The 57,505-nt window shown below is 42.9% G+C and overlaps 1 protein-coding gene and 2 pseudogenes across 1 annotated transcript; all 3 read right to left on the bottom strand.

Moving 5' to 3' along the window:
- Positions 1-13,196: 13,196 nt before the first annotated feature.
- LOC123134162 (ATP synthase protein MI25-like) lies at positions 13,197-14,020 on the bottom strand. The gene has a single exon (XM_044553470.1). The coding sequence runs from the start codon at positions 13,978-13,980 to the stop codon at positions 13,402-13,404; it is 579 nt and encodes a 192-aa protein (XP_044409405.1). The 5' UTR covers positions 13,981-14,020; the 3' UTR covers positions 13,197-13,401.
- A 7,642-nt stretch (positions 14,021-21,662) lies between these two features.
- LOC123137245 (cytochrome c oxidase subunit 3-like) lies at positions 21,663-23,009 on the bottom strand (annotated as a pseudogene).
- Positions 23,010-23,760: 751 nt separating this feature from the next.
- Positions 23,761-24,501, bottom strand: LOC123137246 (60S ribosomal protein L5, mitochondrial-like; annotated as a pseudogene).
- Positions 24,502-57,505: the final 33,004 nt, after the last annotated feature.

Consider the following 57,505-nt stretch of genomic DNA (forward strand, 5'->3'; position numbering starts at 1 on the left):
CGGAAGCTTTCTTCTCATTCGAATCTTGGATCGAAAAGAGGCTGCTGGACCGGACCACGGCTGAAACTGCCAGGCACAGACTAAAAGCTTTTATCAGGGATTCCCGAGTCAAATGACTACCATACATAGCATAGAGCTGGAAGCTGCACTAGTGTACAGAGAAGACTGGATGTGAACACGGGCGGACATTGGCTATGTATGGGGCACTCACTAATCACTATTAGCAGGAAACAACTAGCCAAAAGAAAGATGAACAAACTTTCACTCCTTGCTCTTCAGCACGTACTCACACGAGGGACTCTCAAATCTCTATTTCAGACCATAATCTTTCGATCCCTTTACCGAAGTGATTGATAGCAGGGCTCCAAAATCATAGGGCTTCTTCTATTTTTAGTGTGAACTCACTTGTATTCTATATCAAGATAGGGGCTTCAGTACTTGGCTAACCGCCCGGTGGAAGACCTGGTTCTACCACACAAGGGCAGCTTTCGTAGTCCAGGATTATTTTCCTCATATGTAATTTCACCTCATTATGGAAATGTCTGATCTTATTCCAAAATAGAAGGTCTTCATGAAGGTCTGTCTTGTTTCAGGAATATAGGTACCGAAGTTCAATAGCAGTAGGTACCAAGGAGAAGACGAGTCAGGGCCGATTGACAATACTAGCTAGGCTGACCTTCCAGCCATACTCCATCCAATATCGAACGGAAGTACTAAAGGTTTCATGTGATGCTGACCTCAATGAACCCGACCTCGAGAATTCGTTCATCCCTTCGCTCCGAGGATTGGTCGAGTACTTGGCCACATGCATGAGTAGGCCTGTTGCCGGGATGTACCATTAAAAAGGCAGGTCCCATATTTGAAATACAAAAATAAGATCAGATAGCGCTCAAGAGGTTTTTCTCCATACGAGAAATCCTTCACTCGCAGGGAATTCAAATAGATGTGTTGAAGATCATCAAAGAAAGGAAAAAGACTGAATTCAATCCATCTCCTCCCTTTTCTTTAAACCAAGAGCTACTCCTCCCTTTTCTTTTTTATGTAATTTCAATACGATTTCGTTTGTGTTCATGTTTTCAATTTAGAACCCCATGGAAGTGAATAGAAAAAAGCAAAATACCCCTGTGATACGCCTTCCTTTACCTATTTCTAGATTGATTGATGTTCAATGGAGGGAAACTTGCCATTCCTTCTTTCCTTTGAAATTGTACATTTTTTTGATTATGAACTAATTGTATCCTTTTTGTTCCCATCGAGCTTTCTTGCCTAGTGACTAAGGATTTTCACACTTGTTGTGTCTATAAAAGATTTTCTCATAAAACACTAACAGAAGTGTTAGAGGGATTCACTTTCGATAAGAATCCAAAAGCAAGTTCCCTATACTACCTTCTTTCCCTCCTCTGTTTCTGTCTTTAAGAGGTAGTGCATCTGGTAGGAATCGAACCTACTTTTTGACCCATTTTGCCTTTCTAAGTTGGTGGGCGCTTTCACCATTCAGCCATGGATGCTTTAGTGAGTGAACTAGGTTTTTATTTGAGAGCGAACTAGGTTTGTAGTGGTATTCCTTCTCGAGCTTCTATTTCTTCCGTTAAGGGAGATTCAGGAAAAGATGGAATAGGAAGACGTGTTTCCAGAACGAACAAGATACGGGTAGAGAAGGGGAAGTTAGCAAAGTTAGACAAGATTGGAATGGGCATAGGAAGATGTATTGATGTACCAGATCGGCTAATGCTCCCAGGTTGATGCGACGTATTCCACCAGTTGAATGGAGACTTTATTATTGGTATATCGATCGGTCCAGCACGGATTGAAATAGGAGCCGGTTCGACATGAAGCTTTTGAAAACGCAGTGCAACCAGGTAAATAAGGAACAAGATGAATACAGAAGTTAAACGAGCATCCCACACCCGAACGGTACCCCACATAGGCCTTCCCCGAAACCCCCCAGTTACTAACGTAAACAAAGTAGAAAAAGCACCAATTTCTGTACCGGTTCCGGAAGAGCGAAGAAAAAGGGGATGTTTTGTTAATGGGAACAAGGAACTATTTATAGCTGTCGCGATATAAATAACTATACTCATCCGAGCCGCAGGAACATGTACATACGAAATACGAGAATTTCCACCTTGTTGAAGATCTGGTGGTGCTACCCGAAGACTTAAATGAATAGCCATCGCTGTTAAGAACAACCGATGCCTTATGTGTATTGGATCTGCTCTTCTGTTAGCATGAACACATGAATGAGATTCTATTCCTCTTCCTTATTCTTCCTAAATAGAACCCCCCAACCTAGGTGCGGAAGTAAAATAAATCCTTGTTTGTACATCGCTGAACTTACATACCCGGGCCTGGCTCAACATTCTTTTAAAACAATAGAATAACGGCTTTTCCATGACTTGGCCATTCAATCTTGTGAACTAATCGAGACCAAAATTGGATAAAGAGATACAAAAGGAGAGGAATACCCAATCGATGAAAGAACATGAAACCCTTCTGTTTCTATAGAGGTACGGGAAATGGTTGGGGGCAATAAAGTAGGTGAAGTGGTTGGATTTTGCGAGCTATTCCAACCACTGCTGGATGTGATTCCAAGAGCCGAACGAGAATGAATACCACACAGAAGAGTCAAGACCGGGCTCCCTAATAGAATGTTTAACCGATCCATTCCGGATTGATCGAATTGGTACAGAAGTTGTAACATGGGAAAAGCATAGAAAACACGACTTATTTGAATAACCCGGTGACCTACCAATTGTAGAAGTAGGATTTTTGGCAAGCAACAAGCACTTAAATAATACAATTCGAGTGTACCATATTCTTTATCATTTCGAGGAAAAGGTTCGGGAGGAAAGGGAAACAACAGAGGGATCCGAATCGAACCTAAATGGGAATGACATGAAAAATCTTTTTCAAAACCTATCATTAAGGGCGTGACGACGATATACGAGAGGAATAAAAAAACTCGTGATTGGTGTGGAGGGGAAGATCTGCTTATGAAATTGTTCAAGAAAGAGTCATCTCATTTCCTTACTTTTGCGTTCTTTCGAATTCATTCACTTCGACGGCTAGCGCTACGCTAGCTTTGCATGATTAGCTCCGACAGAACAGGTACTGCATTTCCTTAGTTGGATCCGCTCTTTCTCTCTTGTGGAGTTGTTGCTTCTGGCTATTTATTCAGTCATCAATCAGCATTGATCCGGGTAGTTAGTCAGTCTCTCTCTTTTTGCCCGTCCTTCTCTATCTATGAAATTCCTAATTCAGGGAGTTCACTTTCCAATATCTAAATGTTCATGCAAAGCAACAAATGAAATGCAAGAACTGTCACGTAGAAGTCACACAGTATGCTGATCGTTCTGAAATGATAAAAAGTATGGGATTTCATAAGAGATTCATACATAGAGATCTAAACTCATGGAAGGGCGCGGCCAGCAAACGAGATCTCTTACATCCAAAGGACCATGCCAATCGAAGATGAACCATTCACAGAGCCGAGTATGTGCAAGACAAGACACGGCTAGATAAGTCAAATAGAAGATATTGCTTTTACACGAGCAACTCTTTTCTTCATGTGGGTACAGCCCACTTTTCCTTTGATGAAATGCGAACACAAACTTCAGGCATCCAAGAAAGAAGTCAAGATCGAAATCGAAGCATTGTCATTGGGTTGAAGATCAATTCATATCGACAAGACTTTCCATTCATCTTTTTGTTGATATTTGGATTCAGTTTTCAAATAAAGTCATCTTGTAGTTAGAAATCACCTTTAGAATCATCAGCCTCTGTCCCTACACTGACTCGCTTATCCGGGATCGATCCTCACTATGGTCCTTTATTTCGAAACGAGGATAGGTCTCTCGCGGAACGAGGTGTAGATTGAGAAGAAAGATGAGCGTATGGTCCATACTCACTCGGGTTCAAACTTATTTTGCAGGGAGAAATGGGTACATGCCTGTAGATCTTCTTCTCACAGCGAGCACTTGATTACGGAGCCTGATTCTATATATTTTTTATGGATTATTATAGAATCTATCTTTTTCTGCAAATCATAGTGGGAATCCTATTACCGATACCTAAACGTTTTCTTTGTCGAAACAGAAAGGAGGGAAATTGGATAACCGATGACACGAGTTTCCCGTTCAACGTTCCGCTTCGCTCCACTGTTAGATATGCAATTCAATAGTTACCGATGAAAGGAGTTTCCCTTCTCTTGGCCAATTGACGTTCTGCTTCAATAAGTCATGACCTTCACTCTCCTCAAGTGAGGAGGGCATATTGTTTGACCAACGAAAGCTTCACTAGTTCCTTCTTCCCGTTCACTATTCCCGTAGCCTGATACGAGTTATTTAGTTCGTGTCTCCTTGTTCTTGGGAAGAACCAAAGGTTCATTCACGACACTCGTAGACATAGTTGTATTTCAGACCCTCTTCTTTCCCTAAAAAGCTAATAAATCAAAACAAGAGAAAAGCAGAAGCGAAAGCTCGAGTCGAAGAGTGGAGGTCGCTCGGTAACTCGAGTCGATCAGTCCCATTCATTCTTGCCCAAAACAAGTGGGCTAGTCATTCTGGTGCCACCTTTGTTCAATCGAGTCCATGTTCTCTATTTCCCAAAACCAATTCGTTCACCGACCCGTGGACCAGAGGTTTAAAGCTTGGAATTGAGCTTTCTAGCTTTCTTTAGTACAATCTTTTTGCGAGAGAAACCCCGGGTTCGTTCCTAAGACTACACTCACAGCTTTCTCTGTTCATGTTCCGGCATAGGAGATCTAGTGGTAGGATAGGGGACATAGCTTTAGGGCTGCAGTAAACCTCATATGAGCGTGGCTCATCATAAGACCTTAGCCTGATATCTTACTCAAAGACTTCAAAGGTAGTCACAGGACAACCTTTCCGAGTTCTAACTTCCAAACCTATAACTTGGTTTGCTTGCCTGCTTCCTATCTGACCTATCAATCAAAGAAATGTTCTAGTTCCGCGATACAAGCTTGACTGTCGCTCTGAGACAGTAGATTTCTTGGTTGGGGGTCCCTTTATCAAAGGCTCCCTTCCCTACTGATCATACAACAAATGAAGGTGGTTAGAAAGATGGCACATCGATCTTCTGTACACCCTGTTCGTGCTGCGGAACGCAAAAAATCCGCCTTCTTTGAAAAACAATTCCTGACTCCGAAGTCTCAAAGGAGACTTGGGCGGCACCTTCTGAAGAGCCCTTCATTCTGCGACTCAGATAGGCTAGGATTCGTGTCTCAGCCGGAAGGGGTCGTAGAACTGACTCAGACAAAGTGTTAGAAGTACGATCTCCGAATCTATAAGCTTTGGCCTGCCTTCTTCCCTTATCTAATCTCTTAGGTAATAAGAAAGTGATGTTAATTGTCACGCTAAGGAGCTGACCAGTGACATTTCTGTCTCAATTGAAGTCAACCTTACTATACTCGCTTGTAGGAGATCATCGCTCAGAAGGGCGTTCTTTCGCTAGAAAAACAAGAGTTTGAAGATCACCCAACCCACGAAAAGGTCAGAACTATCGATCTAGCCCCACTTTCTATAGCAATTTATCGACATGTTGTTTCGAATGTCCTTGAAAAGGCCTACACACATACCCTGCCACTCGATGTGTAGTGGGTTTGTTCAGTAGAGATGGGTAGAGCACACAAGTATTGGAAGGAAAGTTTCACCCTTCTTAAAAGAGAAAAAGTCTGTATTGAACTCTAATTTGAATTCCTTTCTTATTAGTTTCAAAGTGCAAAATGTTCATTGCCTTGATCAGAGCCTTTAAGCCTTTTAGAAGCGAGCATTTCCGCAGCTTCTATTTTTCCTAAAGCTAATGAACCGAATGGAAGAGAAAAACTTGGAATAAATAATAAAGAAGGAACCAACAAGAAAATAAAGAATTGTTCCAACCTCGGCTCGGGGTCTGTCTGGAAATGGAAAATAGTTCTCTCTCTCATCTGGTCTCGCCACAGTGACAAGAAAAACAAGTGAATAATTGGAATAGAACGCAATCGTCAACCAAAATCGGGTAGGATGTATTCTAAAATAAAGCCTTGCCTCACTCGAAAGTGAGGACCTCACCCCTCCTTCCTCATTTATTGAGAATGGAAAAGGATAATGTTCATTCCTTCCTCAAAACAAGAGTTCCACGGGCGGCTGCTCCTGAATGAGCCGCTCATGCTCAAACTGATCAACATAAAGTGGAAAGTGTACTAGAGATATTACTCGCAGTATGAGAAGGAAGAGAAGATCTAACCTCTCTACTTGACACCTCTGAACCAACTTCATTCCTAGCTAAAACAGGAAAGCTGAAAGTACTCAAGCTTCAAACTCCTTGCTAACAGCCCTACCGATAAAAGGAATAATGCTTCAAGGACTATATGACTAGCTCTTATACGAGTTCCTGGTAAACCACTACTTGCGTAAAGTACTCCGCTCGCTCCCCTGCTCGTTCAAAGTATTCCACTCGCTAGGATCTTAGTAAATAAGCTTACTCCTTACCTTCCCTTCCTAGCTTTGAGAGCAATACTACCTATAATAACACAATGAACTTATCCTACTTAGGGAATAGGCTGGCATAAAGGGCAAAAGAGCAAGAGTTGCACCCGGTCTAAAACCAGGTGGTGTTACTTTCCTGCTTCCACCTGAACCTGCTTGCAGGCCTTATAGAAAAGTCTTGTATAAGATAACTAGCTTGACAACAGGAATTCTCTAACTTACTTGTAGATAACGAACTTGTTGAAGGAGGTTAAGATAGTTTTCTGTTAATGGGGAGAGAGAAAAAGAGTCCTCGCTTTCATAATCGGTAATCAGAGTCCAGGCTTCCTACACCAATATTTTACGACAACCTACGAACCGACTAGCTCAACAGCTAGCTTTAGAGAAACTGTCCTAACTTATCCAAGTAGTCCTAATAAATGGCCTTCATGAAATACTCTTCCTTTCCCTGCGGCACTCGCTTGAAGGACTCGAAAGCTGACTAATGCTGATAGGAAGAACTTTCAAAGTTCTCGTTAGTCCTTTCATTGAAGCTAGTGACATCATCTGACTCTATCAATTCATTTCTATCTTTTTTTCTTTCATTTATCTCTTTCCTATCTATACAGTGTATTACCCCAAAAGATAGTGAGTTAAGCAAGCATGTGGGAAGTAAGCGAGCAGGGTGAGGCGGCGGCTTGTAGAAAATCCTCAATATCTATATCGGAGTCAGCATCCGTTTTTGTTTGAGTTTTGCTGTTAGCTTACGTCCTTTTAGCTAGTTCGACGTGTTTTCATTAGTCCTTCAAGCAAGTGAGCCAGTCGCGATAGGTCTTTTTAGCCTTTAAGTAGTAGTCCTGTGCGAAAGATAGTTATCATAGTGAAGTGAGTTATTACAGTTTTTCGAGTTTCTTGAAGGCCAGGCAGTCAGCCAAGGAAGGAAGTTATGGTGTGGAAATCTTCTAGTCTGTCTTCCCCTTCAAGCTCTCAAGTACACTAGGGGAGAGGTATCGAAAGTCAAAGTATAAATCAAAGTGAAAGTAAGAAGTATAAGTAGTAGACTATCGATTAGGTTTTTCTACTTAATTGAGCTGCTTATGCAAAGTTTTAGAATTTGTTCACATAGGCAGCGTGATTGGGGGCATATTTGTTGCTTCCCAAGGTAGTTAGTTCACCACACAGGCATGTTAGTACTAAACTGCAGAAAACTATTAAGTCATCCAATTCATGCCGCATTGCAAGATTACTCTACCACTCTAAATGGTATATAGATAAGTGTCTTCACTTCATCAAATGAAAATCAAAGAAATTGAGTACTAACACGTATTGCTATGGATGCTGCAAACAGGCTTTCGGCAGCAATTCCAGAAAAAAGGAATAGGTGTTTTAGCCAGGTCATCAAATCAGGGGGGATATGCCAAGAAGAAATCCATGGAAATCAGCATTCCAAGAACAATAAGTTGGCACTTTCTTTCATATATAAACTATTTATTGAGGGAAAAGATATGAAAAACTAGAGTGGAATCGATTGAATGCACTATCGTTATGCTTTGGCCAACCCTCTTTTCCAAGTTCCTCTTGTTTATCCAATCTGTATTCCAATCATAAATCCAAGGTAAGATCAAGCCAAAGGGGAATCTAGGTACCGTTGACCCAGGAAATAGAGTATCAAAGGACCCGGGCAATAGGTTTGTGACTCAACTGAAACTAGAGCAGGGAATAGCAGGATGCCTATGTTTCCAATACAGAAATCCTTAACAGAACAGAGCACATACAATAGGGCCAACTGTTGGTCTTACTTTCCCTCAATAAATAGTTTGGATTGGATAAACAATCCTACTTTCATTCCAATCATAAAACAAGGGAAAAGATCAAGGGAGAAAACCCTTCCAAGAAAACTAGTAACCAAACCCTGACGAACTTGCATTTGTTGGGTGAAAAGAAGAGTTCAACAGGAAGAACATATGAAGGGATTGAGATGTTTGGATCTTGGCTAAATTTATAAGCGAAGAATGCATGTGAAGTATTAAAGGTACATTCGACTATATCTCATTCTATAGAAACCATTTCTCAATCTATAGAAACCATTTGCTTTAGGTAGACGTGATGGTACTTCCACTATTTTGGCATCTTATGGAACCCAATTCAAGAGATATAAACTAGATCCTTGTTATTAGAATGATGATCTCTTGGCTATGACTGAGTCATATATTAATGGAAATGGTTTGCTCCTCTGAAAGTCCAAGTTGAGTCCAAGTAGTGGCAAACTAGAATCCTTCTTTTCTTTTCCCTTCGTGGTTATTTTTCAGTTCAAATGACGAATTGAGACAGAAACCAATGGATTCCAGTGGCTGGGGGATCCTATGTCTATAGATAGATTCAAGTACCATTCTATACCCCTTCCCTAGCGCCCTATAGACCTGTTTTGCTAAGTGGGTCCTACTTAGCTGGTCGGCCTAGGGGGGAATGCAATTCAAGAGACAAGTTCTACAAGTTCTCATGGCCGAGATCCCCGTATTGGTAACGGGGCTGGTGCTGACTCGTTCAGAGAACAGACCCCCGATGTTCTTGGGAAGAAAGAGAGAAGGACGTCCCTGTAAGGGAGATCCTGTGTTGGAAGATATTGGTGGGTGTCATCTCGTTCAATTCTGGGTCAAATGACAAGAGGGCCGTTCAAGCAGATTAGAAGTAGATGTTGTTGAGAAAAGATCAAAGTGCCACTATGGAGGTCGGAACAAGCGTCTACCTACCAAGTGAATTGTGATTGAAATGACGATGGCAACAGGTTGAGCTCTATCCACTGAAATGGAATCCATCGATGCGGTAAAGGACAGAGCAGAAACAAATCCTCCATTTCCCTGCCTTGCGACCGAACAAAGAAGAAATGCTAGAGTGAGGAGACCTGTTGGTTGACCAACTGAAGGAAATGACGCCTCTCTTGCTTTGCTTACTTTTGGCCAGCATTTGTCTTCGGCTTACAGTAGCGTTTGCAGCTCTATTGGAAATCGAATTTCTATGTCCGTCCATAAAAAGCATCAACTTCTAGTGCCGCCATCCACCACAAGAGTAGGTAACCTGCTCACTCTTTTCTCTATTGGGGGATCTAGGTATATCTTCCAACTCTCCTTCTTGCACACTGGCATACAAAGCAGCCTCATAAACTGCATTTTGTAACTGAACCTCCACAGTTTTCAAACCTAAGGGTGGATCAAAAGGCACCGGTATTCTCTAATCTAACTTGAATTCAGATCAATAATCGAGGGGCACAAGAAGAAGGAAAGAGCGCGGTTCCGGCTAAAACCAACTCTGCGAGGAAAGCATAACTCAGCGGTGACTGATCCGCTCGAACCACACTACTTAGGCTCACTTGCGAGAGCTCCCCTGACTCTGATCTCTGATCTAGTAGATGCGAGAAATCAATCCAACTCCATCTGATCTTATGATCTTTGCAGAGGACAAAGGTACTAGGCATATTTCCTCCATTTATATTCATAAGAAAGAACTCCCACTATTCGTTTGTATCAGCCTTTAGCGGGTCTTGGTGAATCAAAAATAGGTGTAGATAATGCGCATTGCTTTTGAGTTCGATTTGAACTAACTAGTTTCCACGGTTCTCCAGGAACCTACCGTTTGTTTGGAGTATAGCCAAGTGGTAAGGCATCGGTTTTTGGTATCGGCATGCAAAGGTTCGAATCTTTTTACTCCAGATTATGAAGACCCGATCGGATTTGTCAAGAACGAGCTAACAACTACAGGGGAAGTGGCTCAGTATCAACATACCACCTTCCCGTCTTATCAATGACAATCATCCGTTTGGATGAGGCCATTCTAAGGGTTGTTTAGGATTGGTATCTGCTCTCTTCCCACGGAGTTCTTGTCCCCATGACCAGTATCAGCAGAGGCAAGACCTGTAAGCACAAAGCCAGCCAAGAAGTAGAAGTTGGTAAAGATGGCACAAACAAAAGAAGAAAGGAACTTGGTTGGTGATCTTACATACGGGAGGCCTTCTATAGAGTGAGGCAAATAGCGATTTTGCTATAGATACTGGGATCAGAAAATGGTAGTGGATGTGGACGCCGAACAGGTGGCATGAAATGCTCGTTCAACGGACGGAGTCATACCACCGCCTCCTCCTGCAAACGAGCAAGTTCTAAGCTTTATCGATCTTCTCCGGCTCACGAAACTCTGGTCTAATGCCTGCCTTTAGAAAGGACCTGTTTCTTCCTGTTATTCATATCCGCTCGGGGTACGAAGGAGAAGGAGACCGGATGCGTTAAGCTAGTTGGTAAGAGTTCTTGTCATTATTGATAGTGTCCCTAGAGAAAGAGCTTACACTGATTGTTCTAACTTCATTCATATTTGATTCCGCAACTGAGACCTTTTCCCACATCTGTGCCAGGAGGGCAAGCGGTCAAAGCAGAAAGGGTTCTCGCTTCTCCGTCTGGAAGGACACCAAATGGACCAAATCCTATCGATCTTTCCTTACGACTCGACTTCAAAAAAAAGGCCGCAGAGGGCTAAGGGCAGTATCTTTAGTCTAGCCAACTCCCTTGCTGCCTATTTCCTTTTAGACGGTCATTCGGTGGGGCCACAAGCACCATCAATTGCATTATCCCCGGTACCACACATCACTCCAATCAGAATAAGCGGGAATGCTGGTTGGAAAGACAGAGAAATAGAATAATGAGAATCATATGGTCTGCTTGGGAAGATAAGTGAAGAAAGATCTAAGGTTTCCCTTCCTGCATTCAGAGCTTATCAATTCGTCCCACGCTATATAGTGAAGCAAAGCTATCTATAAATCGAGCATATCTTTTATCCGAAAGGTAGTGGGCTTTCACCCGTACTCGCCCTTCCTCTTCACACTTACTAAATTAGGCTGAGTGTATGCACACATGAAAACAAACAGAAAACGAGTGAGCACTTTCTTTCTATAGACAATGGTCAAGTCTGTGATCCAAACAGTGATGAAAAGAATTCTCAAATCATTCGTGGATGGACGTGAAAGAAGGAAGAACCAAATGGCACTACTTCCTCAAAGCGAGCTTCGGGTACCCGATCAAGGGACTAATGAAACACCAGTACATGTCATACAGAAGCTCCACTCATCCCTCCGCCAGCCCAACCTAAGTTTCTATCGGACTGAGCTATTCTTCAATCCAGTGCCCTAATCCTTTCGAACTTGGGTCCAGAAAATAGTGCTATTGTACAACCTGGGGAAGTCAATGCACATTCTAAGTGGGCTGCATGGGTCGGCCCTTTCACCTCATTCTTTTCCGTTTCCACGCTCTGAAACCGGGTTCTTTCACTTCAATCTCTCTCATAATCAAGCTGAGATATGATGCTGTTTCATCGTAGAATTATGAGAAATCCCTTGTTGGCTGGGATGGACCCTTAGTATAAGATAAGTCAACACAACAGGTTGTGTCAGTTTCTCAAAAGACATGGGCCCGCCTTTTGGGGTGACTAGCTGCATTCATTGGTTTGCTTTCTTCCACCAACTTCACAACCATCTTTCGCTGATGATAGGCAAGCTCAACCATAGTTTCCGTAGTTTGGTTCAATTCATTCGGCATTTCATTTCCAATTGGTAAGTTCTATTTTCTCTGACCCAAGGAAGAAGATCACAAGCGGGAGTCCCCTCTAGGAAGAGATGCTTTCCAAAGGCCGTACGCTACTGTTGAATGGCCAAATAGGGATTGAAACAGAGTAAATAACTATAGTATCCCGTCGTAGTGGTAGCTGCATTTACGCGACCGGGTCCGAGCCATGGGACAAGACCAAATTGGATTGGATTTGTCACATCCGCGGATGGAAGACCATAGATTTCTCACTTTCCCTACTCGGAGAGCACGTGTATGTAGTCCGCCTGTATCTACTTATTTATTCGGAGAGCGCCATTAATAGGATTCAGAAGTCGTACAAGCTATGGCGGATCCATTTACCAATGCACCCAGTTCTCCTCATATTTGATTCTTTTTTTGGTATCGTTGGTTCCACGTACGTCTTTTGGGCGAGCTTTCTTCACTATCATCAAAACCAACGCTCAAACCGAAGCTTTCCGAGTAGTTGTTTATTTCTCACTTTAGTTGCTGTCGTTTTCCTCTTCCGAATTAAGCGAGTTAAAAACAAGGGGATCAGAAGAACAAACAATAAGAATGAGGGATTGAAGTCCGTTTCCTTCGTATCGTATTTCAACGGATCGGGTAGTTCTAGTCTTTTTTGATTACTCCTTCCTTTTTCCCATCATTTGACATAACATAATTAAGAAACTGTTTGATGGTCAATGGAACGAGTAGAGAAGAAAAATGCCCTTATTCCAAAGGAAGTGAGTGCCAAAGCGAAAATAGAGTAAAGAACAAAAGAACGAAATGCAAGGGTTGCATCCGATGTTTCAAGTCCGGACGGTTCCTCCGCTAGGTTATTGAGTTGGCTCCCCCGTTATTCTTCATCAGACAACGCACACTTAATGGAAAAACGAGGTATCTTTTTGGAAAACTTCTCTACTTACGACTTTGTTAGCGCTTTGAGGGCTTCACTATGTTCTCTGAAATCTTGTATAAATAAGAAAGAAGTCTTTCTCAGGAGATGACTCTGCTGATACCGAGTTTTAATGCAAAATGGCTCCCGCTTCTTCTGAAAGAAAACTGGGGAAAAATCAATATGGAGCCGTTAGAGCCTTATCTGGCCGATATGACTTCGTGAAATTCTATCCTGAGAAAAACCTAAAATGGAGGGGTTGGGGCTTTGGCTCCAGGCTCAAACTCTATCTTGTGGTAGACTGCCCTCCTAGGGAGCGCTTGGGCAACTAACTTGTGGGGCATGACATCCCAAATTCATCATTTACATTAGGAATTTCCTGAAAAAAAAGTCTTATGTGTATTGGATCCGCTCTTCTGCTAGCATGAACACATGAATGAGATTCTTCTTATTCTTCCTAAATAGAACCCCCCACCCTCACCTTTCTTAGGACTATCAAGTCTTCTCGAATTAGGTGTATGGTAGAAGCTTTGAACGTAGACCCGGATACAAATCTTTCACTCACTGAAAAGTGAAAACCTGTGACTATATCGTCTTGAAGACGGATGCGGCGGGAAGAAGTGACATTTAGAAGTGTTGCTGGCTTTACATTTAGGTTTCGGCATAACAAAGCTTGCACTGTCTTTTCGCACTTAGGCGCACAGCGTGCCGTTGGTAATGATTCTACTACGGTGCTGCAAATTCGCAAGCTGATCCTAAGTAATCGTTGTTGTTCATTGGATTCCTCCGGAATTACTTCGTTAGGATTGAAGAATTGCAGCAATTCTTCCTGAATAGACTCGATTCTCCCATCGAGAGTTTCTTTGAAAGTCTTACCTAAACTCTTCCGACTGAATATGAGAAAGCCTATAAAACAACGAGCTACTATCATTTGTTCATTATAGATTGAGATCTTCTTCGGACTTGATGCACAAATAGATGGAATAGCAGCAAATAGCATATTTCTATCCTTCATATCCGTAGAAAGAAATCTCATCTCCAGGTAACTCCATCTTTTTCAGCTCTGCTCGCTCACTTTTGAAAGGAAAGGAGACTGGTCTTGACGTTGGCGTTGGTTTTTCCAACGAAATGAATAAGTTTTGGATTGAGATTTCACATAAGCATTGCACAATGATCCGCATTAGGCGGGGAGCAGCAATGATACCGCCGACCAGGAATAAGTACTTATCCCTCTTATACTTAAGAAAAGAGAATATAAGTGGTTCCTTTTCATTCTATACGAAATTCGACGATTTCATTTGTGTTCATGTTGGCATAGGAGAACTACTAACTTCCGCCATCTGCATTAGTTACATTAGCGTAGGCATGCGGTTCTCATGCCAAAGGGGAAGATCTCGCTCAGCCAAGTGCACAACCTGAGTAAGTACACTTATCGAGGAGTGATAGGGCAGCAGAGTTTGAGGCAAAAAAAGATTTGGGTGGCTATGGGTGATATGGGGAATCTAACAATTAATTGGCAATGATTTCATCGTGATGTGCATTGGTAGCTTCAAGACGAAGGCATTTTCCATACGTAAGCCACAATTTAAGTATCTTATTCTTCTGAACCAGGAAAAGCGTTTTGGTAAGGAGGATGAAAGAAGAGTACGAAAAAGGAAGTCCAAAGTCGTAGTCTTTAACAAGGCTTTCCTTCATCAGCGTAAATATCTAAAGTAGAGGCTTTGGTATAAACATAAAACCCATAATAGAGGGATCGATCATCACATTCTGCTTTTTTAAGAAAGAAGGATAACCTAGATAGATAAAGGTGGAATGGACTACGTGCAATCCCATCCATGGAAATTTTATTTACTGTAGAAATATGTATGATGTGCTGCTAGGAAATCCGCCATCGCTTGCCCTCTAATGGCCTTCTGTGGCGCATACACAATGTCGAACTCAGTAAGGATGATGGCCCCATCTTGCCAATCTTCCTGTAAGCATTGGTCTTGTCATGAGATATTAAGTGGGTGAACTTTGGAGATGAGGGTGACCCAATGTGCTATCATGTAGTGCCGTAGCTTCTTGACAGCGAACACCAGTGCAAGGCAATGTTTTTCGATAGGAGAGTATGCATGTTCAGCTCCTACGAGCACACAACTGAGGTAATAGAGGGCATTCTCTTTCCCGTTTTCATTTTCTTGTTCCAATAGAGCCCCAAGAGATTCATCCAAGGCCGTGGTGTAGAGTATAAGCTCCTTCCCTGGTATCGGCGCAACCAGGACTGGCGGATTGAGGAGATAGCTTTTGATGCCATCTAGGGCTTGTTGGCAGTTTCATCCCAAAAGAATGGAATGTCTTTTTTGGTTTTTCTTGTAAAAGGTTGGATTCTTCTTGCAAAATTGGCTATGAATCGCCTGATGTATGCCAGGCGCCCTTGAAGCGAATGCAGCTCCTTAAGGTTTTGAGGAGGAGGCATTTCGAGTATGGCCTTGATTTTACTCGGGTCGATTTCTATTCCCCGATGTCGAATGACAAACCCTAGGAATTTGCCTGACGAGACCATGAAGGCGCACTTCAACGGGTTTAACTTGAGTGCATGTTGCCTTAGGCGGTCGAATAAGATTCTGAGATGTTGAAGATGTTCTTCATAGGATACCACCTTTACAACAAGATCATCTACATAGCACTCGACAATCTTATGTATTATCTCATCGAAGATCTTTGTCATGGCGCGTTGATATGTAGCACCGACATTTTTGAGACCTTTGGGCATAACCTTGTAACAATATATGCCTATTGGAGTGCGAAAGGCTGTGCTTTATCAAGGCAAGCTTCTCTTTCTTTCGCCAATGAATTTCATATAAGTGTATAGAAAGCCTTCTTTTCACAACCATGCACAAACCAAAGTGCTGCTGAAACATGAAATCCATGCACCAACAAGTTCCAGTTCATAAGCAATGAAAAAGCAGAGTATATGGGAGGATAGTGGCTAAATTGTTCACTTGAGGAGAGTGGGAAGTGACTAGTCCGATAGGAGAAGAGCGGAAGTGCGATCTTTCGATCCAATCTACGTCGACTAAAATCCATGTCTCATGGCACGAGGGCCATTGCGAGTTGATGTTGTTGCTTTACCGTCACAGTCTGTCCTCAAGAGAGGCATCCATTCCTGGCCAGACAAAGTTCCTATTAGTTCTCTTATAGGAAGCTAGTATACCTGAATGGCCTCCGGTAGCTGTCCCATGCAGTTCTTGCGCTATCCTGGCTCTTGCATTTCCAGCGGTCCCCACATAAAGCCTCCCTTTTTTCCTTAATACCCCTTCCTTCTCTTCCCAACCATCTTGTCCTCCTCTCGCTTCACTAATACTTGTCTTAACTTCTTCAGCTAATTTTGATCCTTCGTAGCTTTGTTTCACTTCTCCTATCCAATCCGGCAACAACTTGCTCACAAGGGTGCAACCACTGAATTTGTAATGACACAATGATTTGAAAAACAATCAAAAGATATGTAAAGAACACAGACAGTAAAGGTAGAAGATCATTTCTGCGTAGATAGGAGAGCTATTAAAATCCACAAACATGAATCAAAGTTTCGACTGGGTTCTCCAGATTTAACCAAAAGAAGACTTTTCTACAAATAAGAGAATTTCTCATTTTTTTGTTTATACCGAGCCAAAACATAGAATTTCCATTGAAGAAGGAAGTAAGGATGCTAGCCGGAGAATCAAGAAATAAATAATTCCCATTCCGATTCTTTTTTAGTTCCCAAGATAGAATTTCTTTGTTTTTGGCAAGAGCGGTGGGTGACAACGTGCAAGACTAGATAGGTTTGGCTTTGATCTGATCAATAGGAATAGGAGGAAGCGTTGGAGAGGTACCAAATGACTGAAGAGGGGAACCCATCTGACCACATGTAGAGCCAGCCCATAAGTAAATTCAAGAGAATTTCTTCATCTTTCAAAGTATGTGAGTGAGGTAAAAATTCCATGGATCGATCTCATCACTCACATCCAAGAACTAGTGAAAGATGTAATGATGAAGCTATAGGAGAAGAAAAAGCGTTGGTTTTGATTGGTAATCTTGAGTTGTCATCTTTTGAAAGAGAGTAACTTGCTGGATGGAGGGCAGCTAGGAGAATAAAGTTCATCTTTACCCCATCTTTCATTCCAACTCTATTTTCTTGTGTGCGATCCTTCTTTCTGGTTTGGAATCCAAGAAGCTCAATGGGCTAGTTTCAAGTTCGATCAGACATGAAATCTGGTATAGCCACCAGCCTAGATAGAATGGGAGGGGGAAGAAAAACTAGGAGCGAGCCACATTCAAGAGGGTTGTCAAAGGCCCTCCCAATAGAGCTATTTTGTCATTGAATCGATGGAGGGAAGACTCCTTCGGTAGGTGCCCCCGACTCTTCCAGTTTCTGGGTGGGATCTTATGGCTTAATCTCTGATTGCGCAGGATTCATCTTTGTTTGGTAACCTCAGACCCTGAACCAGGAGTTGGAAGCGCCTTTGCCAGACTTTCCAATTGAACACGATGCGGGTAATGCAACTCGGCAAGGAGAAGGCTGAACCCTGGTGCTACACTACAGCAGAAGCTTTGGCAGTTTACCATGGCTTGATGTTCTAGTTGTCATGCTAAAGCCGTTGATAGCTACTTCGCTTGACGAGCTAAGTAGAAAGACTTTGTGGATGAATCCACAAATAATGGTGCTTTAGGTTGATCTGATCCCTAGAAGGAAGAGTTTTGGGCTTAAGGCATAATTGCTCTATTGCGGCTACGCTGGCTATGTAATCCGATGCTGTTCACAAAGCGGCCCTTACTAGAGACCCGACTATCTCCGAGTTGAAATCGAACCCAGCCCCGGGTTTCCGTCCATCAATCCACAACTCAAGACAACCGTGATACTTAAATCGCTCAAATAGCCACCTTAGACGGACATAGCCATTAGAAGAAGAAACTGAAACTCGATGGAGTACCCTAAACCAGAGATCCTCGACAAAGAAAGTCTCGATTCGAGGAACGAAATATCAATAGAGGAACGAAAACCGCAGAGTATGAAATTTGGGTAGGGTTGGCAGGGAAAGTCCAACTGAAACTTTCTTTGATTACCTTTTTTCTCCAACTGGCCCAGAGATTGCATTTGCCCTTAACCGGTAACCTCCTTTGAATCCTTCGTTTAGACCCTCTCTATTGGTATTGGCATTGGCTCGAGAGCAAGGACCTTATTTGATCGCTTAGAACTTGATGGAGGGAAACTCACTCGCTCGGGATATGCTTAAGCTAGCTCAGGAAGAGTACTAATTTTATATGCCTTAAAGAGGGGATTCAAAGAGTAGCCTTTTACTAGGGCTTATGTGACTCATTTCATATTGCTTACTATGGTCTGGACAGTGAGGAAGGTGAGTTGGAAGATATACCTAATGTCAAATGAGACTTTCTCCTCCCCAAATTGAAGCGTAAGCTTAGCATCTTTCACATCGATGGCAACCCCTGCAGTAGCTAGAAAAGGTCTCCCAAAAAAATAGGAAAGCTCTTATCCTACATCTCCAAGACAACAAAATCAACTGGAAATGCAAAGTTACCAACTATCGCAGGGATATCACCCAAAATGTCTGCCGGATCCTGATCAGCAAGGTGGAGAGTGATGCTAGTCGGCCATACATCACCCAATGGTAGTGGCTCGTAGACAGTGAAGGGAATCACAGTAGACCCAAGACCACATAAAGCATGGAAAGTTTGACTTCCTATCAAGCATGGAATACTGAAACTGGCAGGCTCATCTAAGTTGGGAGGTAGCTTATTTGAACGAGTGCACTACATTCCTTAGTAAGAGTAACCAGTTCTGGCTCGTTAATGTTTCGCTTCTTTGCGAGCTGGTCCTTAAAGAACTGTGTATACATCGGCACCTGTAAGACACCATCAAGGATGGGGGTGGTAATCTGCATATCTGTCATCATATCCAGAAACTTTGCAATCTGCTTGTCTTCAGTTGACTTCACAAACCATTCTGGAAATGGCAGCTTCGGTTTGACAGGTGAAGCAGATTGATGATGGATCACTAGGAGCAATAACTGTTGGCATAGAAGAAGTAGGCTGTGCAGCAGAAGTAGTGGACTGTTGAGGTCCCTGCGGAGAAGGTATTGGGCCGGCTAGGGTAAAAGGCAGGTGGTACATACAACGCTAGCATTGGGGAAGAGGATCGGTTGTAGTCTTACCACTCCGACTAGTAAAGGCTCCACGTGGGTGAACTTCAGGTTGAGGTGGAAGTCTCCCTTGTAGATGGTTGTGAGGCTACCATACGAGTGGTCAATGTTTGCATAGAAGAATCCTTCCACCCAATATTGTCACTCCTTTTAGAATACCTGTCTACACCTACATCAGCAAGATGTAGTTTTATTAAGTCTGCTTCCATTCCTTATTCGGAAGGCGTTGGATACTTGATATACGCTATGCTATGTACTCGGCCCACCATTGCGCATGCTGTTTTAGGAAGCATATTTTTATCCTTATTCAGGAAAATCTCATATCCATCAAAAACCAATCGAAGTCCAGCTTTATCCCGAGCATCCGTTGTTTGCCCCGATTGAAGATCCGACACGACACCCTCTCTTCCATCTCTGGCTTCCTACCCAGATCCGTTTACCCCTGCTTGAAAAAGTGTTTCCATTCGTAGTTCGGGGTTTCCTAGTCCTAGGTTTATTCGTAACCGGCTCCCTATCCAGGTCTTCCTCCTCAATAGCCATCTTTGTTTGACGGTGTTTGTTGCCAATGGAATAGTAACATATGCTTGCTTTCTTCCTGTTCGCATATCCATATCGAAAACTCTTCTTTTGTAGGCACATTTACTTCAATTCAACTACTTCATTGATGAATCAATTTGAGGAAATTCAAAAATACCTTGCTCGCCTTCGCAACTGCCTTCTTTTCTGTGCCTTCCTAGTTTGCCAACCCTATGTTTGATTGCGAGTTCCAGCGGGGTGAGTACCTGGACAGACAAGGGGTTCCTTTTTGATTTCCATTTTAGAGCTTCTATCTAGTTCGAATATATAGAACTTCCTTCTTAGAAATGGAATACCTTCACCTTAGAAGGGTGTTCTTCACCAGATCTGCCTTTTTCGGCTAAGCCGATTCCAATGATCGGACGGACAATACTTGCTTAAACCTAGCACCCTGTTGCCTTGCTTTTCCTCCAGCCGTACCTGCCTCGCTGTTCGTGATACCAAGGAAGGGCATCCCTCACTTCCCAGATCGTCTCGCACTTCTTTTGTCACTGGCACACACGCTCTCATGGGTCTATCACTGAGAAATCCCTTTTCGCTGGGCGGTGCGGTAAGTAAGACTAGTCGATGGACAACTGCTGACTGAATAGGGAGAAGATGCATTTTCATAGGCTCTTTCTACTTTGCTCATTGGGTATAGCCGTGAGTGATCCACAGATACGGCGCTTTTGGATTCCTAAAGGGATATGATAGTTCTTTCTGGGTTTTAGAGGTCTCCCCTTTAACCTAGTACTCTTAGGAAGGCCGGGTTAACCTTCTACTAGAACTGTTCTATCTACGAAATTGGAAAGTAGGGTCAACTTGCCATAATATATAGCCCAACTTGATCCGTCTTAGAGTAGCCGCCTATGGAACCGCCCCCGAGTCAACAATGCACCCGATCGCGAGCCTTATATGAGTTTCATAGTCAGCCTACTCTTTCAAGAATGTGCCTTCTAAACTTGTGCTTCTGCTTGCAGATTGGAGTTTGCTACTGACTATCCGGGTTCTTGATACCGCCGGCCAGGAATAAGTACCTATCCCTTATGGGAATCGAACCCGTGTCTTCGACATGAAAGGACGATGTCCTAACCTCTAGACGAAGGGGACCAAAAAGCTATTTTTCATATACTTAAGAGAAGAGAAGTGGTTCCTTTTCTTTCTATACGAAATACTTGATGCACTTATTGAATGGAAACTTGAATTGAGAGAAAAGGTGTGCTACGCTTCTTCATTCTCGTAACTCAATCAATATCAAGAACATAAAGAGTTTGTATAGAGATGATTTCTCTTCAGTTCCAAGACTTTTTTTGAATGGCTCGTGTTGCGCTAGTGACACGAGGGTAAAACGCTCGAGTTGTCTTGCTGACTCGAGGAGGGAAAGGCTCCATTTGCTTTAGTGAATGGAGGAAGAAACAACCATAGTAACTATCTATGAAATTGATTGATGGATATGAGAGTGGTGCAAGACCGGGACAGAGGAACCATAGGAATGTTATGGCAGGTTCCTTGCTCACTTATCAAGCCCAATATCATTCCTCCAACTCGGACTTTCATGCTAGAATTAAGAACCCCCCTAAACAATGACAGCGTACCAAGCGAGCCCTACATCTATCGGGGAGCTCAAATCCTCACTAGAGTGAGGCACGTCTCGATCAATACATCTCGAATCTAAAGAGAGAATGTTATTGTTATGTTGTCCCCACTCGGGAGTATGATTGACCATATCATCCAACGAGTGGTCTTAAGCGCTCAGTGCATCCATACTGAACTCGAATGTGTGTGCTTCGGAAGAGAAAGTAATGCGAACTACTAACTGTTATGCCGGCTTGGCCCAATCAAGACTTCTACCCCTCAGAAACTGTCTCGCGTCTTATCCGTGTGCGCGGTTGAGGAAATTGTACTTCATATTCTTCCTGGGTCTGGCTCGGCTGGAATCTACAATCTACACCTCTCCAAACACAATATCTTGAGTACCCGGAGAAGTTCTCTTTGTCTTCGAGCTTTTATTCCTCAATCCACTTATTCGTTCCCTTCTTTCATATACCTCCCCACCAATAGATAGAGACAAATGGGAATAACCGAACCACGTCTACAAAATGCCAGTACCATGCATCTGCTTCAAAGCCAACGTGATGCTTCTTGGTCAGATGACCAAGATATTGGCGAATACCACATACAATCAAGAAAAGAGTACCCACATGAAAACCATGAAAGCAGTTGCTAAGAAAAAGGTAGAACCATAAATACTATCCGAAATAGTGGAGGGTGCTTGGTAATATTCCATTCCTTGAAAGCCAGTGGATACTAGAGCCAGTGAAACGGTTGCTACTAAAGCGTAAACTTCTCGTTTTTCCTTCCCCGCGAGTATAGCATGATGAGCCCAAGTTACGACAGCTCTGGATGAAGGGAGAATAGGGGTATTAAGAAGAGGGATTTCCCAAGGATCTAAAACCCCAATCTCTTTTGGGGGCCAAATACCTCCGATCTCTACCGTAGGTGCCAAAGAAGCCCAAAAAAAGCAAAAAGGAACATAACCTCTAAGACTATGAAGAGAATAGAACCATATCGAGGTCCTAATTGTACAACTTTTGTATGATGCCCTTCCAACATGGATTCATGTAGAACATCCCGCCACCATACGAACATGGTATAAAGGATAAATATTAGGCCCAAACTAAGAAGTGTTGCACCCCCTTGAAATGAGTGCATGTACATCACACCTCCTACGGTGGTTGCCAAAGCTCCGAGTGAACCCGAAATAGGCCATGGACTTGGATCTACCAAATAATAAGAATGCCTCTGAGATTCAATCATAAACCACTTTGCCCCAGTTGTATGTAAACCCCCCTTCACCCCCATCCCCTAAAGTGGTAAAGAAGGAGGCTCTTTTTTGTCTCATTAGGACAAACAAATAGGAAGGGATAGTTCTTTCATTGCATTGATAGAAGTGAGACTATCAAAAGATCTCTCTATTATTTAGAGAAAAGAGTTGGTGTGGGTTCTACCAACGAAACGAAGAAGTTTTTGATTGGTCTTTATCATTCGGAAACCTCTCCGTATTAGTAAGAAAACACACCCAGACTCTGAGTTCAATGGTGGGAACAACCTCAGCACTCCGGCGTGAACATGAACAATCATTCTATGCAAAATTTCATGTATGATAGTGGTCGATCCCTCGGGAGTGACATTCATTACTTTGGATTTTGTTCACGCGGTGATCTTCTCTCTTTCCAAGAGTACCACCCTTTACGTAGTCTATGTCTGGGGAGACAGGTGCGGTAGAGAGGTCCCCCACTTCGATTCCTGTCCCGTTAGCATCTTCGATCCGAGAGTTGGGATGACTCCGTTAGTTTCGGTCAGGAGCCGGACGGTAATGGACCTACAACCCTTGCTTGTGGACTAGCTGCAGAGCTAACCTTTGTTCTATTGGTTTGGTGGTTGCTACCAAGACGATTTCTTTATGCCCATCAAAGAACCTTGAGATGCTAATCCACAAAAAATGATGGGACATTTACATCTGTGCCCCTAACTCGAACCCACTACTCAGATTTGCCCCTAATTTTGAAGCATGCTCAAATTTACCCCTCCGCCGTTAAGTCACTACTCAGAAATGCCCTTTCGTACAGTACTGTAGCACTTTCCATCCAATACTGTAGCACTTTCCGTCTGCTACAGTACACATGGGCCTCTGACTGTCAAAGGCCTTTGACTGGATGGAAGGGCATTTCTGAGTAGTGACTTAACGGCAGAGGGGCAAATTTGAGCATGCTTTGAAATTAGGGGCAAATCTGAGTAGGTGGTTCGAGTTAGGGGCAGAAATGCAAATGGCCCAAAAACGATACGAGAAATGCGAAAGAACTCAACTGTGGAACGAGGGCGACCCGTGAAAATACCTCGGTTTCTTACTCGTGCCATTGAACTCTTTCTTGGCAACTTGGACAACTTATAACGATGTTTGTCCCGCATATCAGACGGAAGATCGGGTTACAAAATTCGAAAGCTTTCGTATCAATTCATATTTAGCCGCGAGCAATCTACATTTGTGATCTCGTATATTTTGTCGCTTCTCCGGCATATTACTTAGTTTCCCCCTCATCTTTTAGCAAAAAGCCGCTCCACAGTAGTAAAGTCTCATCTTTTGTATTGGCCGAAGTGACAATAGTCACATTGAACCCTCGAATATGCTCGAAGATCTCAAAATGATCTTCCAGTTCCGGGGAGAATTCACAAAACTCTGTTTCCATAAAGAATTTGATGGAGTTTTCCTGTATTTCGACCGGAGAATTCAACATAGACATTACTGTAAAGATTCTAACCAAAAAATGGTACATTCCATGCCCTCGGAGAACGCTTTGTCGTGCAAAGTCACTGACATATCCTGTGTCTTTTTCGGAACCCAAGAATGGATTGGATCAAAACGACTTTCCTGCTTGAAAATAGGGGCACCTTTGTGTCTGTATGAATCTCTGACCGCACAAAATCTCCATAGCTAATTTTCCAAATTGGATTCTGAAATCAGAGGCAGCTTTTGGTACTAATCTTATTTCAAACAATCCAGGAACTTCCATAACATTGGCATGATTCAGTTTGAGCAACAGATCCTGAGGTAATACATCTTCATAATGAAAATGGAGTGGAAACATCATGGCTTTTCCGCTTTTTTGAGAATGAGCACTGTGAACTATCCGCTTCAAAAAGGATAGTTGATCGAACCGAAACCAACGTCAAGTACGAGTTATTAAGCGGCAAATCAAAAAAAGTGTACTTCCTTTACGCTTGATGTAGGATTTACCTATTAATATGAAGTTCACTCTTCTGCTGACTTGAGTCTAGAAGGGAAGCGACTGATTTCCAATTCTTCTTTGCTAGCGCTTGACTCCTGTGGAATTCCATTATCAAGCTTAAAAGAAAGCCTTTTATTTGGTTTTTGAGATACTAGTTATTTATAGGTTAAGTTCGATATTTCACTCCATGGGCCGGCTAATTAATTCAAGTAATTCCTGGAGGGGAATCAATCGAAGAGATTGCCTGCCCATGCTACAATTCCTTACTCAAAAGGACTAGAGTGCTAAGCTGCCTTCCCGGCACCACCACTATAATGAATGGCTCAAACAAATAGGAGATGAGAATCTAATTGATCCTTTCTAGAATAGAATATAAAGAGAAGCTTGTTCTGCCCATCTATCTAGAGAATGAAAAGGAACTAATGCCACTGATAGGAAATACATAGACCGTACGCCCACTTACCACTCTACCACTTCAATTCAATGACGGACTTCACCGATACCGGTACCAAACCTAGCTTGAGAGAGATCGATCACAGGCATGTGGTGAACGATACCGAGAGAAAGAGCACTGAAATGAACCATATCGAGCACAGGTCTCACTCTACAAGTCAAGTTCGATGAGCTCTTAGCGTACCTGTGCCTACTATCTACTAAGTGTGTGCTAGGGAAAGAAAGCTAGCTGAGCAGTTCTCACTCTGTCCGGTGACCAAGAAAGCTTAAAGAATACCGTAAAGTGATCACTGAAACCTCATACCGATTCGCCACGTGAAAGCGGGGTTAAGGTAAGGCAGGAAAGACTAGCGCCAAAAGATATATATGTTTTGAAGAGAGAGATCCGCAGGCAAAAATCTTGAAGGAAGGACTGACTGAAGGAAAGACCGTAGCAAAAGCCGAAGAAGATGCGAATCAGGAAAAGGGAGACGAGTTCCAGTTGTTAGAAAGACCAGTGCCCGGAAAAGCAAGTCGGAAGGGGATCCGGATGTTCAGTGCTTAAAGAAAAAAGATAGGTGTTGCTTTGTTGTTTGTTTTGAGGTTTCCCCTAGTTGGGGAGACTGAGAAGAAAACCAGTAGGAAGGCGATCCGAAGTCTAGTGTGAAAAGAGATAGTTGCCCGCCTCTTGATGGAGAATTGAAAACATCCCAACGTATCTTTCACTAATTAAGTAGTAGTGAGGCATCGGTACATCAGCTGGAGAAGAATGCTTGCTTTTCGTATCACTGGTGTAGTGATTGACACGGTCTTCGCATATTGAACAACCTAAGAGTGGAAACACCTTAATCGCTTCTCCAAGCTTATCTATATATATTTCTCAATGGAAGCAGAAGGAAAGGCTTAAAGAAGGTGACAAGAAGAGAAACTTATTAGTTCGTCGTAGCCAACTTATCATTCCAATGAGAGGTCGAAGTACGATAGAAGTTATTGATACCGATTTAGGCGAGCAGCATAGCCTGGCAGAGCCAGAGGAAGAAGTCCGTCTTGTTAGCGAGTTAGCGAGTAGTTTCCTTTAGATGATTTCCGCGAGCATACTAGCTTTTCACGAATGCAGAGGAGAAAGAAAACCAACAACCAATAGGGTGAGGCAACTAACTAGCAATCCTTTTATTGAATAGCCGTGACGTGGGTAAACATAAAGAAGCCACAGAAGAAATCAAGCCAAAGGATTCTCATTGTCTAAAGTAGTAACAAGTGGATCCCCGCTCCGAGGCGCTTGGCGTAGATCTTTGAAAATCGTCAATCAGGTGAGCCAGCTATTATTGAGGGAGGCCAGGTCTACATACGTAATATCAAGTTGCTCTAGTTGCGTGTCTTTCATACGGAAAGATGGGTGTTTTTATCCAAGCAAGGGAATAGAATAGGTAACAACCCCCCCTCACATCAAGCCTGTACGCTAGCTACCAACATATACTATGGAGTCCATGGCTACCTCCACGGATGGAAGACCGTAGATTTTTCACTTTCGCTGAAGAGTTGAACTCTGACTGAAAGGACTTGACACATTGCCAAGGCGATTTTATTAGCCAGCTGTGGGATAGAGATTTGCGGTAAACGAGCGATATCCTCTAAAGAGTGCCGAAATAGGATTGGTTCCTTTTTCTAAAGACCCGAGACTGGTGAACGTATTGCATAATTTAAAGAAGCCCATTTCATTAGAGGGAGGGAGCCCTTCCTACCTTCCTTTATTTAAGTGCTAGTGTCAAATGAGACAGTTGCCCGCCTTGGAGGGGTTGTAGCGAAAGCTCCGAAGTCCACTTCTTTACCAACTTGAATTCATAAGGAGACCGAACTCTATTCATGCTCAAGTGAACCACGGGTGATGATATTCCGCTTTTCTGAAATCAAATAGGAAGCGGTTGGCGCTTGAGTTTTTGATCTCGACATGAGAAACTATTCCTCCTCCTTTTGCTTACAATCACCTCACTTCCCTTATAAGAAGATAATAGTGCTTGTATCCTGGGTCATGAGGTTCCCCTCTTCAGTCTGATAAGAAGAAGTCAAGGTCTCGGTTCCGTATTAAGTAAAGATAAGGAACCCACCCAGAGGATTTCTTCGGTTTCAGTAGGGAAGCCACTGGTTCTTATCACGCTATGGTTGAGGGACCTTCTCGGTTCAAAGCTAACAAATAGGTCTCATGTTGGCACTCAATCGCTAAGAGCAGCCAACAACTTAACTTGCAGGCTTTCAAACCTGCTCATACGGTAATGGCGAGGGGTTTTGCGGATCCCTTTCTCTATGAGTTTCGGTTGATAATGACTTAAGGTGAGCAATGAACCTCCAATCACTTTTTCAGGAATACACAGAGAGAACCATTCGGCTGCACTCAACTGCAAACTAAAGGAACTCCTAACAAGCAGGGGAATTTCTCCTTTGTTACTAGTCGGGACGACCTAAATCCTGTGGTCAGTTCGGACAAGGGCATTACAAACGATCTATGCTCTATGATTTCGCTTTGTTTACACGGGTGAGTGACCTACACCTTCCAATCTATGGTTTCACCCGCGAGGTAGAACTTTCTCTAAAGCTTCTTCGCTCCGTAATACACTTGCGCCTTCCTTTATAACCATGCACTCCCACTACTTCTTTAGGACATGGCTGACTTGCTTATCACAAGTCGTCTCCCAAAAAGGCAAATATCAAGACTGAGATGCTTCTTGGAGTCTTCATTCTCTAGGGCAGAGCTCACTACCACTCATTATCGGAGGGAGACGTAATAATACTGAGCTATTCTTTGATTTCCTTGCTTGCGAGATCAAAAACTGGGTATCGAACAAAGAAATCTGCTCATGGTAGCTCTTACCTCAAAACTTCTATTGGATCTGGGAGAAGAAGAATTCCAATTTGAATGTGCTCATATCCAACTACCCGAAGGGACGATATTAGGAAAAGCAAAAGGTGCATGGGCGGTTTCAAGTTGTTTTGGTTGCGCAGCTTTCGATCACTGTGTCAGCCGAGCTCTAACGCTTCTATAAAGTGAGAAATCATGGTACCTTCACGTCTACCTTTCCCAAGGGCTAGTTCAATTCCAGATAAATGCAAGCAATCGTACTGGACTCCCGCCGCCTGCTAGGCTCACTATACCAAGTTAAGTTCCTCCGAAGTATTTTCATCATAGGTATCAGCAGAGTCACAAGATAAGGGATAAAGATAGTAGCCCATAGCTCCTTTATCAATTTCCTTCTGAAACTTAGCAGGGTCTAACAATGTTTGAGAAGTAGTATTGCTGCTATCAGAAAGAATAATGGTTTCTTGCCCATTGTGACAAATACTCATTGTTCTGGCCTTCCAATCTAAATTGATTGGACTGTGACGATATAGCCAATCATAACCCAGTATAACATCATTGCTTTCCAATTTCAGTAGCTTGAAGGTGTCTTGAAATGTGTGCCCTTTAATGAGTAGTATCTGTAGTGTAAGCTCTAGTAGTTAATTGACCTCCTCCAGCCACTTTGACAGTAAACAAATGTTTCTGACTCTCATATCAGTGAAGCCCACACCACCATAATCTTTAGGGGTGCATAGGTGTTCCCATCTGACCATGTGAAATTTCTTCTTCTTACTCCCAGTAGAAGTGATTTCTTATTGTATCAACTTTTTTCTGTATTTTGACAGGCAAAGTGTAGCAACCCAGAAGGTACATAGGGACATTTGATAAACATGCATTGATCAATATATCTCTTCCTCCATAAGAGAAATGTTTGCATTGCCAAGAGTCCAACTTCTTTTCTACCTTTTAATGAAAAAAAATCATTAGAAGAGATCTTGTCTTTGCTGATTGGTAATCCCAGATATTATATTTTATTGGAAATTTGCCTATCTCACAGTTATATCAGCTACCCTCTACTCCTCCTCTACACTCAATCCTACTGTGAAAATATCACTCTTCAAGTAATTGACTTTCATGCCAGACATTTCCTCTAAACAGTAGATAAGGAAATAGAATCCAGTAATAGACTCCATGACATTATGCAAAAAAAGCAAAGTATCAGAAGCATATTGCAAATGACTAATCCCCTTGGTATCAGATGTGGTACCAAACCTCTAATCACACCTACTTCCTTAGCTCTATCCAGAATTGCAGATAGTGCATCACCTACTAGGTGAAAAAGTAAAGGAGAAAGAGGATCTCCTTGCCTCAAACCTCTGAAAGTAGAGAAATATTCTCGCCAATCTCCATTCATATTCACACACACTTTGCCTCCTTCCACTGCTTGTCTAATCCAATCTATCCACCTGTCAGGGAAGCTTTTCCTATGCAATACCTCTGCCAAGAAAGGCCACTAAACTCTATCATAAGCTTTTTCAAAGTCCAACTGAAGCAAAATTCCTTCAGAGTGAGAGGTTTTCAACTCATGCAAAACTTCATGAAGAATTACACATCCATCCAAAAGGTACCTCCCAGGAATAAATCCAGTCTGAAGAGAGCTGATTACTTGTCGAGCCAGAGGAGTAAATCTAAGTGTCAGAGCTTTGGTAATAGCTTTAAACATAACATTTAGAACACATATGGGTCTATACTATAGGATACTATTAGCATCCTTAATCTTTGGCAGTAGAGAAATGACACCATAGTTTAGTCTGGACAAGTTCAACCTGCCATGATACAGCTCCTGAAGCATTTATATTAGTATATCTCTCAACTGGGGCCAAAAAGCTCTAAAGAGCTGACAGAGAAGCCATCTGGACCTGGAGCAGTATTTGGTTTCATGCTTTTCACCACCTAGTCTATCTCTTCACTCATGAAGTTAATACAAGTGAGGACTGATTTCTGTCATTCATATAATTCAAAAGAGGAAGGCCGGTTGAGTGCTTTCCGCGTAAGACTATTGAGTTTCCAGCTGATTGCCCATATTTTCCAGGATAGGATTTGTCCACTTGATTGAATTCATGTCATTGAAGCAATGAACTTGCTAGCCAGCGTGCCAAAAAGGTTGCTCACTTTGGGTACACAGAGTAGTGGCGAGAAAAGGGCTTGCGCCTCAACCGTTTCGTTTGATTCGGACCTTGTGGTTGTAGTCACAGGGTACAAAGATAACCCCACAACCATTTGTTGTATTCTTTAAGTCAATCGCTCGTAGTATGTGCTAGAATGAGATGAAATAGCTAAAACACACTATCTATATGCATTCCTATATTCCCGAAAGCGCATATAGAAAGACATAAAAAAATGAACATACATAGGTACCATAGGCAAAAGCGGTTGGCTGCTCAAATAATTAAAATGCATTTGATAAAACATATGCATTTGATAAAACATTTGCATTTGGTAAAACATCTGCATTTGAGAGAAGTTCAAGTAATCCATATTTGCATTTGCGGCGACAAAATCAGGAATCTGAGAATAAGGGTTTGGATTAGGGGGAGGAGAGGAATTTATTGATTCCTCCAACTCCATGTAGTTAGAACTCACACTTTCAATGCTAAAAGCCAGCCCATTGACCTAGTTTGGGTATGACGACGAAGGGTTAAATTCCACAATCATTCCGTCCATGGAATCTGGGATAAAAAAAGGATCCATCATGACCCCCATCTTTTTAAGCTCTGCTCCCAAACTAAAGAGAAAGGAAAGGAGACTGGTCTTGACGCCGGTGTCGGTTTTTCCAACGAAACGAATAAGTTTTGGATTGAGATTTCACATAAGCATTGCACAATAATCCGCATTAGGCAGGGAGCAGCAATGATACCGCCGGCCAGGAATAAGTACCTATCCCTCTTATACTTAAGAAAAGAGAAGAGAAGCTGGTGTTGAGAAATGAGAAGTGGGCTATATCCCCGGGGACTTTTTAAAAGTAGCTGAAAGGAAATTCTGCTTCCTTTCTATACGCTAATTCTTGCTTTAAAGAGATGTTCCAGACAATGCATTCTTAAGTCCCACCTCACCTATATCCAACTTTAGGTATTCCATTGTTTCTAGTATAATAAACAGGTTTAAGCCATGGAAGACATGAGTCACTAAAGTGTTGTTAACTAGATCGCGAAAGATGTGCCAAAGAGGTTTTCCAGCACATGGAATAACACTCGCAGGGGCATCCTATCAGTCGCCAGGCCATGCACATTTGAAAGAATTCGCACACACAATGGGAGCCGTTTCAACCAATTTTGCTCTAGTTGCAAACTACGGGGCATAAGCTACCAAATCCCTCGCTAAGAATCTATATCATACCGAGCAATCATTCCGTCTTCTTGAGAAGAAAGAACACATGAATCCTCGCTTTGAGCTCACCTACGAGTGCACCTAACAAGGTTTTCCAGACCTAATAAACATTCATTGCAAAGAAATGTTGACCTCTGATTTAGAGAGGATCAACCACAGTTTGAGAAAAGAAAAGTGCACACCGGCATTATGCCTCGTAAAGCTACCCCCATTCATAGCTTTATTCATTGTCGGCTCGAATAGCTTCATTTCAATGTTAGGATGACCCGCAAGGTCGTCTAAAATAGCTTCCACCTATCTAGTTTCCATGTGGCACGCCAACCACAATCACTTCATCCCTTGGCTTCTTTATCATAGCTGCCTACCTCTTCAGATCAAGGATCAAAGACTACAGGAGCTCAAAGTTATTGTCGCACACTTCCATCTAGGAGATGCATGTTAAGCTATCCCTTGGATTATAGCCTAGGAGATCGATTGGCAGGCCTTGTTCTATGAAAAGAGTATCCTTATGGTTTAGGAACCCCAACATCTATTGAAAAGTATGATGCACCCATCGGTTTACCAACATTTCCATTCAATCTCATTTAGATTCTATTAACTAACAAGCCGGGATCCAATTCCATTTCAACCGCTAAGGTCATTAACGAACTAGAAAAGAGCTAAGGAACTATTTCCAGATACCTAATCGGGTGCTGAACGAACTACTATTTCAATATGTCATTGCAATTTCAAATGGGTTTCGATGGCACTCAAGCAGCCTCACTACTTTGATCTCAGTAACCTAATGATCTCCCCAAACCAACTCATTCTCGGAAGGAGACATGGCCAAGGGTGGACAAGATATGATGGCTGAGAATCTCTATTCCTACAAAATAACATGATTCACATGCTCAATACCCAGGACGGTGGTTCCTCCCGCCTGGCAGGTCTAAGAATACAACCCCTGCGACACAGTTGAAACCAATTGTCTCTCACTCCAAAGATGGACCCTCTGTTCCTTTGAAATGCCTTTGATACATCAATTCTGCACTTTTGAAAGTGAAGATCTAGGTCCAAGAGGAATGAAATGAGCATACCAGGAGTTGTCTATTCACATGTCATATGAAGAATACTTATTTTCAGAGAGTGCCTCCAGGTTCTCTAGTAGCTATATGAAACCACAACTCTGTACTAGCCAAGAGGCTTCGGTACTAACCAACACACCAGGATTCAAAGATGCAAAAATAAAAAGGAAGATAATACCACTGCTGTAGATGCACGCCCTTCTCTTAGTTGAGAAGAACACAAGTAAGAAAGTCTAGAAAGTTCTGAGACTGGGGTAGGTGAATCCATTGACCTTGACGTAGGGCTTTCCCCTCCACCCGATGGTGATTGACTTACTGAAGACCGGCCCTAAGCCATTAATGAATTGAGCCTGGTGAACCATTGATATAGCACTCTGCGGGGCGAAGGCTATGCTTATCACGATAGTTTACATAAGCTCTTTCCTGACCTGGAATAGACGAATCCTAACAAGATTCAAGACATATGCGGAATGAAACAACATCTACTCGAATTTCATTCACAAAGCCATCAAGGCGGCGCTCAAGAGAGGTTGTTATCTACCTAATGCCATCCCTTTGATCAGATTGTAATGGCAGTAGCCCCGGTTTCACAGGTTTCGATACCCCAGCAATGTGCAAGAACATCCTCGAAAACGTCTGATGTGACTTCACCTGAAAGTGCATCTAGAACCGCTCCTAGTGCTGATTTAGATGATGTAGGAACGAACAAAGATTGTGGTGCTGAAACAAACGGACAACAGGATCTGTCCTCTATTGGCGTTTGATAGCTCATTGCTACCTCGCCGGAGAGATGGGGAGATAGACTCTGACCCAGATCTCGCTATAGCCGCCAACGGATCAATTCATTAAGGGTACACCTAGGAAGGGAAGAATTCTCAATTAGTTCATTGAGTTTGGGAAAGGATGCCAGTTTGGAATAGTTGGTGGAGCATGGTGAAACGCACTCATTTGGAGTGGTTGAAACAGAAACATACTCGAGAGCTACTCGTCTTCCTAAAAGCTCTAGCAATGCAAGACCTGTCCTAATGCAATAAATACTGGTGCTCTCGAACTCAATCAGCACAGGTACAGGGCCAGGTGTTTCACCAGCTCTTGGTACCATCTCTTGTGCCCCACCTGTATAGCTAGGGTTAAGTAACCCATTCAGGAGAAGATAAGAGAAACACCATCTGGAAAGGCAAGATGAGCTTGGGTATTGTTGTGCCAGGCGCCCACTCATCAATGCTGGTGATTGGCCTTGTATGGCTGCCCCATCCCTTTCAGCAGATGTACTACCTTTGAAAGCATTGTCGAATATCTTAATGCGGGAGTTTATATGGAGAAGAAACGATCTTCCGCCTAGATTAACTCATTAGAATGAAATGGTGAGTTTCCACGAGGAGTTCTGGGATGGTAAAAGGGGTGTAGATAAAATAGTCTGTGTGGATTTGAGTCATAGTATCCACTATGTATCTACTCCACGTCTATGGAATACATTAAAATTTCTACACAATCTGGGGGTGATTTCGCATATCTTGAAGGAATTTCTATCTCTCCTGATATATAATGCCGACACTAACCTCCAAATTCCTCATTCGAATTGTATACCATTGATAGGTGAATTGAGTGACGTGCTCCTACATCTCTTTTTGCAACATCAATTTGATAGGGAGGTCCTGAGCCGGTATGAAGGTGTTCTTTATACAAGATGGGACACCAATGTCCTTCTAGCTTCAACACGCTATGATTCATATCATCTTGACCGTCCTCAAATTCTAGACATCTTAAGGCACGTAAATCTAAATGGATTTATTTCCGTGATCGAACGTGGTGGCGGGGGCATGCACGTGAACCCTGAGAAATCTCAGATATTCCTCAGTGCAGATGGTGATGTTAGTATCCCTCAACTAAGCGAAGGTGAGACTGACTATGATAGTGAATGATTCCGGGGAATTGGATAGAGTAACCTATTCATAATAATGATGAGTATCCCCGGGGGCATCTCCTACTTTGTGAAGTAAGGTTCAAAGAAAGGGAGAGAAGAGATAGATGGATCTGAACCTGGAACCAAAGGGATCTGCGAAAGGGATTTTGAAGAATCTTACGTCCTTGAGAATAGTAAAAAGATAGGAAAGGGAAGTAATGTCAAACCTAAAAAAGAATATGGCACGAGAGATTGAATATAGGGAGGAATGAATCGGGCATCAAGTAAACTAAGGAATCAAGGAAAGTAAGACTTGAGGATGGAAGGGAGGAAGGAACCAATAAGCCACCGTCAGTGTACCAGTCATTGGGACAGGTGCCGTGTGTTCGGTCTACCTGCCTTTAGTATGACCCGGATGAAAAGATGCTGACTTTTCTTAAAGGTTAGGCCAAATGATTCTAAGCTTGAGGACCCATTCTATCCGGGCCTAAATGCTGGAGTTTCAGAATTCACTCTACTTCTTACTGACCTTCGCCGAATATATCCTATGTGCTTAACACATTGACGTCGGCGGCTAAGCTTTCTTTCTAATGGTAAGCTGGGGATCTAATAGTCCACTTCACCCTATCAAACTTGACCTCGATATAGGTTGCTTTTTGATGACTAGTTAATAGAATAAACGGTATCTATTATTTTCTACCTCCTCTACCTAGATCTCCTTTTCCTAAGGAGGGAGAGAAGACGGTTCTCCGGGACGGAAGACATCTCTCACTCGTACATATATGGATGGGTTTTCTACCTCAGAAAGGGATGAAACTGAGCAGCAGAGATTGCTAAAATAGCAAAGGGGATCCAGATTATTTCAGAACTCCAACTGAATGATGCTATACTCGAATCTGATTTTGCTGCAGCTTGACAAGGACCTGTGAAAATGCTGATATCTCGAATCCCTATCTTATTAAAATGGGGTAGCTTTACTGAAGTACTGCAAGAAAAGTATGGAAAAAAGCATAGTTGGTACTTCTTAATGTGGTACGTAAGCTGGTTATCCTGACTAACAATCATGCCTTACTTGGATTTAGGGATTAGGAATTCTTATTGGGAAAGAGATTGGATTGGCATTCAAGTAGGAGTAGATCCTATTGGTCCAAAGTAGGCATTCTTGTATCAATTAAAGTAGCTATCTTCATGAAATAAGCGCTAAGATTCTAGTTCAAAGATAGGAGCATTAAGCTCTAAATCCAGTAAGTCCAGCTGGAAGTTTCACTAACTACTTAGGGAACTAGGGATCAGACCAGAGTTATGACTGGTGTATTCCATTCCTACCGTAATTGAGACTTGCCCTCGCTCGCGGGTGATTCCTTATAGCTTGATCCATGTGATGGCTGTTCTCTGCAATGAACCACAACATGTCCATGGACTTCACAGAGAATTGAGTGAATGCAATAAAAACCAAGAAATGACATAGCGAGAACTGAGCAACTCGAAAAGCTCGGACTTCGTATACAGAAAGTAGAACTAAAAGCAGATGAGTAGAGATTGAATCGAGCATAGAAATAGGAGAGTTTTGCTTAGCACTGTTCGGTTCGTCTTTCTTTACAAGTCAATCTATGCATAATTCTATTTCTTGCAGCGCTGAATCCGCTTTTGAAATACAGATCAGGGGCGGTATTCTTATTCCTTGGCTCGCCACTTATGAAACAAAACTAGATATTTCTTATTATTTTCCTAGGAGCTGAGCTCCGCATGCTGTTCGATTAAGATGCGACAAAACCTTATCCATTAGTCTTGGCGATGCCAGGGATGGAGGGAGTCATCAGTCGCACAAGCTTATTGCTAAAGCCAAGACAGGACATAATAGCTTCTAAGTAATGCCATTGTACCTGCTTTCATCATGCCCAACTCAAAAACAATTTATCCCATACTTCTTCTTTTCTTGTTCCTTCGTATGAATAACAGGAATCCCAGTTCGGATGGTTGACCAACATTATGATTGTGTATGAACTAGGGCTTTGGCTCAACACCTGCTGTCTTTCTTGCCCATCCTTTTGTGGTATCGAAGCTGTTCATTGAGATCCATAGGTTCACGTTACAACCCACCAATAGTCGATTCCAGAGCGGAAGGCGAAAAAGATAGGACGGGGACCCTTCGGAAGAAGGTATATGCCCGTAGTATCAGGAAAATATTCATGGTTGCAAGAGCGAGGTTAGTCATCCTCACCATCACCATCAAATACCGGTACTCGCTTTTTCTACAAGCTTGATTTACGAACTCGACCTTTCGCAGGAAGGTAGTTCCGTATACCATCAATGGAGTCAAACCGCTAGAGGGTCACATATATCTAAATACTAGTTCCGATCATACCATTACTTACTTCCGTGGAGATACGAGAAAGGGGGAGAAGACGCGATTATGTATCATAAATACTAAGGCCAGACAGACTAAAAGGGGCTTTTGGATACGAAGAAGGTTTTCACGTCTTGCTTTGGGTGGTATGCTTCCTCACTGTTGTTATTCTGCCCTTTCCCGGTAGTCAACCACCAACGAACGCAAGGAGATCTGGACCTGCATGTAATGTTTTTTGCCAATACTCTAAAGCAGCTTCCTTACATCAACATGGGATTGCAAAAGGGAGGGACTTGAAAAAGGCGATTCCTCCTTAGTAGGAATAGTAGCTGAGGCTGCTTCAACTCATAACGAAGATATTCTAGCACATAAGTCCGGGATGATCTGAGGTCGCTGGTCTCACATGGAAGAGATACAAGCCTCCGCTGGATAAACACCAGAACAGGTATCGGCTTCTTTTGTTCGTAATGAACAAGCAATGGATTGGGGATTGCCAATAGAAAAAGATACAACCAACCAGCAGATTTTGAAAACCAGGATCACCCCCATTGTAAAGAGAACACGACACCCCTTTCCGTAGGAGCTCGCAAAGGTATTATACTGGATGTGCGTAGAGAGCTAATGAAACTCCATTCCTTTTTCTCTATACTCAAGGATCTGATATAGCTTGCTTTTCCAAGAGTATTGTATTGACCTGATTCCCCAGGAAAGAGTTGATGGCATCTCAACGCAAGAAGGTAGAGAAGAATCCCTAGCGAAGATGTGCCGAGAGCGAGAAAGCCTGTCTTCCCCGAGATTATTTATTCCTCTTATTTCTTATATGAATAACTGAAATCAATCCTCACTTGTATTAACTTCATGAGTAAAGAGATAGAGAAACCCTCAATACCGGCACTGCTCCAATCAAAATCAAATAATTGGATTTGTTTCCCCACTTCCTCCACGGGATTCGTACATCGGATGAGGATTCCTACAACGGTACAACGGATCAATCCATTCAAATCAATGAAACCATTAGGTACGCCCCGGGATCTACTCTATTTTTAGATTTGCTAATGTCGAGATCCGATGCGAAAGCAAAGCGAAGGTTGTTATTCAATAGTTGTTCCCGATAAAGGAACAGCAGAACGGGTATCTTTAGCAAAGCAATTTGGATTGGTTGAATCATATTGAGTTCCGGTCTTCTATATTGTCTTTCAACCCTTGCTCTTGCCTTGGCTTCGCCTTCCACCTTCAGCTAAGCACCTAACCCGTGGGACGGGACCTTCGGTCTAGCCTTTGTTCGGGTATGGGACCGACCTGGGATTCTTCCATCCGAGTGAGTACCGCCCTTCTGATTTGGTTTGAGTACGGGACCGACCTTCTCTTTTGTTTGTAATTGGGCTTGCCCGAAACAAAGGAACTTTGGTGTGAGAACCCACCCGAGTTGGTAACCCAACGTTTTCACCTACGATTTCTCCCTCGTCTTCTTTGCCTAGCCTTTAGCTTCTTTCTTGTCTGATCTTAGATTTCACTGTTAGGAAATAGGGCATTACCCGTCACTCTGCCTTTCTAAGAAGGCCTTTCGCTTAGTTGTCCTTTCTACTAGAACTTCCCTTTAGCAGTTCTAGAACATCTATAGTATGCTTGAATGTCGGCAATTTTTCTATATTCTCTTCCTCCTCGTCCATTAGTCCAGTTCCTTTCCTTAGTGAAATCTGCCCCCCTCCATCTTTCGAGAACAACAAGAGGGCATTCTCAAGCAGACATATTCTTCTTCACTTCCTAAGAAGGCATTTTCTTGCTAACAAGCCATTCTGGCAAACAAAAGAGCTACTTCTATCAAAGAGGAGCAAAGGCTAAGTGAAACTCCTCCCTTCGTGTCTTCTTCCTTTCCAAGCTTGTTGCGGGGAATCTGGGCTCTTTTTCAGCCCCTAAGGACTGCTACTTTGATGAATGAGGCCTGACGGTCTTAATTCCTAATGCTACTCCTACTGATATTGCTATTGTTACTGCTTTTGGGAATTGGCATCTTTCTTCATAGGGGCCTAGCCAAGGAAAGCTTTCCCATTAAATGAATGTGCTTGCGTACTCTTCGATTCCTGCGGGAAGTGTGGGACTAATTGAATTTCATTCTTGTCTGCTAACAGAATTATTCTTCCTTACAGCTTGCATTCGATGCATCCACCGTACTAAGAGCTCCTTCTTGAAGAACCGATTCTGTACCAACCCCAAAGGTGAATCTATCTAAATAAACCTAAATAAAACTCCCATTATGATTTGAGATTGCCTTGCCGTTGCGCCCCTTGCCTTTCTAACTGGATTTCCAGTTGATGGGGAAGGCTTGGAAAAGAAGCTTGTGTCGGAAGAGAAGTGGAAACTAAGCTGTTCAGGCTTAACTTAAACCTGATTGCCCTAGTAGGAGTCAGAATAAGGTTGAGGCTTGAAGACAAGCAACTGACATCTCGGATCTTGCCATTGCCAGGAGCATGGAAGCCCAGAATGCCCTCAGTCTATGTCTGTCTATATAGGCTTTAAGGAAAAAGGCAAGTAAGCCGTAAGCCAGAAATCAAGGCTTTTGAGGACCTTCGACAGCTTATAAATAAGCTAATAACAGATCTTTTGCGTCTTTCGAGATGCAAAGAGAAGTAAGAAGGTTTACTATTGGGATAACGAAGATATGACCATATTTCAGATCGATTTTCAACAGACGAGATCGGATAGTAGAATAGAGAGAAGGATTTGCTGCTTTCTTAAAATGATAGAGAGTTAGGAGAGGGTCTATGTGAATAGAGCTCTTTAGATAGGGAGAGGAAAGACGTAACTAGACCGCGAAAAGAATAGAATCTTTTACCGCTACATCCGCTGGAGAAGAAAACTCAGCAAAGGAGATTCCTATCCTTTCTCTAGTTGAAGACTAATTTGGATATTCCCAAAGATGCTTGACTTCGAGTTCTTGGAGTGACAGCTTTCTTTGTAAACAAGGGTCCCTTACTCTATTACTTTTCCACTTCATTGATCTGAAAGAAGTGACAGAAGAAAGCTACGTGCATATACCCCTGCCCCGGGGGAACAAGTGCCACCTCAACAGCTCTATTCTAAATCGTTAAGCCTCACAACCCTTTCCTTTGTATCGAACCTTTCCCGCTTTCCTTCCTCACTCAAACTTCAAAAAGTCCTTCCATGAATCTAGGGAAGGAAAACCACCTCTGACTTCACCAAGTCTCCCTTTCTTTGGTCGAAGGCTTCAGGTCAAGATCCTTTTTCCTATCTATTGAAGATGCAAAGAGAGATGCTTCTTCCTCTTCAAGTTGGAAGTGCAAGAAGAAATGTGGTAAATAGGAGTTCCATCTACCACGCACTCGCCCCACACTCCAGCTAACTTCAGCATCCATACTCAGCTAGGAGGAAGGTGTCGAGGACACTATGAACACACATGTACTTGGTTGACTTCACGTCCCGTCTCACAACCGGGTAAGATCAAATAAACAAACAGCTTGCTTGCCCAATCCCTATTGAGAGGATTTCTTGAGCTTGAACTTCCTTTTGTAGCTCCGCTCACAAGGACTTCTTTTCATCCGCAATGAAGCTTATACCACCACTTGGTCAGTAAGGCCTGATTCAAAAAAAGATCAATCACCCCCTTCCCTACTTCAATGGAAAAGGGGGAATCGCCCTTTCACAGCCGCCCCTCCACAAAATTTATACCTATCCTTTCGCCTAAGATGATCATGAAAAAAGATAGAGAATTACGTAGATAGGAGGAGGAAACGAACCAACCCGAAAAAACAAACAAAAGGGAATGAGAGAAATGATCGGAACGATTGAGGAAAGAAAGAGAATGGCGGCCCCTTTCCTTTCACCCAGGGGGCATCGTCATCGGGGACAGGCTTCGAGGGTTCTTCCATATCTAGATATAGAGATAGATGATGATAGAGATCTAGATCTTTCTATAGATAGATCCTTTGAGAAATTTCTATTGATCCGCTTTCAAGATCTATGAACAAGAGAGATCCACAAAATCTCCATGTAAAAAAAAGAGATGAATAGATAGGGCTGAGCCGATAGCAGGACTGGATACAATGATGGGGCGAGAGAGCGAAAAAACCCTTCAGGATGGATCGGGAAAAGTGACCTCCGGCTCAGCCGACGACTTCCTTCCCTTCGTATAGCTCAGGTAACTCCCTTCCGCCTTTTTTCCCAGAATGAATTAGCCCGACACGACGAATCCTGCCCTCCTGTCTTTCTTTCTCATTGAATGAACCACTGCCTGGGATGCCCCTATGCCTATGAATTCAATGATTTAAGGGCCCCGGGAGGAAACTTCGAAAAGAAAGCCTACTGGTTGGTCTGGTTGTCCCCCGGCGGTGCCCGAGAGGGCCTCGGTTGAATCTTGCCGATTCTACCTAGACATGGCTCAAAATAAAGGGGTAAGGCCAAGTGCTCTTAAAACAAAACTCGAAGTGCACACTTCAGAGCACGGTCTTCCGTTAGGTCCTTTACGGACGACGAAAGCCCCTTGGCTATACTCTACTCTTCGCCTCCGGCTGTTCTGTTCTTTTCTTTTGGCTCGGCGGAGCTGAGCTGGGTTCCATTACACTCTGTAGGAAATGCATAGACAGTCCACGCAGCAAACCGAGGCCCTGCGTGCGCCGTACGTACCACCTACAAATAATAGGTAGCCCCACCCCATGCAGAGTTTGTGAGCCGTGTAATAGGCGACCATTTCGTGTGGTTCGGGGGGCACTTGAATAAGCCACCGACACCCGGCTGTGTCTTTACCCCTATCCAATTTTTGGGCCAATTCCCCCTTCGTACTACCAAAAACTGAGATTCTTGCCGAATCCGAGTTTGCTGCCCCAGCCATTACAAAACTAATACCTATTCTGTTTAGTACTTCAGGTGCTTCTCTAGCGTATAATGTAAATCTCGTAGCGGATCAATTCCAACGAGCCTTTCAAACTAGTACTTTTTGTAATCGACTCTATAGCTTCTTCAATAAACGCTGGTTCTTCGATCAAGTTTTGAATGACTTTCTAGTCAGATCGTTCCTGCGTTTCGGATATTCAGTCTCATTCGAAGCTTTAGACAAGGGTGCTATTGAGATATTGGGCCCTTATGGTATCTCGTACACATTCCGACGATTGGCCGAGCGAATAAGTCAACTTCAAAGTGGATCTGTTGTGCGAAGAGTGCGTTATGAACCGTGGCCACCTACCTGCTTTGGTTGGTGGGGGCGGCTCCTCCGTTGTGGGTAAACGGGAAACCCGACTCTACAAACCTGAGGAAAGGCTGCACAGCTTCCGTAGGGGCGTTAAGACCAGAGCTTTTTGTAGTGCTAGCAGGAATGCAAGTGAACGAATCCAATCCCATCCCCTTTAAAATCGGCGAGGTAATACCTTATTGAAGTAGGGCACGCTACGGCAACACAGGACTGACGGGGTGGGGGCTTGCTATCTACTTGGCGAGCCTTCATTGCCCCCTTCTGTAACTTCCCTTCTTTCGTCCGTCCACGAGGCAGTCAAAAGAAAGAGAGAAAGGGGCGGCTATAAGACAGGAGTCGTGGCGGTTGTATGCCACAAGGTCCCTATAGACAAGGGGACAAGTGAATCATCGCTTTTGGGCGCAGGCAGCCCTCTACCATCCATCCCATTGCATTCCTCTCGTAGAGTACTGTACCGTCTCAGACCAGATACATCTATGGAAAGAAAGGATTTCATAGAAAATCTGCATTTTTCTATTTTTTTATCCCCATGCATTCCGTTATTCCCGTAACTATGGATTGATTGTCCCTACCTAACTAAATGGTAGTGGTCTAGGGAGCGCAATTGCTAGAGCACGGGAGAATGAAGAGTAATGATTTAAGCAAGAGCAGCCGGACGGACTACTATAGTCAGTCTAGTGACTACTATAGTCTTTTCTTTCTTTGTAGTTAAGTAATAATGTTTGGTATAGCAGCCTTTCCGATCGAATCTCTGGGATCTCCTGTAAACCCCCATGATGTGGTAAAGGGAGGATATTAGGGGAAGCAGTGAGTGGAGATTCCCCTGCGGAGAGCCGGATGAGGGGAGACCCTCACGTCCGATTCGGAGGGCAGGGATATCCCGACCCTACTATCATTATGCCTTTGCAATGTTACTTGGTTCAACTCCATTTGTGACCTTTTCTCGTATGTGGGACTCTCTATCTTCTTGGGTAGATTCTAGATCGTCTTTCATTTGTTAGTGAGTAGTTTTCTTATTAATAAGTCAAGTCAAGAGTAATAAGAGAACTGTAGGAGCTTGCCAGGGCGGCTTGGTAAGCAAGCTACCTGTTATGTAGGCGCCAACTCCCAGTTCTTTCTCTTCTTTCTTTTTGATTTTTTATTCTCGTTTTTTACTAAACATATAATCCCCTTTCCGGGGAAGGGGTAACATAGAGGGAGGCACATGTAGACAGATACAGACTTTTTCAATCTTTTGCCTAAGCGAAGTAGTTGATCCCTCCGAGGTAAGGGCGAATCGAGACCGAAAGCTACTAATAAAATAGCATAATCTGAACACATAGCTGAACACATAGTTTAAGTAGAAACTGTTAAAGCTCCTTGGTCTCGAAACGGCCGGCTTTGGTTTAGCTCTCGGGGCCACCTTACACACTAATAAAATCGTCATCTTCCTTCCCCACTCATCGCCCTCACTTTAAGACAAAAAATACAATTCAATTCAAAGATCGGAATCATACCTCCAGCAGGCAAGGCCGGCTCAAGAAATGGAAGTTGTGAGATGGAAAGAAAACCACAAAAAAATAACTGAATTAGGGATCAATCCATACGCGGCTTGCCTTCTCCCCTTCCCCATAGTAAGCCACCCAATAGAATAGTACCCTAACTTAAGAAGTTCTCTTAACTAGCGCATGTCCATTAATGTGACCACCGCATGCTCCTGCATGAGTTCCATGAATGGTTTGTTTTCGAATCCTATCTCTCTGGGGAAAGGTATCTTTTTTCAATTCGAACAATGGTATCCCTACCTGGCAAACTATCCTCGTTTTCGAAGTCCCTAGTTTTGTCCTCTGCTGTAGTATTCCCGTTAGTAGACGGCTTCCTTCATCGGAAATCTAGCCAGTGCTTTCCATTAGGTGTACAACGAAGGATAGCCTTGCTTTTCTTCTGATTCCGATTCAGTCCAAAGATAGAGACAAAAGAAAGGTAATTATTGAATCGGACTTGGCTTCTTTTTCGGCATGGGCAAAGGTTTGGCAATTCCACCATTAGCAAAGGTTTAATCGGTTGATGGTATCCTTGGCGAAAGGCACCTGGTGAGAGTAGCTGCTGCTGCTGTGCTACCTCCAACTATGAAGTTCAGCACATGAACAATATAGAGTACTTTGTTTCCAAAAACAATACATAGAACAAGACCACAAGAAAACAATTTAAAAGAACTACTTTTAGGCAGCAGCATCTGGACAACAGGCTTAAAAGCTTCCAGAAAAATGATAGCACAGACAACCGAAACAATTTTCCTAATATTTCTTTGACTTGACCTTTTTGCAGTACATCTAACAGCATATAGGGGAATGCCTTTTTTATATTACATTTGCACCAAACCAAGCTATTCTTAATACTAAATCCTTTGCATAGATACTTTCCAAAGTGCTGAGAATAGCAACAGAGAGAAAACGCTGCAGAAGATATCACAATTGAATTACTAACCTGGTACTTGTTCATAGATTTTCTAGTATCTTCAATAAGCTTTGATTCTTACTCAAGTAGTTTGGTTTGTAGTGTAGTTTTTTTTCTTGACTCTAGTAGTGTAGTTAGCATGCCTTCCGTTCCTTGCTTGCTTATGCACTTTTGAATTAAAGATGACCTTTCAATTCATTATTAACTGGATAAAGTAGTATTAGTTAATATACACTGATTCAGACAAATCAAAAATAAGAGACAATCTTTTTCGATACTGTATGCTGGGACAGACCTGTAGGTGAGCACAAGCACAGCCAACCTTCCACCTCTTTATACTTATGTTTAGCAGTGTACCTGGTCTTACTTCTTTTTTAGTTTACGCTTGTGTCCCAAGCTTGCAAGTTCGAAGAAGAGTATTGTATTGACCTGAATCAAGTTGTTTGCCTACCCACTGTTATGTCTTAGCTAGGAATGAGCTATGAACAAATAGAAATAGTTGTTACTTGAGTCGATAATGACTTTGTGTCGTTTTGCTATTTTCTATAAATCGGACTGGTACCATGTATTGTAACATAAGGTTTTGTATAAGAGCTGAGATGTAGTTAAGATTACACTGGATCCTCTCTCTGTTTTGTTGCTTCCTTCCATTATCTCCAACAACTGGTATCAACACTAGGAACCTTCACGGTTAGGGTTGATTTTCTTAGACCACTATGAACACTTGTAATTGGTTCTTTCTACTTCAGGCATGGTTCTCTCTAGTTAGTGGAAGAGTGTACAACATGGGGATTGGTATCAGTCACACATTTAGGAAAGAAAGTGAAAGGGGAGGGCAAGAGCGGTTCGAAGGTCAATGAAATGATAAAAAACCACCAGGTCGAGTTCGCTTCTCCCTTCCATTTGGTGTTTAGGATGTGAAGTTTATATAAGAAGAGAGGAAAGGGGAACTGTGCTAAATGGATAATTTCATCCAGGTGATGGGCTATTCCAATGGGCATGCATCTGAGATATGGGCTTTGAGCGTAGGAACACCCACCTTTACAAGGGCTCAGTTCTAAGATTGTTTGCGCGCATGCACCACTACTATTTTGTCTTTTCTTGTTATGCATCCGGTCCTAGAAATCTTTTTTTTGACTAGAGGAAGAGAAATAAAAACGTCACTTCACTCGCCTTGGGGGACCTAGTTAGGAGCTGATTGATTTCTTTAATAGATATGAAGATGCCTTGAATGAACCCAAGCAAGCCGAAATAGAATACTATAAGTATGAAGTGGACATCTATGGTTTAATTGGAAACATCTATGGTACCTTTGCGGCAGAGCGAGCGCCTTGACTAAGATAGATTGACTCTTTCATTTTTTATTTTATTTTATTCTAGTTCCAATCGTTTGAGGAAAACCCCCTTTGGCATCAATGAAACTCTGTTATATAGGAGTTCAAAAACCTCATTTCGTGTGAGAGATAGTGGAATTTCTTCTTTCAACACGTACATCAACGAGGGTGTCGATGACTTGAGTGAGGAATGGTCATGTGCTAGAGGCCGTACCTTTGGAGTAAGACCTCAACAAGGGGGTGTGCAGTTTAAATGTAAATGACGAGCATGGAGAGGCCAAGGTCATTTGTAATTAGGTGTGGCTGATGCAAGAAGACTGGCGAGCTGTCCATGGTGAGAAAAGTTGTGATGCTACTGCAGGGGGCATCTTGGTGTAGTTGAGGGCGCAGAACTTCTATGCGGGTACAACTGGCACTTAAAAGACCTTCCATGTAGATGAATTCTCTTGAGTGAGACTAATCGAGTTATGAAGAAACCTTTGCGATGGTGATGTGCAGTTGGGTTCTCTATGGAGGAACTTCGTTGTGGGGACCAAGGGGTCTTCTTAAGAAGAGTTGCTTTGATGAAAAGAGTGTAGCCATGATGGCAAGTCAAGGTGGGGCCCTGTGAAGGCAAGCCTTGTGTATGTTGGCATGATGACGAGAGAAAGGAAATGCCCAGGAACAATAGCTGTCCCTAGCACACCCTGCAATGACTTCGACCAGCGGACCAACCTATCCAATACCCTACGCCATGACCTTAGAAGTTCGTACCCCATGATATTCAATGACACCCGTAGACATTTGATCATTCATACCTCACAGTACGATTTCTTTCTTTTTTTTTGGACTTTGAATTCCAAGCGAAGGAAGCTCAGTGAAAGATAGACTGGGATTTGACAGCAAGAAGAAAGCAATCATAGTACGCGGCACACACTGCTGACGAATGAGATTGACGTCCCAAACCAACACAGGTTCAAGACTAAGTGCAGAACCAAGAATGCCGTGGATAAAAAAGTGAGTGCTTCCTCAAGCTTCATGAAGGAAGGGTCCAAGGACCTAAGCGACAACCTCTACGAAAAAGAAAAACCTATATATAGATAGTGGTATGTGTTCGCTGACACTAAATAGACTTGGCTCGGGGCAGAACTGAGTGGCTAGGCTAAGTTCCCTAGTCTTGTATTGGCCTACCCACCCCTACGACATGGAGGCGCTTACCCTTCTCCAACAAGCGTTCCACCACGCGGCTATTGATTACCACTTTCCGTCTCAATCCGTTCCAGGCCAAGCCCCTTCTCTGATCGGGGAAGGTCATTCTAAAACATCAGATCTCCCATTGATGCTGATCAAAAATAAGTTTATCCACCTAGAATATATGATAGGTACCGAAAGATTGGATGTCATTTCTCAACACCAGGCGGGACGAGCAGCCCTATACCACGTGTAGCCACACTCTAGTGTCCTTTTCTACTTAGTTGGACAGATCACTTCACAAAATCATATAAAAATCAAGCAAGAAAACGGATGCGCTAACGCGCAATGGCTTTCGCGCTAGTTGCTCAAAAAATCGTATAAAAATCAAGCAAGAAAAAGGTTCCGGCAGGCTGCGTGGGACTATAAATCCTCTTTCGCTGGCTGGGCCCTTTGGACTCGAAATCCAAACGGAGTGAGTGGTTCGATTCCACTCTCAGAACGAGATTGAACAAAATAAAATGCAAGTGAAACGAGAGGAGAATCAAATTGTAGGCTTCTTTCCTAAAAGCGGTGGTTCTCGCCTCCCCGTGCCCAAAGCGGGGTGGGCGACAGCGCTGCGGTTCTTTTCCTTATCGATCGGGTAGATCCATATGTTCTGAGGGGGGGGGGGAAGAGGTGTAGCGCAGTCTGGTCAGCGCATCTGGTTTGGGTACAGAGGGCCATAGGTTCGAATCATGTCACCTTGATGTGGTATTCACACAATGGGGCCGAAGTGCAAAGCCCCGCAGCCTATCCGTGGTCGGGAAGGCAGGGGTTTTAAAAGTGAAACTTGGCTTGCATGTGCGCGCGCACAAAGGAGACTGAGTTGGATTGCAAAGCCTCTCAGATGGAAGGAACCTGTTTTAAAAACCCCTTTCTACAATCTTGAGAAATTGAATGAAACTCTCTTGTTTCGTCAACTTTGAATCATTAGCTGTCTTTGTAGCTGGCTCTCATGTCTGGTGTTCCAAGTAAAAACTTTTCAACTAGCTGGGTCACCACTGTTTTAAACCCTGACTTGGAATCAGAGCCATAAACGAGTGATTCAATCGACAGACGATTGAGTTCTTAAAAGTTGGATCGGCACTTCTTGTGTTGAATCAAACACGCTGTTGCTAGCGCCCTCAACGCTCTCTTCGATCCTTCGCAAACATAGCTCCTTCTACGGGAGATAAATTTCGATCACTTTCATCTCAATTCGTTTCATTGGCTGGTCGAGTGGATGATTAGACACAGGCGGAGTATTCAAGTTGTCCCTACTTCAAGTTGTCCCTACTAACTAACGGGTCTAATTATCGCTGGCTCACAGGCTCCTTCGAAGCAAACATTCGCAGCGCCCCTCGCATTCAAGCTCTTGCTTTGTCCTGCGGCCTGCCCTCTAAGCAAAAGCAAGATCTAGACAAGAGTGAAAAGCAGTCAGAATATTAATAATCTAAAAAGGCCTTCCTTGGTTGTGTAGCTAATCCCCCTCCTTGACACGAACATAATTTTTGCATCTTCAAACTGGTTATGGGTGATACCCTCATTTTCCATTAACTCACTAGAAATCCCTTTGAATAAGCCTCAGGAACACCCATTCCTTTCGGATCAGGGGGTGGTTGTTTTAACTACTTGTTCGGGGAACATTAGACAAAGTTACTTATTTGAGAAAGTAAATGAACCTGAAATAGGACCTATGTGATAGTTTGCAGCATGAGCATGTAGATGCTGGTTATGGTATCAGATCTGAGGACCAAGAATTTGAAAAGGATAGTATTAGACTCAATAAGAAGCTTTCAAAACATAACTTCTCATATTTGGTCTGTGGGCTACCACGCTTAAGCTTTCTTATCTTACTCTTTCCACTAACGTTAGGACTTAGGCGAGCTGCTGAATATGAGACACTTCTTTCTCGGCCGTGCGTGGTCTTCCCTTGGGGATGGGAGAATATAGAAGGTGGGTGGGTGGATCTCTATTCTCCATAAGGATAGGGTTGATTTGATTGGCACTCACGCCTTTTAGAAAGAGCCACTCAATGCAATTCTCTTTTAGGCGAAGAGAGTATGCCCAACTGGAGTGGTTTCCGCCTATATTCCTACTAATGTAATCTCCAAGATGGACAAATCTTCTTATCTGCGGATCTATTCCATGCCGGAATTCGACCTGCTATTCATGTGGGTATTTCACTTTCCAGAGTAGGATCAGTGGCTCAAATGTGCCGCAATGAAACAAGTAGCTGGCAAATCCAAATTGGAACTAGCTCAATTCGCAGAGTGACAAGCCTATTATTCGCCTCTGCTCTCGATAAAACTAGCCAGAATCCATTGTTTTTATGACAGGAATTGCTTAAACAATCCCAATCAAACCTTCTCCCAGTGGAAGAACAGATAGCTACTATAGCTACCGGAATGATAGGATATCTTGATTCGTTCGAAATTGGATAGGTCAAGCTATTTCTGGACTGGATGAGTTACGTAAACACCTCAAAGATACTCATTCCAAGAAATTCGATCTTCTAGCCAGCTTCTAGCCAGGTGGATAAGGATGGAATCTGGTATCCAAGAAGAGGATGTTGGACATTCTTCATCCCGGATGGCCGGGGAGAGGAGAGGTAGCATCACTCTGACTTTGCCGGAAGGAGGAAAATCCAGAGTTGGCTTTGGGAGAAGAGAAGGAAGCTCTCAGGTTTAGTGATTCATACCTGTCCTGTCTTTTGTTTCCAGGGTTTCGATTTCCGGTCCAGAGCTAGTCTACTTATTTATTTTATACGGAAACGGAATTTTGCATATTATATGGAATTTGTCATACCAGGTTTTCCTAGAGTTGAGGAATTCTATCCATTCCAGGAAAAGCACTGGTTTGAGAAACTACACTATAGGAAAGTACTAAGGAATAGGAAGCTGCTACTTATACTTCTTATTCTTGTCCAAAGATGCCAGACCGAGATAGAAACCCAACTAGTGAAATAGAACGGGTCTCTCTAATAAACTGGGGTTCTTCTCTTCGGGTTGCTGGTATCCTTATATGGATCCGTCTTGTCTCCTTGGCTCGATAAGCTAGCAAAGTCAGTTCGTTGGATTGGTATGTCTGGTCTGTCAGTCAGGAAAGCACGTCAAGTTGGTTAATAGCTCTAGTCCGGTTTCTAACTCGGTGAATTGGTATGGTCTGGAGGCCCGGCAATAACAATAGCAGACAAGTCAGTTGTTCAAGTCTGTTTGGTTGATAGGTCAGCTCGGTATAGAATCTTGTCTGGTTTCTGAAGTTTGTAAAGTCCAATTAGTAGAGTGCCAGTTAAGTTCCTCAAGTAAGGATCTTTGATTCCTCCAATTCGGTAGGTAATCATAATAGTCTCGGCTCGGAATGCGAAGATGCTGCTAATCTGTTAAAGGGATCTAGATCGCATTTATTTGATATGTGGCCCTTCTTCAACCTCGGATGTGTACCTGACGCCAGGGAATAACGTAGTTCTAAAGTAGTGACTCGTGTCTTGGAGGTCATCCATCCAAATGTTCCTCTTTTCCATTGCCCGCGTCTACTCCTATAACCGAATCGATGGCGTATAGCGCCATGCCATAATGAAATTCTTGATCATTTCTTTGTTCGTAACATGGCGTAGTGTATCATTGGGTGCCATTCAATTCGTGTCCATTCAATACCATGGATATATCAATTTCTATTTTCAGAAAGCTCCTATTTCGATTGATATCTCTAGCAAATATATGCGTAGCATATGTCAAGATAAAGTAAATCAATCCGTATGATGGCAGGGAGCGGAGGCAGCTTCAACTCAAGTGAGGAGCAAGCTTACCTCGGGCGGGTAGATTGATCGGCTCCTTCATATCTCGGGATTTCGCTTAGGCCACCCAGGCCATACCATAGAAAAAAGATCTGGTTTCCTTTCCCTCATCAACCTGCCATTCTTTTATTTCACGAAAGAATCTTTCCATCCGCATTGAGAAACTCAAATTCCTAGAAAGCCGTTGGTGCACCCACCCAGTGAGTAACTACTAATGCAGTGAGTAACTACTAATGTTACAAACAAAGAAACTTTCAAAAAGTGGACCCAACAAGCAAAGCAACGGATTGGGCTGCACTGCCTTTCGGCGTTTTAGTTAGGCGCATCCTCTTGCGGGATGAAAATCTACCATAGCACGCTCCGCGCCTTTGAAGGAACATTTGCTCGATCATGGTCCTACCCTACGCGGGCTTACTAACGATGGCCAAGCACGCAGTCATTCCTGTTCTATTTGATAGGGGAAGCAATCTAGTCAAATAAGAAGGAAGCATGGGTATAGGTAAGTCTAGACATATTGACACGGGCGTATACTGAAATAGGCATAAGGCTGCTAACGCTAAGGAGACAGCACCGCTTCTTTGTTTGTAACTAGGACATGTATTGATGCTAGAGGCAGACTCCTGGCACTTATCACTCCTTAGATGAAGCAAGACAAGACTGAGTCCGCTAAGGGACAAGTATGACTAAAAAAATGATGGCAGATTTTTATGGAAATGATTCTATTTGAGTATATTGTCTCATTGGGTTTGTCATTGTCGATAGCTATTCTTGTCGCTGTTAGGGCTGGCCGGATGATCCATCACATAAATGCTATTAATGTTGAAACACAAGTAACTGATATATCCAAAGATGTTCTTAAAGAACAAATCATTTATGAATTGGAAATACTCTATAAAGTCTATAGAGATACTACTGAGGGTGTGCACTTACCGGCAGGAGTCAATCTCCAAGAAGTAAGCACACATCTCTTTTTTGTAGACGAGAGAGTGAGCCTTCTAAACAGTATCTACTGTGATCTTATTGCAAAGGGAACTGGAAGTGAATACTTTGGCCAAGTTATACAATTTCTTCTAGGATAGCTTGTTGTGGGGCTTTCCGAAGGGTCGTTCTGAGAGTGGTCTCTTTTCTTTAAGGTTGCATATATTGTCGGAGAAGGGAGGGATCCAGGCCAGGTCTAAAAGTGCCGAGTTGGGTTTGGGACAAGATCAGGAAGTAGTGCATCTTATATAGTGGGTGCCAACTTGATTGCTGCTGGGATTGCTTGATAGGAAACTTTGATTCATACGAGCAGATGTGAATGAATTGAAATAGTCAATAGTGGTGATATGATCCCGGTAGCTACACTCGGATCTACTTCTGCTACCGAGACTGCTGCTACTGTAAAAGCATCAGGAACGTGTCAATTCACTGAATAAAGTGCTCTTTCTATTGATTTATGGATGAAATCACAAAAAAGAGAAGGAACCACCGATTCTGCATCAAAAACAGGGGTTCTAGAGCCAGTTTCTTAAATCGTAAGTAGATCCAATCCAGGGCAGTTGATAAGTGAGGTTCTCCGGTCGAATGCAAATAAGCCAGAGTGATCTCTTGTTTCGAGGAAGAAACAAACATCCTGGTCTCAATAGATCTTGATTCTATGCATGCGTCAGACACATCACGAGCCGGAACAAACGAGTGCTTTCAACTCACGAGCCGTAACAAATGGGTGCTTTCAACAATAAGCAATACCCGAGCTTCCTTCTACCAACCAGGATTCCGATACCAATTCCAATCTGGCATAGCACAAGGAAGTAGCGCACCAGAAGAACCAATACGAGAACCCTTCCTTCCAGCCAGAATCCGTCTTTCTTGTCCTTTGCATTCGAGGAATGGGATTTGCCTTGTGGAAACAAAAGTTATTTGTTCGAGTCAAGCAAGCGGACAGTCAGCTAAGAATACTGGAAGAGAACTCTCTAGCCCTGCACTTAAACTAGACTAGAAATCCGAAAAACACTAGTTTTGGCCCATAGCGAAATAGAGTTTTTCTTCTCCGCGGACTCCCCATGCTTGGCGCCATAGGCTTTAGGACTTTTGGCACTAGGGAATCATACTTTGATCAGATCCGTGGACAGGCTCCCGAGGTCAAATTGGATTATGGACTTTTCCAGCTAAGTGAAAACGCACTTCACTACTAGTAAAGAAGTCAGCTCAGGGCATGGCCGGTGGTAATCTCAGATAGGAACTTGCCGGGATCCTTCCATACCTGCCATCCACCACTACTACTGATCGTTTCCCAGAACGAGCCATACCTTTTCCCAGAATGAGAATACGGCTGAGGACGAATAGTGGCGCCTAGCTTTAGTTTCCACACGACACGATGGATCTATCACTCTCTTTAGCAAGGCCATTCTCTAGAGGAGAGTTCCGAGAATGAATTCCAATCTGGTACCAATCATAGAAATCATATTGTAGAGTTCTTCTCACGCCTAGCACAGCTACAAGCATTCCTCGAATGCAGAGACAAGACGGAGGATATCTGATCCCGCGAAACATCTGCTAACAACTACGGATTACCTTGTTTCCATGAAATCCATGTTTCTGGCACCTTGGCCCCCTCTACCTGCGAAATTCTGATTCCTATGGTTGAAGAAAGTACAACGTTGTCAATTCAACCTGAAAAAAGGGGAATAAGTTGACAAAGTCAGCTTGAATATTACGGTATGGATCAAAGGAAGCTATACCCACCTTGATTTCTATCAAACTTATTAGATAGTAAAGCAGACAAGTCTGAAATGGAATGTTTGATCGGTATATGTAGGGCTCTCAAAAGAGAATCTATTTCAGCATAGTTGATTTTCAGAAGCTAACTAGAACGTCGCAGCTGCCGTATAGTTGATTGTTCCCACCAGTTTCGTTCTCATCTGGTCAGTTTCATGAATGCAAGGATTTACTACGACTCTCAGGTGTAAACCTTGGTCGTATACAACAGTGAACTAGCTAAATATAGATAGAGGAGTAATATAGCTAAATATAGCTATAGGGCATTCCACAGAGGTGAAATTCTCTCGGCAAAGCAGAACAAGAAGCAGCAGAAAGCAAAAAAGTATAAGGGTCGTTCGGAGTTCTAGGCACAAAACAATTCTACAGAACTGGGTATACCAAACAGCTGATCAACAAGGCAAATGTCCACTAAACCAGCTAAACGGCTCACGAATTGTTTGGAATGCGACGGCAAATGTGATCTCCCAGCAATATCTCGAGTCCAAAACCTCACCCATCTACATATATCATCATCTGCGGCAAGAACATAGCAACACTAAAATCCTACCAGCAACTGCTGCAATGCACCCTCCTCACGACAGCCAACCATCGACGGTGTCAGACTATGATTCAGTTGCTGTACTACTCCTCTTTGTTCCGTTTCATGTTTTTGGCAGTTTCGTTCTTGTGTCTGAGTCCGAAGAAGACGGTGGATGTTGATCCAGTAGCAAAATTGTGCTTCCTGTTGCAGGATTTATGTATCATGCCATGCGTAGATACGGACGACATGGAAAAAATCAAGGTTTATGTACGACATGTTCTTTCCTTCCTTCATTCGGTGATGCACAGAGGTGGTAGAGTCTTGTTCCTGGAGTCGCTCACAACTTTTGGGAGCACCGAGATCCTGAATAAGATGCTGCACAAATTGGCTGACGTGTTGGGAGCCCCCAATAGAGAAGGACGATGCGGAAAGGGATGATGGGAAAGTGACAATACTGGACTTCAACTCGTTTAAAAAGAGTTGTAGCCGTACAGAATTCCAATTAGAATGGACCCATCTCATGATACAAGTTACCCTGGATTTCTTTCTATTCCTATTTCGCTGGGAAATTCTAGTTTTTGTTATGATGATCTCATGGATAGTAGTATTGAGTTCTATAAACAGATTGATAGTAGGTTTTAAGATAGCTTAGCCCTTGCTATGATTCAATTTGTATTGGAGAAGAGGGGCGCCAACCCTATGGGGAATGTAGCTATGTTGTACTTCTTCCTACTAGCTACGGTGCAGCACCTGTTCCTAGCTACGATGTTGCTCCTGTCCGGCACTTGATTTATCACCGCTTTGGTCTTTTATTGGTCATTGATTTATAGACGGGAGGATAAGTACCCTGGCTTGACCCCAGATATCGATTTAGCATTACATTATCGGATCTCCGAAACGGGAAACAAGAAAAGTAACCGAAATCGTGTGCCAGTGGGACATACGAAATTCACACTTTTTGACTCTCAATCCATAGGTGGAGATACCAGGGGTGGGTTTTCATGGCCTATAGTCTCCCCTGCCGACGAAGCACGAACTACTTCTTGAAATCGTGGATCCAAATCTTGCATTTCTCCTTTACTCGTCAAAGGCCTCGTATTGTTATTCCCATGATTCATGTGGGGTATCTGCTCTTTATTGTAGGGTCCTACTCCCACCTATCCTTAGAAAACGATGTGAGTGGCTCATACTAATCAAATGTACAAGTAACTGACCCTTATCAAGCTTTCCACACATAGTGTTTTGATCTAAGATTGCAATTCTTCCATGTTTCCGCAGTAGCATATTGTTCCATGGAGCTAGGGTCCAAAATAGGAATCAACAAGTGTTTCCACGACTCTACCGCCCGGCCAATCCTGTTCCACTGAATCCCCTCCCTTTTTCATGGCCACATATCTTTATGGCTAAGGAGTGGGAAATATTTCTCCTGTTACACAAATCAAATGTTTCATTTCATCTGGGAAAAGCCACCTCTTTCTCCACAAACAATGTCTTTGTCATTTCATCCTGTTTTTATCCATTAGATAGGAACAACTTTGCTAAATACTGAGAACTCTCAGATAGAGTATTAGAATGAAAAGACCATTAATTATATAAGGAAGAACCCAGGGTTCTAGCCCATTCCCATTCCTAAATCAATGATTCGTAGTGCTTTTGCCTTTCTTGCGTACTCCTGGTGAACCAGTTGCTAGCCATATGTTTAGGAGGCTATTTTCTCCTATTAAGTAAGATTCTTAAGCTTAATAAGCCCAAAGATCGAAAAGTACTGACCATTTTGAAATAAAACCAGACCATTTGTAAATCAAAATAGAAAAAGAAATCTAGCTACTCTCTTCTCTGTCTCCTTCAGAGAAAGAAAGCTAAGGCAATTGGTGTTGAATAAACAAAACCACACCGAACCAGTCAGGAGTTTTCATAGATTATGCCCAACGTCACATGACACCACTTCATTGTATGCAACACGAGGAACCGATCAAGAAAGACGAAGCAGACATGCACAAGTTCAAGAGCGAGGTCAGACAAGCATGTATCAGAACAACAACGTGATCAAGGCTGCAGCTGCTGCTGCGAGGACTAACGTCACAAGGGAAATCCGGCAGGAAGTGAAGGCCACCGATCCTGACCGATCGCGCGGCACGGACGTCGAAAGCTCCTCCATAGTCGATGGGGGCACTTCACTTGTCCTGGGGCGGCAGCAGCACGGACATGCACAACTGATTTCAATTAGTACACACGAAGTATGATCAACGATTCCGCAAAGATATTAATTCCATTGTAGTGTTCAAACGATCAAATGGATGAGATGATAAACGATTGCTCAGATTAAAAAACTAGAAGGTACAGTTACAACTTAACAGATCTGTGCACTCAGAGTATGAGAAGATTATATATATAGCATCCGCATCACCAGGACACTCGATACTGTAATCAGTAGGCAGTTACAAGTTAATAGAACAGATGCTGCGAGTAGAAGAACTGAATCAGTAATCAGTTTTATCATACAATCAAGTTTGAATCTGTATTCCTATAGCCCTATAGCAGCATATAACAAGAAATGGAGAGAACACCGCAAGTGAAAATAAAAAAATTCTGTTTCATTGTGGGCAGATGAGCAGGGATCATATGGTGCGAAAGGCGAAATGGCCAAGAGTCTCTGAATGGCATTAGTGGCCGCAGATTCACCGAATTACTAGACAAGCAGAAAAATGTTTACCTGGAGACATTTTAGGCGTGGGAGGTGAGTCAGGTGTGAAATGCATCTCAGGAAGCGACTTGAGCCCTGTTTCAAATGGGGGGAAACAAATAAATGAAAAAAATAAAATGGGTACATTCAAAAGAACTGCTCAACTGATCAGTAATCATGACTAACCATAGCAAAAAACACAGTAATAATATCCCTAAGAGTAGCATCCAGAGCTCGCTGGTAATCCGCATCTACCACCAACCATCACTAATGTAGCTTCACAAGGACTCACAAGAACAAGGATAGGAGCGCATAAACTTATTTTGTAACTTGTTCGGTGATCAAGAACACGTGCATAGGGAGCACAAGAATCGATCGAAGCATATACTCGCCATCAAGAAGGGACAAGTTTCTCCCCCCGGCCCTACTCCCCAACCAACCCACCGAACTAACTCCATACGTTCATCATCATACATTGCGTACCATGCATTTTTCCTCTTCCTTCCATACTGTGCACGAGGCCTTTGGCTACTCAATTTATTTTCTTTTGTTGCTTCTCTATTCTACACAGACCCGACAATCTCCCTACGACAAAAGCATACTTTTTGAGTACTCTAAAGAAATATATCCCATTGGGCTGGCTTTAGGATTATGCTTACTCCTACTGTGGAGAAAACCAGAGGAGTCCAACTACCATTTCTTTGTATGAAGTACGTACATGTTCTTCACCGTGCAAGCTCTACAGGTTCGGAATCCGAGACCTTCAAGTTCAACCGTAGACGTAGAAGCAAACCGGTACTTAAGCATCGAGCGAATGAGAGACGAGTGAGACGCCTTTAGCTCCTAGAATGCCTTCTTCAACTTTTCTATATGCAATTCGTGCGCCAAATAGAACTGCTAGACTACATTGAGTTGTGACCACTCATGCCTCTGAAGAGCGAGGCAAAGGGTAACACTAGGGCGGAGCTCCACCTTTTGTTCTTCCAGCTCAGACTCCTAACCTAGAAACTATATAAGAGGCACGAGATGATCAGGTGTGTGCACTAAAGCTTGACATGATGAAAGCTTATGAGAACTTCACTTCTATAGCTGATACGGGATCTAATGACTTATTTCTTAAAATAGGGTTTTGTGACTACCGAAAGTTT

The sequence above is a fragment of the Triticum aestivum genome, chromosome 6B (genome assembly GCF_018294505.1).
Source record: "Triticum aestivum cultivar Chinese Spring chromosome 6B, IWGSC CS RefSeq v2.1, whole genome shotgun sequence".
In the NCBI taxonomy this organism is placed as follows: domain Eukaryota; kingdom Viridiplantae; phylum Streptophyta; class Magnoliopsida; order Poales; family Poaceae; genus Triticum; species Triticum aestivum.

Bases quoted from the DNA above. Each gene is read 5' to 3' on its own strand.
- LOC123134162 (XM_044553470.1), bottom strand. From the start codon at position 13,980: ATGAGATTTCTTTCTACGGATATGAAGGATAGAAATATGCTATTTGCT.